This window comes from Aquila chrysaetos, chromosome 7 (genome assembly GCF_900496995.4).
Source record: "Aquila chrysaetos chrysaetos chromosome 7, bAquChr1.4, whole genome shotgun sequence".
Taxonomy (NCBI): Eukaryota; Metazoa; Chordata; class Aves; order Accipitriformes; family Accipitridae; genus Aquila; species Aquila chrysaetos.
The window spans coordinates 11,483,946-11,545,523 of NC_044010.1; the positions used below are offsets into that span (position 1 = coordinate 11,483,946).

Sequence of the window (61,578 nt, forward strand, 5' to 3'; positions counted from 1 at the left end):
ACAAGCCAGTTTACTTCTTCATTACAAGTTGTCATTCAAAATGACAGCGTGGTTGAAGGAGGAAGCAGGATTCACAGATTGTTCTCACAACCTCCAGTAGTGAAGGACTTTTGAATTGGGTCCCTTTTTTTAGCCCAGAATTGCCATGGTAACCCTTCTCTGTATGGATGTTGCTGATATCTCCTCCAGCAGCTGGTTTATGCACCCACCGAGCAACTCCTTAAATCTTTTGTGCAGCTCCTGGTTAATGAGTTTGAGCTTGCTTTACTTGGAGCTCTTACAGTTGTTTTCTTCCTGACCCTCATCAAAAGGGAGCTGATTTCTCACTCTCTTCCCTGACATAAATTACTCTCAGGAATTAAAAGGAGAAAGGCTAAGGTGCAAGATACTGGCTGAGAGGTATTACTGTGGGGCCTGTCGCCATCGGAACCATGCTGCCAAGACCCTCAGGAGGAAATTAATTTTCCAGGGCACGACATTGCCAGCCACACACTGCTTTTGCTATCAAAAGGACTGCTTAGCTCCTGCTAAAAGGAATCTGCACAGTATGGTTAGCTAGCCTTTAATTTGTGCAGGAAACTTAAATATAGGCTTTAGCCTCACCTATTTCTAATGGAGCTGAAATAGAGGCTAGGAGTAGAAGACTGAATTAAGATTTGAAGAGGGTACGGTGAATTGTATCAGCTTGAATTGCAAAGGTTTAAATGGGCTTATCAGCCAGTCAGACAACTGAGATGAAGAAACTAGATTATTCGCTATGCAGCAGCGCTGCTAACAAGGGTTGCGTATCATGAAAGGTCAATGACCTTTTCTCATACCTTTGGCATTTATCTTCTTAACCATTATCTAAGTCCTCTAAATTGCCTAGCTGCGTTCAGCATGTTGCAGAGCATCCGGCCTCACAAATCCCTTTGTGATTTCTGAGACACCGTTCTTGCCCACCGAGAGTCCCAGAGCCGTTTTCTGGAAGCTGACCGCTAGGCACATAACTTAATGCCCTAATAAAAGCATTTTCCACTAGGGTGCTCTTGGGCTTGTTGAGAAATATTACCATGCAGAGGCAGGAAGCATTTTGGCCAGTGAGGAGGCAGCAGACAGCAGTTCACTGAAGTCTTCAGCAAGTCACTTAACATCTCAGCAGGTGCTAACCAGCTACAGTACGTGCTAGCTGCTTGCTACAGGTAAGGGACAGAAATATTCCAGCCCCTGGAAAGCTTGCCCAAACCTGCTTAAAGCACCAACAGAAGATTTTCTTTTTCTTCCTCCACCCACCTTCCTTTCCTAATCAATTCACCACACTTCTCTTTCCCTACATCTCTTCACACCTCATTTCAATAGTGATAAAAATCCTTCTTTCCCTTTACTTTTGGGCCGCTTTTTTTATAGAAATGTCCCCTTTCATCCAGATAACTTCAGTGCTATTCACTGTTTGTCTATATATCTTTTGTTGCCCTAATTACTGCTCCTTGCCACATATTTTTCCACTTCCCTTACATTTATGTATTATTTTCATTTCACAGCCTCCTGTCTCTTCAGTCCTTGTTGCATTTAGTGTTCTTATTTTCCCCTGTAGACCCACTCCAAGTAATAAATACGAAGAGCATTTGACTTCTTTCTTCCTAAGTCCTTTTGCGAAAAATGGATTATGCAATTGTTGCAGTAGCAGCTAGAGGGTGCCACTGAAATGAGGGTTTCCATTGCCCTAAGCACTGTCAAGGCACATTAGTCTGACTAATTGTAGTTACAATACACTTTGTTCTTTGAAGAAGTTCAAGGTTTCAAAAAGAATTGACCCCAAAGGGGACAAAAAGTCAACCATTTAAAATGAGATTCTGAAAAGTAAGTAGCATTTATCCACAATTGTTAAGGGAAGAAATATGTGGTGAAATGTGCTGAAACAGGGGAGCTTTCAAGAAATACTTGCTCAAGCTTTTCCAAAATGAAACATCAAAATAATCTTTAATGAAAATTTTAGATCTTATTTGAAGACACCTTTTGGTGGAAAACTCTTACAGTAAATGTTGTTACCAACTCTAATTGTGAGCTTTCCAGGCAAGTTAATCAAACAGAAAAAGGTGCATATTGCCTTTCATACAGTCACTGGATGAATATAAAATTGGCAAGTACAAAATGTGACATTACAAAAGAATGGCATCATCATGGGTACACACATCTATTAAGGTCATTAGTGCTAGACATGAGATGCAAATGGCTCTGCTCTGGCTCTGCCAGCCAGGAGATGAGCTGTTGCTGCCTCTGCGCTCCATCAAATGTCGTGGCGGACCTGCGAGAGCGAGAACCAGCTGCAGGGCACCAATGACTCGTCCCAGGCAGAGCACCGTTGTGTCCCCTGCAGCACCCGTGCTGGACGCGGCCACAGGGCTCTGCCTGGGGCTGCCAGGGGAGGTCAAACTGTCCCCACCGGGGACACGAGGCAGAGGTCGAGGCTGTGTCCCCACAGCGCGACGGAAAGAGCTGGCAGTTGTTGAATGCCCCGTGCGTTATACAGGCTAACTAATGTACCAGTGTTCATGCAAAACATGGACGGGCACCGGGGACCTACTCCCCCCCATGCTGCTAGTGTTCAGCTGCTGACTTCCAATGCAGAGATTTCATCTCTGCTTCGCCTGCCAGGGCCCCCTCCGCTCCCCCTCCCACCTTTGTGCCTGCACAGGCAGCCCAGGGATCCAACTAGAGAATCAGTCTTCCACAAGCTTCATGTGTGGCAGCAACCAGGAATTCTTTGAGATAGGGCTCATTTTATCTAGATGGCTTTTTTGGCCTTAGATACAAATGAAAATATCCATAAAAGTATTAGAATTACTACTAAGCAAACAACCAACATCAAAACCAAGACAACTCATGAAGTCTCACTATCCTGCTTGTTCCCCAAACTTCCCAGGACTAGAATTTTAACACAAGAAAAGCATTTTCTAGAGAAAACTCAAGTTTCAAGACAAAATTTCAAGTCTTGTGGACTCATTGGCATGGAGCAAATGACAAATACACAGCTAGAACGCTTTTGTGTTTCTGATTAGCTTTACTTTGTTAGAGTGTTATATCTTCCAGGTTCAATCTTTCCTTGCAGTTCAAGAACAAACCCCCAAATTCTACCAAAAGAAAAGTGTCATGAAGTAGACTATTTCACACTGCTGTGCCTAAAGCATAACCTCTGCTGCAAGACCTGCCTGAGCTACGGACCTGAAGGAAGAGATACAAAGTTCTAACACAAAGCAAAAGTCCCCAAACAAACATGTTTGTTGTTTTTTTTACCTACCCACATTTTAGGATAATGAAACAGTTTTTAAAATTAAAGGATAGCATTATTGCCTGCCACTCAGCATGCAACTGTACAATTACTGCGTTACTCATTGCAAAAAACAATAGAGATCACAAGCTCTTCTATCCAATCTAGAGACCAGTTTCTAGTCCTAAATACATTTTGTTGTGAAATGTTGAACTTTTCTAGCTATGGGATCTCTCACCAATTCTCCAACTGATTTTCTTTACCGGACAAAACGGTTACTCCAACCAAATTATTCAGTATAGAAAAAAGAAGCAACAAAGTCTTGTTTCAATTCACTTGCTAAGTGAATAGGAAGTTGCAGCAAAGTCTTACAATGAAATAAGAAAATGGCCTAAATAGAGCATAGAGCAAACAAATGATGCCTTTGTCTGGCTGGCTTTCGCAGATATTTGTCAGATAACTGTGACAAACTTAGAAACTTTACACAGTTGTATCTCCACACTTCCCCAGTCTTGGATGAAAAACAAAGGATATGATGATGTTCAAAAACAGATCTAAAGATAGAATTATATAAGCATAAAGGTTGTTCCACAATAAGATATTAAGTATTTTTTTGAACATCCTTCCCTTCACACTGAAATAAAAAGAGGCAGTGCTTTCATCAGCTTGATAGGTCTTCATACTAGCTGAAAGTATTTAGGCCCTAGTCCCTCGCTGATGCATGACTGCTCTGCATGTTAAATGAGAGGTGTCTCCACTTCCCCTATGCCCTGACCCCAGAGATTTTGCTATCTTTCTGCAGCTGCCACCTCTGTATTCTGCTGTTTTCTACTACGTACAGGTACCAGGGCAACGAGCATTTTGGAGAGGACAATGAAGATTATTTGCACTCAGAAAATTGCAATCAAAACATCTGGACATTGTCCAAACATTCAGAACCACAAACAACTGTTTCCACTCCCTATTATTAAGTAGGAGAGCTCTGTTCGGATGCCCTGCGTGCGCTCTTCCAGTCTTGCTTTAAGGAATAATGTTTGCAAGCAAGCGTTAGCTGGTCTGCATTTCATCAAAAAGTGACCACCAAATGCTATCTGCGACAATGAAGGAAATAATTAGCTACGAAACATCTTGAGCTTGTATTCAAATGGTCATATTTAAATACGTCAGGTGCCAGAAATATCAGCTGGTATAAGCTTATGATGCATAAAAATCTCACACATTTCCTTTTGCTCATGTTTGTTTATGAGTCGGAGCAAGGTAAGGCAGCAGTAGTTTCATTCAAGTCTTACATTCCCCTGACATCAGGAAGAACATGTTCAGGATAGTTGAATGGTTCAGAATAGCTGAATGGTTCAGAATAGCTTTGCTTGTCCCTCTTACTCCTAGGAAAGGAGATGCTTGATATTACTGTGGTTCTAGATCTGATTTTTTTCTCCAGTTTAGACATAATAGATATAATCAGGAAAACAAACAAACAAACCCTAGTTCCTCTCTCTAATCATCTGCACCAAACTGAACCCAGCAGATTGTTCTGTTTCTGTAAAACAAGGTTTGTAAGAAGAAAATCCCTCTTACTAAACTAGCTGAGTAATGGAGCTGAAAAAACCCACAAGCTGGTAGCACTTCACTATCCAGAATTTCACTTTTGGGTTTTTGCACCAACCAGAATAACCAGTCTAAGATTCTCTCTCCCTTGTTTATGTTCTGACTTTATTCAATCTGTCTGTATCCATTAGAGGTCACAGAAACTTAGAGATGGAGAACACCCAGAATCTTTAAATTTATAACAGCAACAGTTGCTGGATCTGTAGTTTTGGAATTAACTGGCTGATGGCTGGCAAGGGGTGACCCAAGAAATGAGTTGTACCGTAGATTCCAGTGCATAAGGTGCGTACTTGACAGATGTACTGCTACAGTAGGAAAAGATGCTGCAAGCTCTATAAAGTGGGTCCAGGGAGGGAAGAGAGAGCAAAGACAGAACAAAAAATAGGTGCTCCCACAAACTCCCATAACACAAAGCCTCATGAACTTGGGCTCCCCTTAGGAATTCAATACCATCATGTATAAACTTATTTTTCTGTTAGTGACCGCTGGAACATCTCAGCACTAAGTGGTGCTGGTGTACTACAAAAGAAGCAGCCTTGTGCTTCTTTCTGTAAAGCAAGAAGATAGGCCATGCTCCTTCTTCATATATCATCAGGCAGTAACAGGATAGAGTGATTACAACATATGAGACCCAGGTATCTGTGAAGGTCTCATCTTCCTGTCAGAGCTCACTTAAGGCAAACTTAAATTCACTAATTTAGGGATTCTGAATGATTCAACTTCGTGCCCATTCTGGCACTGAACAAGAGGCCCTGATGATAGAAAACCAGTCATCGTTTTCATGAGGACATCAGATTGAAAATACAGATAGTCCTCCATAGCAGAGGGGGGCAGGTCAGGCTGACCGAGATCCAGAGAGGCGATGAATACTCTAGAAAGACTTTCCTCATTTTAAGACGATGCCAGATTTCTAAGGTGAACACGGTGCGAGCTGCCTAGGAGCTGACAGCAAGAGGACCCTCATGACACACTCCCACGTACAACAAACTATGTCAGTATGAAGTCCCTGAAGTTTGTGGAGTGTTCCCAGCATGGAGTACATCAAGCTGTCGGGTGAGGTTGTCACAAATCACTCAGCTTTCAGCCGGGAGGCTGAGGGGAGCTGGCGTTGGAAAGAGACCATGACGGTCTGTGGAATCTTGACAGGCTTTTCTAAGCTGATACTGAAAGAAACTGCCATGACAGTAAGGATTGGGCAGGCAGCTGATATGTTCAGCAGGCATATCTATGCATATCGAGGGTGCTAACTAGGCCCCTTCTTTGCTGGGATTGCTGAGGGACAGAACAGACCATGTATGGATAAAACACACCATCTTCTCTATCAGCACCATTAGCAAGGGGAGTCAGTAGTTAAAACATCTTGCTACTGACAACCAAAATCCAGATTAAAGCCTGTATTCAGAAAGCCACCAACATCTTGACTAAGGAGAAGGAAAATCAAAAAAAGGCTTTCTATACAAATGGTTCATTTTCTTCTGCATCAGTAGATGGTGCTCTTTATATTCTATTGCAGGTTACTTCTGAGAAACAGTGCTTTCATGCCCGGGGGTGAAATCTCTAAGTGCTTTTTCCACATGCCTCTCTTCATCTCCTTAAAATCCCAGACCTTCTTCCCTCTAAAGTGGCTGGACAATAATCATATTAGCACTCAATGGGTTCAACCAGGAACTTTAGATTAATCTGTCATGGTAAATAACCAAAGGAGTCAGAGAACATGTAGGAGTTCTATGCCCCTCTGGAAGGCTACCACTCAGTAAATACTAATGTGATCCTTCCTTTGTAAGTGCTGCTGAAGGCATCTTACCGTGCTTCTGTCCACGGTTGTCCTGGCAGGAGTGCGCTGAGTGGCAGAATGACACCACGTCTGACAAAGCCCAAACACAGTGCTTGTGGGTGCACAGTGTTTAGAGCCACCATGTAAATTTGACACATCGGAGACACATCAAACCCACTCTACACGCTTCTGTAACACCACTCACTCCTATTAGGCTACCAGAATCTCAAATACGCCAAACCGTCACATTCAGATAAAATTTTCAAGTGCAGAATGAGGGAGGACACATCCAGGGAAACCCTCATGAACACCAGCCCCTTTTCTGATCTCCAGAACAGAGGCATCCATGGTCCAGCCGGTAGCAAAACCAGCTGTCCTCATCTCCAGCGGCAGGCACAAATGCCCTTGTCCTCTGGAAATGGAGCATCTGGGCATTTGTTCCAGTGTACTCCCTGTAACTCAGGCAGGTGATGGACTATCACGCAGTCTTTAAATAGCCTCAGAGGCATGATGAAACAGAATCAATTTCTGGGATAATAGGAGGAAAATAAGTCCAAATATACACACACATAAATCAAGGAAGTTGGCATGCTTACATAAAAGTGCTATAAATGATGCAGTACCGCGCAGGACTCTTTGTCCTTTCCTAGTTGCCTTTTAAGTCTATAGCCTTCCGCAGCTGGCATTCACTTTTTTCATGGCTTCCTACTGAGTCTGGCACTGGCAGTTGCTATAAAGACAATGTGTTGTATGAAGTGACCTGGATTTATTAAAAAGGAATTAACCTACACCACAAAATGCATCCAGCCCACGACAATAATGGTAAGACCACAAACCACAAACAGTGGCACCGACACCACTGAGGTAGCAATACACTGCAGTGCTTGTCAATCAGCTTTCCCACCAGAGGGAAAACAAACAAACAAATGAACCCCCCCACGCCCCAAATACCTAAGGAGGTACCTGTTACATTTACTGCTGCCTTAATTCCATAACAAACCTGGTCAGGGTGTTATTCTTCAGAGGCCTGAGATTGAGTCTTTTCATCTCTGGCAGTGACAGTTACCCACAACGAACCACGTGGAGAGAACTAAGACTTCCTCAAGAATTAGCTCCTCCACAGCTGCTCCCTTTTTAAACCTAGAAGAGCTTCTCTGTTTTTTTGTCGGCTGTTAGTCTTTTGCCCTTGTGCACAGAGCCCGCTCTGTGCCCTTGGCAGGAGGTGGACTATTTCCCCAGAGCAGGTGAAGGGGAGAAGCAAGTAGCTGGAACAGGAGTCTCTTTCTCAAGTGACAAGATTCAACGCTTCCACAGATATTTTTCCACATAAAAGGGTAAGGTTTATATGTCCATTACCTACTGCCAGCCTCCTGCCCCCGCCCCGGCACAGTCCGTAAGCAAGGACTCCGTTTTGCTCTTGCAGCAGGCCTCCCAAAGATTTCAAGGACGGTTAGCACCACCATCCAAGGCTCGGTGCCTCTGGCTACTTTAAAGAAGCATGGCCCGCATCGTGGGAACCTTTGTTATCTGTCCTTTACTGAAATGATTTGAGCTCTGCTCTGTGTCTTTCTCCCACATCTCTCTCTTTATTCCTTACCTCTTCCTCATCTTAAATCTTGCCTCTCTTTTCCCTGCAGTGTTACCCAGTTGCCCTTTCCTGCAAGACCCATGCTCCCATTCAACCTTTGGTGTAACAGGTTCATTGTTAAACTCAAGCATCCATAACCTGAGGAATTTCCTGAGAGTAAAGGAATTCAACTTCAAAATGTGCTGCTGAAAAGCGTGCACATAGACATAGGAACTCACTGCCTCGGTCTGCATTTTCACAATTTCTTTCTGAGCTAGAACATTCACCTTAAGATGGTGCTGAATATGGTATGAAGGGAAATATGGCTTTGGCACTCAGTACACTCTGCTTTTTTGTTTCTCATCCTAATGAAGCAACACGAACCCCAGTACTTTTCTCCCAACAGAAGCCATGTGTCTGATAGCCCAGAAAATCCCTTTCTATACCTTAACAACCTGTCTCAGAAATGCTGCCCCGCTGTGGTAAACTGAATTATGTATCTTGACCTGACGTTTACTGTACATATATATTGGTCTGTTTTCACTCCGTGCTCCGCTCTCTGAAGACAAGCCACCCTTTGAACAGAGGTGGGAGGAGGAAATGGAAACAAAGGAGGATGCGACAATTCACTGGGACTGGGAAAAAACTCTAGCTCCTGCTGAGGGCACGGGACTTGTTCTGTGCTTAAAGGCAGAAAGATGGTAACAAAAGAGAACAGACCTGGCCTGAAAGGAAGAAGCTCCAAAAGCTTTCCAAATTAACACAGATGTCTGCTGGAAGGATCTGAAGTTCAGGCTGCTCAGCTTATCATCATAAGAAAGTCTTCACACAGGATGTATTGACCACTTCAAAATCCTCTAATTAAATTGTAGTTTGGGTTAAGACAGCAGGAAAGTCCTAATGCTTGCCAGAAATTACAGACATCGGATGTAAAGCAGCACAGTTATTGATCCCACTCCAGGATAACAAACATCTTCATCTCTGAGCTACAGCAAGGCAGCTGCCAATTAACTGGCAGCCTCAGTGTGCTGGTGAGGGGAGGGAGGGATATGGCTGATCTGTACAAAATAACCCTGCAGTACAGTAATATAGGAACTCTCTGACGGTTGAAGAAACTAGTTCATTATAAGAAGTGCTAATTGCATAGGTGACATCTCACTACTTGGCCAGCTTTTCCTAAGTTTTAAAGATTTGCATGCCCTCCCCTCCGTCTCCTAATAGGAGACATCAGTGAGATGCGGCTAAAGGCTCCTGCGTGCAGACAAGCCTCTGTTCTTTCTCCTGTTAGCGCTGTCAGGTCTCTCATATGGGGTAAGACAACCTTGCCCAATTGTCTCCCATCACACGCTTCAATGTCATGAGAGCTTTATCTCGTGAATCAGTGCAGGAGAGGCACTCCAGCCCTGCGCTGCAGCTAGGGAGGCAGGACGTGTCAGGAAAGACAGTCCTCAAAATGTAGCTTGCCCGTAGCAAACTACTCACCGTGCAGTCCAGGGCAGGAGTCCCTCACCCACCTCAGGCCCAGGATGGTCAAAGCAGCAGGCGTCACATCGGGAAAGCAGAGACATAAAAGAATAGTACTGTAAGTACTGCTAGCCACACGTTAGTGACTTTCCTTATAATAGTGCTCTGCTCCCCTCCTTTGCTTCTCCAAACTTGAAATTTAACCATCTAAATCTTCAATACGACATCTTTAAAAACACTGGCATCAAAGTGAGAAGTACAAGTAGTATTTTGTAGTTACTTTGTCAGGTTCTTTACAACCACAGGGAAATATTACTGAGTTGATACGTAAGTCATGTTATAAAACACAAGCCTGCTAGGTAAGGTAGAAAGTCCCTCACTCCAGGAGTTTTAGAAATACTAGTATAATGCCCTTCCTGAAAACCTGGACACATTTAGCTTTAAATTCAATCTCCAGATTTCTCCTGTGTTAAATTAGAGGTGAATTACTGCTTTCAGCAAGTCATTGGCGGTCTATGCAAATATAGTAATGCTCAGGGGAAATTCAGAGCCAAGACTCTGCATATGTACCATAGATCTATTTGCACAGAGAGACAAAATTACTCCAGTGTATGGAGGAAATCGTGTGTTACTACCTCAGGAGAAGCCAGCCTGCATTCCTCATTTGATGGCATGCTTCCATCATGGCTTTAAACAATCTCACAGAGCTGCTGCTGGGTAAGAGGTGCATTCTATATCAGAACTGACTGCAATTCAATTTTGGGTGTATGATCATGCTGTGTGTGATGCACGGCATTTATTGATTTCACTTTGTAAAGTGTTCTGATATGTTTCAAGGCTAGACAGGCCTGCAAGAAGTCTTTCATATCAAGCCTTAAAAAGCACTTCAGTACAGATTCATTTCTCTATAGCTTGCGTCTGGATTTCAGCATTGCCTACGCTGAGTGGATGGGCACATTAAAATACAGAATTCCATTATATGATAGCAGGGAAAAAAATTAGCATCAAGTCACAACATTAGCGTATGAATCATGCATCCAGTTACACATGTTTAACCAGTGAAATAGAAACCTTTGTGAGCTAGAAATGGTCTCAGTCAGAGCTTTTTTCTCTCAACTAAAAAAAAAAACCTATCAACGGTTTCTTTAAAAGAACCTCGTTAGCCTCTAGCTATGGAGAAAGAAACTCCAAGTTTTGCATGTCAACACTGCAGTTTGTTCAACAGTGTCATCTGTGCAAACTTTTGATGTATACTGGAAGTTAATAATGGTTAAAAGAAAAGCAGTCTTATATACATATGAAGAAAATTCCAGCTTTTCTTTGCATTCCACAGTTTCGTTACTGCTACTGAATTGTAGCACAACTCCAGGAAAACTGGTGCAAGGCACATCAGAACCTGCCATCTCTGTGTGGTTAAATGACCCTCTGTGAACTGTCCCACAATGTAAAGCTATGATGTGTACATTTCAAACACAGAATAAAAGCATTTGGCAGGAGAAAGCCACAAACCAGAATGGTCAGCCTTTACCACAATTTTTTTCTGCCCAAGTAGATGTAATACCCAGGTTGTAACTGTTCAGCTAAAACAGAGAATTGTTTCCAAGAACGACAGAAAATAATTTACACTCTTCTCTCTATTTTAGCATGGTGCTTTAACTCCTAAAATGAAGTTTCACTTCAAGTAAAGGGTAGAGTGAGGTATAAAGCCGATGCTTTATCCAGGATGCTTGGCTCACAGCAGAGATGAACAGTTTTAAGCATGCATTTAGTTAGGTACTGAGAAGAAAATAAAGCTCGGTGCACAAAAATCAAATAGTAACACTAACACCATTCCCTTGCTTGCCTTACTTCCTTTTCAAGCTTCAGGGGTGCTGGTACTTTTTTCCCCCCCCCCCACTGAGATGTGGGTACAGCATATAATCCACCTCCCTATACCTCTCTACCCCCCTTTACTACTTCATAATATGCAACCTCTCTGTTAGGGAGCTGTAGGTAAGGTTGGAAAACAGCTTGCTCTACATGCCTCCTCCGCTTGAAGGGAAAGCTATCGAGTTTCTGAACTCCATTTAGAAAAACCTTTATTTTCAGCAGCTGCAGAGCATGGCCTAAGGAGTATTCTACAAGCTACGTAGTTATAGCACACTTTCTGCTAAACGACAGTCAGTTTTAGAGACAGAAATGCCATCTATTTCTGCAGTGCTTGCACGGAGGGGTAGCACTGCTGGCTGCTTTGGTGTCATTCAGCTCCCATCCCAGTCACAATGTCTTTGCTCCCCCTGGTCATATCTGACACAGAGAGCTGAACCTACATGCACACGTACATCCATGGTGATGTAGAGGGATGTGTGTTTGTATTCGTCAGTTAAATCAGCATCTGAACAGAAATAGCAACCAAATCAAGCAATGGCCTATCAATCATCTTTAAATACTATGTAATTTTTTTCTTTAGCTTATAAAAGGAGAAAAGCCACTCATACAAACACTTCTGCATCCCCGGACAGTGCTACAAATGAAGTACTGACTAAGCAACATAGCAAGAATTTATTGGCACAAATAATAGCACATAGAGTGACTCTTTCCTAAGCATCAACTATGGAAGTGGGAGCTGTACACACACACAAAAAGGCAAAAAAATACTCCTAAGTAGCACATTTTCATAAAAGAGAAAAACACCTTTCTTAAGTAGTGGGACTCAAAATAAGAGTTATTAAGCACAGGACATGAATAGAAAGACTGTAATAGCCTAGATTAGAAACAAAGCAAAACTCGAAGTCATGGGATTATTCTGCTATTTTATCAATTTGAAGTAGCAACAACAGAGCTTGCTTAGAGCTGATCAGTTTTTCAGCAATGCCACATTTCCTAGAGAATGTGGGCTTGTTAGCCAGGTAGCTTAGTGAAACGTGTCATGACGCTTCTGTTGGGGAAACTTTCTTTCTCCCATTGAGGATGCAGCATTTGTGTGTGACAAAGTAAGGTCACCCACGACACCTAACAGGGTCCATGACTGCATTTTTCAGCTATCCCATGGAGACAGAAGTTCAGTCCATGTCCTGCCTTCTCCATGCAGAAACTCTAATCCAAGACTGTCATGTCCAAAGAAAACACCTTAAACTTATATAAGACTTACTTTGGCCTCTAAGAAATGTCAAAATATGCATGTCAATGTAGAACAATCACTTTATAGCCTTACAACATTTTGTGGGACAAGACAGCCATTTTCCGTGCACCTGTGCTCTTACTTTCTGCAAATGCTAACAAGCCACCAACAGTTTATACTACAAGGAAACTAGCACACACTTTGCTGTGCCCAAATGTGCTGCTGAACAGGAAGTAGTAAAAAAACAATGTTTTAACAGCCGTGAATGTGGCGAGACAAGCACTTTTATCCGCTTACCAGATATTTCTTTAAATAGAGATGCAACCACAACACTGTTAAGCTGAAAGGTTCAGGAGTTGAGCGATTCAGTTCAAATTCAGTACTCCAATGCATCATTGACCACTTTTCAAGGGTTAGGTTCATAGTCATTATTGCAAATCTTCATCTTAACCTACATGCACACTAATTAGATGTAAGCGGTCATTCAGCTGCACTGCAGACATGTCTTGGCTTATTGGTAAATATACACAATCACAGATTAAGTTGAGGCAGGCTCATGCATTTTTTTATTTCCTCATCACTGTTTCTGACTTTGCAGACACGTGCATGAACACATCCCTTGACTCCCAGTGCTGTGGTTTTCCTGCTGCTCTCTGGCAACTGTGTCACGTTAGGTGATGTGCTGGTTATGGCTGGGATAGAGTTAATTTTCTTCAGCCTGGGTTACGACAATTCATTAGCTGCAATGATAGAGCGCAGGTGTTGTTTTGCTCAAAGCAAGGGTTATTTTCATTCAAAATTGTATCTGGGAATACTTCACTCAAAGCCGAGCAAGTTTAAACTCGTTGCAACAGAGCACAAGCTTCTGACATTCTCTTAGCCAAGCACTTAAGCCAGAAGCAATGGATGAGAAAGTCCACTATGAAGCCTAAGCCGGTTAAAGGACGCACTGCAGAACTCTAATCAGCTTAACGACTTTAGCAATGAGCACAGTTGAGGAGTCAGGTTTATTGGCTCAGCCTTAGCACTGTAGGAAGGGACTTTGGCGAGATGCTCCCCAAGGCTCCAGGCCACATACACGTGAGTTTGGATTTTGCACACTAGCTTCAACTGAGCCACATGGACATGCTCGCGGTAGTCCCAAGCAACTTTTAAAAGCACAAACTCTATTTTAGAGGCACTATCTTGCTCGCAAATTCTTCTTGCACTTTGGTCAAAGTTGGTAGAGTTACAAGCTTACTACCAAGCACAGAGTGGGGCCCGCTGGCTTTTTCACTAGGGTATCTCACATGAGGAACAGTTGCAGGATCAGCTCTGTGGCTGCCCAGGGGAAAATATTTGCCCACACTCTTTGTATAATTGTGTCAAGGGGGAATTACAAAAATCCTAAAACCAGCTAAATGGATTACAGCAACTTTAATAGGAAATTAATTCTTCTTGTGGCTATTGAAAGAAATATCACTAGAGATTGCATTTCTCTCAGGATACAGCATCTGAACAGAAAATAAAATCCACTGAAGTCAATGGAAAGGCCACACTTCTGCAGGTTTTGGATGAAGTGCCATCTGTTTGTTTTCTCTCTCTGCTAGTCATGCAGAGACTGCTCAGCTATCTCACAGCGCCCAAGACAAAAAACCCCACCCAAAGCTGCACAAGTGTGCAGTGTTAGCTTTCAATGGAAATTTTGACAGTGCAGAATTACCAAGATAAGAAGTTTTCTCTTTACAGTCCTTGATAACAAGGTTTTGTAACATTCGGAGAAAAACCCTGTGGTTTCCCCACAGGAAACCTATGATACTGCTTGTAATAGGAGCCCTAATTTCAGGGGCAGTTAATGAGATAGCATTGTGCTTAACACTGGTTTACGTAAAACAATGAAATTCATGACTTTGTCTACAACGCACAAATGACACTGATTGCTTTTTTAATTTTATCATTAAGTACAAAATTCACTGTAAGAGTCAGAAGAGCTCTCTGCAGTGTTTGAGGCTGGTTTGAAAGGCCTCACTCTTTCTGGCAGCTATTTTAGGCCAACCTCTCTTCTGTAGCATTGTTGCTCATTTATGTTCACTACACAAGGAGCACCAGGTCTGCACCTGCAATCTAAGCAAAGAGCCATATGCTAAGCTTAAAAGAACAGTTCTACTTCTCCAATACGTTTGTGAGATTAGAAGCAGTGCAAACTCCACTTCAGCATAAGCTCCCCTCAAAGCATTTCTGCTGTAGTTACTTTCCCCAGCAAATCCTAGAAGATTCATTATTAAAAATATATTCCCACTTCAAACAGAAACATCACTTACATCTTGCAGGAATACCTACACTTTTCAAGACTTTTACTACAAACAGTCTCTCTTTCATTCTTTGCAAGGGGGTTTCCACTACACCACTTAGCACTGAAAATGACATAATTTTTCAAAGAAAGGTTGTAATTTGAGTAGTGATAGAGAAAGTAGGCATTTGAGGCCTCATTCTGTTGTCAGCTCTACAATTTATTTCACCTTCAGGAAGCTAGAAAAACATGCATTCTGCGGTCTTAGAAAAGTACAACTTGCTGGTAACGTATATACATGGCAAAAATGTACTGAACTAAAAGACTTCTTAAGTAAATAAGAGATGCAGATTTATCAAGTCAAATGCATTAGAGCTTTGTGCCAGCTGCCTGTTAAATTTGCATTTTCTCCAACTACTCTGGAAAAATGTCATATTTAGTTTTAATACTCATTTTCTAAGAAACAGTTAACACAGTCCCCAGACGTCTTCTTTTAGTGGCATAGCAAAGACTTTCTTCTTTGAATACAAAGAGGAAGGATTCAAGAGGGCTTTTCAATTTCTTAGGGTGGAGGAAAGGGAAGGTACACACTCTGAAGTGACTTTCAGGTCAATAAGGCTGAAAATTCTTTTCCCTTGAGGTTTCCAGTCACATACAGCAAATTCCAGGCTTGGCAGGGACTGCTGGGAACTGCTAAATTATTGTTACCTTTTTAGGAAACAACAGTAAAACGTTCCATCCTGCCATGGTTCATCCAGAACCAGAAAAGCACTTTAATTATAAAAATTCTAGCAATGGTCTTGCTTCTGGAAACTTGCTGACCTCCTCTGTTGGGGTCTCAGCAATGTTATTACCTTTCCTTGGTCAGCCACTGCCTTAACTCCATGCTCCGTGGCAACAGTCTGCTATCTAATCACAGAAATTAGATATAAATATCATGTTTGGCTGCTAACACATATCTGCTTCCTTAAAAAATGAGTGTGAACCTTTCAATTTCATATATACCACTGATGCGTAAACATACAGGTTGAAGTAACTTCATGGTAAGTGTGAGTTACTGTCTTCTAGAGCATGAGTACTTAACACAGGCACTTCCAGGCTTTCTAACTATTCGATTCTGTAGAGAGCACCATGTATTTTCAAGACAAAAACTTTTTTTTTTTTTTTCCCCAACACTAATATCAAGCTTATGAAGACTCAGCTAAGCCCAAAGAAAGAAATTCAAGGTCCACCTCTCCCTTTCTAAGTATGGCTTCCCTTCCCAATGTAGAGTTGCCTTTCATGCCTACTTTAGGATGCTTCTGCTTGTCTTTCCCTAAAACAACTAACAAGATGCTACTGCAGAAGCTCTTTTTTTTACTTTGTCAACTGATCTCTCAGTCAGCTTCACTTGATCATCCAAGTCTTCTGCCAAACAGTACTGTTTGACTCCATCTGAGCACAGACTTAGTCCTTCATATACGTCTGCGCACATCAGTATTTAATAGTACTCCATTTACCTTCTCCAAGAACTTAAATAGCAAGAGCTATTCCCAGCCAAGTCAGATGTCCTCTTGACATAGATTCTTATCTTGGACACCACCAGCATATGTTTACCAAAGATCACATAAGTAGCTAAGCAGTCAGAGATACTTTCCCAGAATATGCACCCAGCAGTTTATAGCTTGGGGACTTTCAAAAGAAGAGGAAATGTCTTTGTACACAATAAATGCGGATGGAGTAGCATTACCTTATGTCCTGTCTTTTTAAAACTAGGCACGATTTGTCCTTGTCTTTATTATCCCGAATAACAGCACTTTAAGCAGACTACTTGCAGCAAATAATTTCTTGCTATCTAACAGAGCTTTCAGTCTGTTGCAGGCTGCCCAAAATAGCATACCAAGCTCATGTCCAATCTAATAGACTTCGCTTCTGCAGCCAGTCAAAGCTGATACTGTACAACAATGATTTGCTCTTGGAGAGCAGGTTTATTAATACACCACCAGGACTACAAACCCAGAAATCCCCTGCTGCATTCTCAGCGTTCACCTTTCCATTATGCCCCTAATTATCTCCAAAGGAGTTTATTCCTTGTAAGCTTCTTGTTCAGGCTGATAAGCATTTCATTCTGAATCCTCTGCAGATCTCAGATTTACTCCTCGTGCTCTTAGCTGAGAAACTAAGCAACTGTCTCCATTTTTACAATGCATATCTCCCACTCTCTCCAGCTTCTCTCTCAGCTCAGGATCCTTTTTCTTAACAAGAGGCCTCCTCTTGAGATGCATACTCTCATCAGATGGCCCCGGGACTCTTCTGTTCACTTGACCCTACAACATGGAACTGCTAAATCCAGTTGTTATAACTGGTCGAGCCTGGTCCCTAGGCTCGTGACTAACCCTTTACTTTCAAACATGAATTGCAGTCTCCACTTCACAAAACTGGATTACTTCCCTGCTTAAAGCCACAGTTTAAACTACAGATCATAGAATGCATCACCTACTGAAAGGAGGTCTAGTTCTATATCCTAGTTTTCAGTGAAATGTGATGGACCCATGCTTTTTGGTTTAACAAGAAATTTTGATTCTACACATATTTATGAGTGGGGTGTCTAAATTCAGTTGCTGGCAAATGCCAAAGTTATGTTCACTTTAAAATAGTGTCGTTTTTCATGCAATTTTTCATCATGATAATTACAACCTTAAAAACAGTATAAAGTGTAAGAATTCCCACATTTTTAGTATTTTTATATTAATTTCTCCTCACCAACTCACTTCGTTATGATAAAGCTCTGAGTAGTTAAGAGTCTATATCACCTTTGGACTCAGACGGAAGGGCATGTTATATCAATCAAGACTAACCTGCTCCTTCATGCTCAAATAAGATGCTAATCCAGTAACTTATTTCTTAAGTATAGATCTAAGGCATTTAATATAAAAATAATATTCCAAAGTAATAACATCGCAAATAAACATATACTGCAAAGGACATTTTCTCACATAAGAACCTTTCTTGAAGAGCAATGTTTCACATTACTCCTTAGCATGTATGTCTATAAATGTACAATGAGGGCTATTTCAAATGTATGCATTCCAAAAAGACAAACGTAGTCATGTGATTCTCTTTTTCTCTTAAGAAACCCTTCCTGCTTCTACAGTATTCATAATTTGAAATAAAACCATGTGATCTGCAAAAAAAAAAAAAAAAAAAAAAAAAAAGCCCAAACCTCAGAAGTTAACAAAAAGCTTCTTTGACAGTGCTCAGAGTGCAAGCTTCCTCTGGAAGAAGCTGCTCCGATTCTGAGAATAAAATGGCTTCTCTACCCAAACACAGGCATGTTTCATTAAATTTTAAAGACAAATACACACAGTATGCCACGTGCTAGTTTACCCTCTCTTTCCACTACTGTTCTGGATTGTGGGCCCAGATTCACAGATTTTAAGGAATGGAAGAAGCATATTATGATCCTAGCCTGACCTTCCAGAGCTGGCAATAGTATAATTTCTGCATTGTGCCTCTGAATCTTGTTTCAGCTAAACTGTAGGTTCTCTCAGCGATGGACTTTCAGGCTTGGTTTAGAAACGTCAAGAGATAAAGAGTCAAATAGCACTCCTAGGTAAAATAGTTCTGTAATTTAGTTTAAGATGAATCTAAATACTTTTGTTGAATTCAACATAACATCACAAACAGGAAGACTCAGAGTATGGGTCTCATATGAATATTACAAAAGTAGGTTTGTATCACATAAAATGAAACTAATAGTCCTGCACATGCTCTTTTGTGGCAAGGCAGGTGGATAATAAATGCGAGTGCACACATAAATATTTTATTCCTCTCTTGGAGGCAAACACTGAAGGAGACCATCAGTTTGCTAGTGAGGTTGTAAAAGCCTGAACCACATTTCCTGTTTGTAAGAAAGCAGATGAAAAAGAAAAAAGACTGGAGACCTTTAAGATTGACAGCAGCTCTACGGATAGACTCATACTGCCAGGTCCAAAACAAAAGAGCATCCAAGGTCTGCCAACATAACTTGATTTCCTGTTGGATAAAGCCGTGGGGAGTATTCCTAGAAACAACAAAACCAGGTAAGGCTTATCTTTTCAGTATTATAAATCTGTAAAAAAAGGAGCAGTAAAAACACACTATGGTAGATTACCAGTCTTCCAAGAAGCTTGCTCAGGCTTCTGAAGACATATTATTAATAATAATGATAATGATGACGAGCCATCATCAACAGCTTAAACCTTCATTAATTAAGGTTTGTTAATGAAGACTAAGCATTGGCATTAGTTTTGTGCTTAAAATATTTACTGTGCTGAAGGCTTCTTATTTTACAATGTGCTGCTTCCCTTCTGAAGTATGAAGTTGCTATCTTACAAAGCAATTAGTTGTGCACTAATTAATTGCAGTTTAAGGAATCCTTCCTGGAGAATTAATCCTGTCTTAAAACTCACACAGGTGGAAGCATCTTTAATGCTAATTTAACATTCATCAGTCTCTTAATGGTTTTCTTTTTCCAAGGGTCATTAGTACAGAACATTATTTATTTCACCATTTAATTGGAGAGGAGGGAAAAAAAAGCCAACTTTATCTCATCTTTGACAAATTTGCAGACAGAAACAACAGGAAACAAACCATTTCATGCTCCAGATCATCATATAAATCTGGTAGCGACCAAAGTAATTAATCTGCTTCTATGAATGATGAGTTGATACCATAAATGGCATGTCCAGCTAGACAGGTATCTATATTCCCCACCTCATGTTCCTTTTCAGTGGGAAAAACTTGTAGAAGTACGATATCTTCCCATTATCCTTTGTGATGGATTCTCTAAACAAAATACGTTAGAACAAGAAGGAATGAAACTTAGTACTTCTGCTACCTATTCTTATGCTGTTAGGAGGATAAACATCTATTTCTAGCCCTGAATTGTTAAATCTGGCCCCTTTCCCCAAAGGTAAGTGCATGATTGTGTCTACTCCTTTGAGTTGCAGTAACATTGAATCACAGAAATTTATCCAGGAAAGACTAGAATGTTTTGGGGGCTTTTTTTTGGTTTTTTGTTTGTTTCTTTTTTCCTTTTTTTTGCTTCTTCTCTCTCACCCCCCTCCAATAACAGTATAATGAACCCTGAAAAGAGAAAACCTAAGAACAAGTGACCAAAAGTCTATTTATTTCCATGTCTTGTCTTTGTTTGCAGAGAAAGTTGTCAATAGATTTAAAAAGGAGAAAAAGCACAGTTAACTATGTCTTTAGAAAGTCTTTTGTTTGCCTATATTTTGTTATGTGAATATAGTACCTTTAGTTTATAGCAGTGTAAAATATACTAAGAGGAGACAAGTAACCCCATCCCTAAAGTCAGAAAAGTAAAAACATCATCCAGATGGAGTAAATTACCTAAGGTAGATGTTCTACTTGAATATCCATCTCCAAGTTTGACCCTGTTTCCAAATAGAAATGAAAGAACAGCAGAATAGGAATGTATCATTAATGCCAGAGAGATTCTGTTATTAGGTATTCAGAATACTGTCAGCTTTATAATGATTAAATATAGTACTTCCCCCACTTACACATCCCAACTTTTTCTAACAATAAAATGAGAATTGTTGTCCTTCTCATGAAAACCTTTGGCTATATGATAAACTCTTTTCTTGAGCACATTATTTTAAGAACAGCTTCAATAAGATTTCTTATGAACAAACAATATCACTCAGGTTTTTCCCATCACAGATAGACTATCGCAGAAAACCCTGATGGAATTTTAGCTTATCCTATGAGAAACATAGTGTACTATTCCCAAGGGCCTAATTTTTCCTTAGGACTTTTTTTCCCAAAGATATAACAAAATTTCTTAAAATATTCAGTTTGATGGCAATTGAGATGAGAACGCCCCTGAACACAGTGCTACGGGTTCTTTGGAATAAATATGTAATATGTAAAAAATAATAATCTGGTTTTGTTACGTTTGACAGCAGATGACTTGAATGAGAATTAAAATTACAGAATAGAATAAAAGGCACTATTTTGGAACAGACTAATTATAGTCTAATAGAATTCTCTTTCTGTTTATTTCTCACTCTCCATCTGCAGTCACCTTATCTTTTTTTTGTCTTTAGCACAACCAGTTAACTGTCATAGGTTGCATCTGCTATTATACATATAGGGACAGCAGTGTAGTTATCTGAGGAAGCAAATTGTTCTTCACACAGATATTCATCCTTCCTTCTACTGCTTCTGTTGTCAAAGTAGTAAATATTTAAATAATGCAGTTGTAAAAGTAAATAGCTAGCATATTGGCAACAATTATAAGGGTACTACAAGAACACCTGGGAAAGAGCTGGGAGATATAGATCTGTAAAGCTAAGATACAAAATCAAAATCTTTCATGTTTTGCACTTGGAAAGTAAGATTAACTTGAAACTGACATTAGAAAAGCACAGAGCACTCAGAGCAGCACCCCTATGTGTCCAATCAAGGCCTTTACTTGGTTTTATGGGGTAAATGAAAACTTGTTGTTTCTGAAATGTAAGTAGTGTTGTCTGACAAACAAATAGCTCATATTGCAAAGACAAAAACATTAAAAAATGAGATACTGAAATCACATGTATGTTTGTATACATTCTACTAAAATACAAGCAGATGTTTAAGTCAGAGTTGTGGAAAAGAAATTTTAAAATAAACTAAGTAGTGTTCAGCTAGGAATAAATGTAAATGTTGTTTTTGTAATCTGTCCACACCCATGCAGTTTTCTAAATCATGTTTAAGAAAGAACTATAGATTGTGAGGTTTAAAACATTGGTACGTTTTATTAGAAATCCAAGTTTCATGCCTTTTGTTTTGCTAGAATATTTTTTAAGTCCTAGAGAAGTGGCATTGCTCAAACACTGTAGAAGTTAAACCTGAAACTGAAAAGAGTAACAACTTTTTTCCTACCTTTGCTATTTTCCAGATACTAATTCTAATTTAAATCAGAAGCTGAAACATGAAAATAATACTTGTAATCAAAAATTTGGATTTCTCCTCCACTTCAGTTAAGGGCTGCAAATACTCAAATTGAAATTAAGAGTTCTCCTTCTACTCTGGAAACACCAGGGAAAAAAATAAGATTCCTAAATCAGAAAGATAAATGACAGCATTCAGTATCAAGAAAAGGGTACATATTTAGCTTGGAACTGTGCTTTAGATATCTACTCACTCTTTTTATTCTAATGAATCACAGAGTTGTAGTTTCTATCAGAGTTACATGTGTTTCCCTTCTCTTATGCCACAATACTGCTTTTGCTCCCTGGGGGGGGGGGGGGGGGTATGGGGGGGGGTAGTTTGTAGAAAAAGAAGTATGAAATTAACATAGGAAAAATGGAAAACAATTACTTCAGAAAAGATAAAAGGACAGGAGAATAAGGAAGGATGACTCTTACTATTTAGGCACTACATTGAGACTTAAAAGTTCTTGCCTTTGACATACACTTCTTGTAGTTTTGGACAGGTTGCGTAGGATACAAAAGTTGAGTGACTAATTGTAGAGTAACCAGGTTCCAAACACTGGTGGTTCTTGATGTGGCCTGATACCATCTTCTCAAGGTAGGATCTCCCTTTCTTTTAATGCCTTCTCTGAAAAATTGGAATAATATATAGGTGCTTCATGGGGGTGTTGTCTCTCCTCATGAATGTCTGTATCTCATTGCAAAAAAGTGCCTCTCAACATGAAAAGTAGTATTGCAGTGATGGAGAACCCTCAAACACCTTTGGGAGAATTCAAGTAGGAGAAAAGAAAAGAATGGAAATTGGATGTTTAGTTTAAAAGGAAGGCCGCTGGAAGTACCATGTGCAAGAAGCAGTTACCAGTCCGTCAGAAAGTTACAGCTTATTTGCTCTGTTTTGTTCCTTTTAAAAGAGAGTTCTTATCAGGAAGGAAACCTGCATCGTAGAAGGCCATGTGATTTGTGATTTTTTACTACCAAGAATTATATTCTCTTGTTTCATCATCAGAAAAACAGCTGTGGCTTGGAATAAAACAAAACTAAAAGAGCTTTTGCAACACCAGCATAATTAGGTAGCAAAACGTGTCGGGGCAGTTCCTAAGGTGAGCCGGAGCTGGTCAGCCCAGGAACAAAGCTCTGTCTTCTCAGCAGGAGCAAACACATTGCCCTCCGCCGGCAACATGGGAATGTGTATTCCTGTACTTAATCGAAGAGGTAATTAAATGACAAAATACATTCGGTGCAGGGAGATTCCTTCCTGTGTTTCTCATGGCGCTCCAAGGAGAGGCAAGTTGAGCGCAAAAGGAGGCTTTGTTCAATTAAGTTGACCCACCTTTTACCAAGTGATTCTTCAGGAGCTGTTCAGGTTTTTCTCTGCGGTAGTTCTGGGGGGTTCACCGGTTCCCAGCTACTGCTCATCCTTTGCCACTACATCCTCTGCTTTCTCAGGAAGGGGAGCAAGGATATGAGTACAAGTGGTTTTAATAGGAGATGCAAGAAAACACATAACCAACTTTCGAAATTTGTTGCGGGGATTGTTAAAACCTGATGGTCTTAGCTATTATACAGAGACATTTCCAGTGAAGTAAGTTGTTTCGACTGAATTCATTTTCAGAACTACATTCGTGAACTCTAGAATTTAGCCAAAAATTTACTGCAGATAGCAAGTGAAGGACAAGTACAAAAATAATTTCAAAGCTATTCACTAAAATGACTTTTTTCCTTTGGCAATGCCTGATTTTTACTGCATCTTACAGGCAAACCAATAGCCCAGCCTTTCGCTGAATTCCTATGAAACAGTAGTTCTGCTAACAGTTTATTGATGTTGCTTTCTTATTATTTAACGTCTGGTCTTGATATTAATTATTTAGCTTGTATAATAATGGCTGTCACAGAGTAAACAACAAAATAGCAGCTTCAGTTACAGAAAGCAAAAATCAACCAACCACAAAGAATACAGTAAAACTGTTAGACAACACAAACTATAAAATTATTTTCTTTCAGTTACAGAAATGGACTGCCATTTTTCTGTCTGGGGAGTTTTGGCCTTTCTGAGTTTGGCTCTGGTTGTTTCGTTGATACTGAACATTTCACACTATATGAAAAAGAAGCAAGGTAGGTAATGTTGTCTCTCTGTAAGGAATGGAGTTTGAGTGTTTAAAGTGTCTGTAGAGAAAACCATCACTGCTGGGAGATTTCAAGCCGCCAAACTGATTCTTTTGAATCTAAAAGTTATCTTTTGGCAAGAATGATTGTAGCAAACAGGGTGTGACTTTTAAAAATTTTTAGGAGAGTCATGTGTGATTATAGAATGATTGCTAGCTGCCCAATCCGCTGCTAAAAACAGCTCCCGAAATCCATTCTCTGAAGACAAACCAACAGAACAAGTACAAGGTGAAGAATTTAGTTCTAGCTAATTTTTTTAAATATATTTTTAACATCTGTAATTTCCTTTTTTTTTAAGTGTACTTTTCATGAAACTGGTTGTTATTTGTACTTGAATTTAAAAATATTTTAAGTAGCTGCACTGATACAAAATGCATTTGAGAAAATTTTCCCCTCCCAAATTCCTGAATGCTTATTTGAATTTCAGATTTCATGCACATTTTATGCTTAACCGGTTTATTTTGGAAAAAAGTTCTAAATGCTTTTCATCATGGGATCCTAATGTAGCTCTTAAACCAATGTGCCACTCACAATAAGGAACTGATTTAATTTATGTTAGAGTCCGACTATGGTCATACCCTGGTTTTGGTTAAAATTAACTATGACTTTTTTTAACAGAATTGCTTATGCCAGTGCAACGTCTCTTATGCATACAATTCTATAGCTATTAAGTTGTACAATCCTTACCACTCCCATTCAGGGGAGAACCGCCTTTACACAGGGAAAACTGCACCTGTGCTCTACACGTAGGGATGAGCAGGTAAACACTGGTGGATTCAACCACATTAAACACACATATGTACCTAATCTACATAAACAGAAGGCCTATGCTTATAAACTGAACTCACCAAGTATAAAAGAATTAGATTATTACAGCATATTAAAGAGCTGCTGGAGTGTTACAGGATGGAGGGGAACCTTTTTGGTTTATTTTGTCTTCTAGTGCTACTAGGCAGGTATTTCTATGATGAAAAATCACAGTCATTTACAAAACTAACCTTGAACAAGGTTTCGGTCAGATTGGCTGATGCTGCATTCCTCATGGAATCGGAGCTTACTGTAGTAAATTCTGAAGTCCTGGAGCATAGGATAGAAAGTCAGGCATTCCTGAGTTATTAATCAAGCTCTAGCAATAAATCTCTTTGTAGCCGTTGCCTCTTTGCTTCAGTTTCTTCATCGGTGTGGGTGACAGGATATCTCTCTTTCAGAGATACAAACAATAGAACTAGAAAAATAAATATACCCTTCACCTTGTAATATAAACACATGATGCACCTCCCCAGGCAGAGAAAAAGATGCAGTAGAAGCAGGAGGAGGAGGAAACAAGGAATTAATAGCATGTGTTACAATACATTTTTGGGGCACTTGTAAACTAATGTAGACTTTGCAGCCACAGCACAGGGTCATAACACAAGTATATCTTGTATTAGACAAAAGTATTTGAGAAAAGCAGGGGGACAACTGAAGGTCCTCAGAGCCAAGAGCTTTCAATTTTACTCTCTACAGTGAAATCAAAAGCATGTCAGTGGAGATAATTATCTGAAGTGTTCTAAAATAGCACGTTTCATTTTCTCTTAACTTTATTTTTTTAACAAATTTTCCAGCTAAAATGTATAAAGACTATGAAGACAACAATCCAAGGTAAGCTGAATAAAAAAGTCTCTTTCTGGCAAGGGTGAAATAAGTAATAAATAATGACAGAAGGATTTGGATGGATGGCATAGAGGAAAATCCAGTATCTCGTGCAGCCTGCCTGGAAATGTCAGAGAGCATGATGGTTGTGGAGGAAGTTTTCCAAAGAAAACAGGAGAAAAAAAAGTCATGTGGGGGAGATGTACTCCAGTCATTTTATCAACAATGAAATAATTGCATGCTAATATGATAATTTTATGTACTGAAGGAAGTGCAAGTTATTGAGCTAACACACTATTCACTATCACTCAAACTCAATAAATCTATAATAATTTAAAAGAACTCTCAGAAAACAGTGATAAATTATAGTCTGATATTTAACACTGCGGAGCAATAATTTACATCTATTTATGTTTCATACCCTTGTTTTACACATGATGTTCAAAAGCAATAAACCAGAGTGTTTACAGCTGCTGGATAGATACCTCAAGATCTGTTACAAGCCTGTTTCTCTTCTTCCATATAAAAAAACCACCCAAACTTTAGAAAACAGAGATGGAAAGAGTCTCATCTCAACCCCATTATAAAAGGCCCTTGAAACAAAAATACAAAAGCCTTCACCTGTTCCCCCAAACCAATCCTCAATTACAAATTTACTTGAAGTTGGGAAGTCTCTGTTTGTTTATTACTGCCCGTTCAGTTGAAAAATACCACCGAAAAAGTAGTGTTTAGATTGCATTACTTCATTCCCTTGATGAGGCACAGTATAGGGGTGCAATAGGAACAAGGTTATGCAGTGCTTCCCACTAATTCCCATTTTACAAACATGCTTAAAAACATTTTCAAGCAACACCAGGTAATGAAACACAGAATACCATTAAAAATCCAAAGCTGAACTTTGCTTCGGTCTTCTCTAGTTGTGTCAACATAAACATTTTAGTTGAATCAAGAGTGGACTTTTTAAGAATGTCACCCCAAAGACCCATTTAGTGCTTTAGTTTGTATCACAAAGTGGCCTTGGAGGACATAAATTGCGTTCCTTTCTGTGATCATAAATATTTCTATAACTACATCAAACAGTAGCTTAGTAGTCTTGAGATTATCTTTATACTTAACTAAGTTACAGGAAAGAAGAGTTCAACTCTTGGCTAGATAACAAATCTTTCTTCAAAACAGACATTGCCATTTCTGCCCCTCCTGATATTTTTGGTCTTGTTTTTTAGTTCACATACAATCTGCTATTGCTATATGTGTGTAAAATGCTTGGAGTAGCTTAGTGGAGTCCTAAATCAAGCATATTCTGTGAATTAAATGTATTTTTCCATTCCCCTTCTAGCTATGATGACTATTACACAGAAGATGATCCCGTTTATGGCAATCTCAGTCAAGATATTTTAGGTAAGCCTCACTTTAAGAACATGTGTCTGTTCAGAGGCTATAATAAATGTATGATTAAAAGCTGACTGACCAACACTTTCTGTGTTTCTCAAATAGCAAACTCGAGAATCTACCCCTTCTCAATTGCTGTATTAATACCTACTTGGGATAGAACTGCAAACCATCATACTGCACTACTATTTGTAAGACCAGGTCTCATAATGAATTTGGTTTTTTACAGTCTAAATGGTGCTGTTCAGCCAAATATCTCAAAACCAACAGCTTTTCTACACGTAAAGCTGCACCAGTTGAAATATCAGCTTGATCCATGCATATTAAAGCAATCTAAGACACATATGACTCACTGCCCAAAGTCAATGCTCCCACAGAAGCTGGCAGAAACAAACATCAGTTCTCTGCTGTGGCTATCCACAGATCATCACCACTGTTGACAAATATGCTGAAACAAGCCCAGCAGCTGAATGGTGGGCAGACATAGCTTTTCTTCGCTTTACTGGGCTGAAGTTAATCATCCTTGGCAGAGAGATACCACATTAAAGGCAGTAACATCATATAACTGCAGCTTGAACTAGATATGCTGAGGGTATGCCTCTTGAAGCCCTTATGGTGTTAAAGCAGTATTTAAGTAACATGAACACAACTTTTTTTTTGCTAGCCTTATTTGGGGTTAAGCAAAACTAAACTAAAGTACTTGAACTGTGGGGAAAAAAACCCAAGCCCAGCTTTTTCATACAGGGTTTGCATAAATTTAACTAAGCCAACACTCAAATGCGTTGTCACTACAAAAGTCTGAAAACTGTAAGGAAGTAATCTGTTTTACTGATGGCTAAAATGAGATATGGCATGAGAAAATAACGTGCACCAGATTTACGGAAAACTGAAAGTAGAGACAGGAATAGAATTTAATCACCAGCTGCTGCAACTCACAGCCTCTTTCTCAGCCAATGAAAAGATTGCCTATGCTGAAAAATACATTAGTATGTGGTTACCCCCTAATTGCAAGATGTCCTCCTAGCAGTCTAAAATGATGCCCACTTAGTGAATAATGAGAAACTTCCCATCCATATGAACAGAAAATGATTTTCATTTTCACCGTATGTGTGTCTGAGTTTCTTAGCTATTTGCCCCTCTATAAATAGAGGGAGAGATCTGTGTATGATTTCAAAACAAAATAAACTTCTACCAAAGTAAACTGGGGAGAGTTAGTTCTGTAACAGGGAGGATCTGTTGATCTGATCTTTTAAGACTCAGTAGCATGTTTTAATAACTAAAACATTTTTCTACTTTGATAAATTATAGAGGAATGTTGTTACGAGCAGATGAAGTCCCAGCCTCAAAGGCCAGTTAACCAACTACAGGTATCCTTTATTTTAATTCTGGATTTCTGAATTAGGGTAATGTGGTCTGTCTCAGAGTTCTTGTGTTTATCCCATGACAATATATAACAAAAATCTTCACACTGCTCATCACAAAAATTACCATGCGTTAGTGTCTCAGTTCATCAGGGAATTTAAGCACAGACTTGACCCTTCATTCAATCTGGGTCATTAATGAGGGAGCAGAATTATAGACAGCTCATTTCCATCCATATGGCATGATACAGCTCAGTCAGAGGCATGCAGATCAGACTGAATTAAGCCTGCATCTACTGCTATGGCTTATGTAAAGAATTATTTTTATTTATTTTGGACATCAACCAAGTGAAAACACAAGCTGCATCACATAATAATCATGAGTTTGGCTCTCTCCTGCTCAGCACAAAATCTATGTGCCTTAACAAATTAAAGATGACTGTTTTTCTATTGATTTGTATTTTTTTGGAGATACCTGGACACCTAAAAGCATGCTAGCTTCAACTGAAATTTGTCTGTAATTGAAGCATTCCTAGCATGAATTTCCTGAGTTGATTTCCAGGTATTTCATAAGGACCAATTTCCAACCTGCCTCTCAGGATACTTCCAGGGGGTAAAAATATCCCCCTTTTTATCTATATATTTGTTTTCATTAACTTCACAGAAACAGAATAATCTATGAAAATTCCAATGTCAAAAGTGCTTGACAATTTGGCTTGAAAAACAGAGAGAATCAGGGGAAAGACACACAAAGCATATATTTTGCACTGGAAATGAGATCATATATACAGACAAGCATTACCCATCTTTGGTTTTCTGCACAGACAAAGCCTGTGAAAAATGTTGTTGCTAATAACTGGATTGTAATTAAAAAAAAAGTGGGAAGAAAACCAGATCAAATAAGATCTTGCATCCCAAGGAACTTGGACTGATTATATAAGCTACCCTCATTCCCACAGAGAATCTTTCCAATAATACCTTGATGAATTTTTCCTTACTGTCACTATCCTAACAACACAAGTCATTTACCATTAGGTTATGTTGGTCTGATTTCCGTGCTGCCACAGCTTAATAATTTGTGCTTTTAATGAGTTAGTTTACAGCTAGTTTGGGTAAACTTCAGCCACTATTATGATACAGCGTAGACATACTCAAAGTCTTAGACAGTTTTAAAGCAAGCATAACTACTAAATGTTAAATAAAGTGAATTTCCTTCTAGGTGGAGTCTGCCAATCAGATGTGTTATGCCTCACTTGATCACAGTGTCAAGGGAAAACATAGAAAACCAAGAAGAAAGACAGGCCCTTCATTAGAGAAGGATGAAGAAGAAAGATCATCTAACCCCACCACAGTGGCTTCCAAAGTTAGCATTTACCTCAATAGTGAGCAGCTGGCTGCTGAAAACACAGCAAACATAGAAGCCATTCATGATGATCCCATCAGATTAATGGGACTGATTCATACTACAAAAGGAGAGAACATTTGAAGCAGCTTCACGAACCAAATATGTAATCATAAAGCGAGATCTGCTCTTTCATTCAGGAGGAACAGTGAATGATTAGAGATAATATCCTGGCAAACTGACATACCAAACAATGGTATAAAATGGGTAAGTTAAGTGTTCCAAAGTGTCTTCCAAGCATATTTACAGACTAAGCAAGAAATAAGTATCGATCCAGGCTGCCACTTTGAAGGACCTGCTCTTCTGAAGACATTTTGAAAGGGAATTGTAGAAGCTGGTATCTCAGCATTCACATGGTATTGATTCCAGTAAAAAAATAATCCTTTGTTTAAAACAACCATCAACTTTCAAACAGTCCCAAAAGACCCACTCTGTTGTCTGTAGAGCTCTAGCAGAATATAACAATTCTTCTATATAGGTTTTAACAATACTTTTGGAAGGAAATCATGTTTCATACTTGCACACTTAATGATTTACTTGTTTTCCCAATTAAAAACTGATTTGCTGTTCAAACACTGTGTACTTTCCCACTGTGACTGGTCTATGCTAATAACAAATATATCTAAAGCTAATTGGAAAATAATTTGACAGCTTGTTTGAAGTAGTAATTGTACATCTTGCAAGATTTAACAATATCCTTATATATCTTCAGTTTTCTTCTGTGAGCAATACTAGAATACATCTCAAATCTCAACTCTTCTGGTAACGTAATATCGTATCCAGCCATATTCAAAAGACAACAAAGATATTAGCAAACAATCTGTAACAATAAATCTCCTAGGGAGGACTTTTTCCTTCTAATATTCTATGTGATTAAATTCCTATTGGGTTTTACATTGCCATTGTTACCAACTATTTTACAGAAGTAGAAAGAGCTTTTTATTTCCCCAAATAATTCACATACTGTGTGCACATTCATCTTAAGACTTTAAACTCATCAGATGGCAAGCTTTTATAGAGTGGGGATTTATTTTTATATTCTGGGACTCATTAAGTAGTAGTAGCAGGAAACAGTAAGGCATGTTGATGTAATATGCCTACCTCTAGGTGTTGAACAATTTTGCCTTCCCAAAAAAAGGATATTAGAGCATTTAAAATCCACACAGAACACAGCGTCAAGGAGCTTGAAACTCTCAAGCACATACAGAGCCCTGCAAGTGTTTCAGAGATCGGACAAATTTATGAAGAAAAAAAAAAATCAGTGTAAAAGAAACAGTTCTTTGACAGCCTGGTTCACGTTTAGTTTAGCTCATAGTTAACAAGCCTCTTTAACATACCTTAACTTCTATGCTAGACCAAAAGGAAGGGGCCAACCCCTGCAGCCAAAGCCACCCAGTGTCACGGCCTGTCTTGTGCTACCACTTGCTTTTATGTGCAGAAATCAAGTCAATATATGTTTGGTTGTTACATCCCAGAAACAAGGCAGACTTGGAATTAAAATGACTGTGTTATCATGGTCTTAGAGCAACTACCATTGGATAAGCAAAAATTATATTGAAGAACTGATAAAAATCACTTTAATGGAGAAACATATTAAACAACAACTTTGACCAAGATCCTAAGGGGGAAAGGAGTAAGGCAAATCCAGAGCCGAAGGCCCAAAGCCAAAGACCAAGGTATCAGCACATAAAATACTAACTTAATTTGATTAGATTGGAATTATACTTTGCTCCACAGTAGGAACAAAATAAGTAATAGAATACATATCAACATACTCCTGCTTAGACTCACATATCAAAATTGTTTTAATAGCATTAATATACAAAGTATTTATATAAAATATTTTAATTTAGCTGGCACCAATCAGATGCAATACTCAGCCCGCTGAGATCATGAAAAGAAAAAGCTTTCTTAAACAATCCCTCAAGCAAATAAGCACAGGCCCAAGAGTCTATTTGTTACTATTTTCCAACATACACATGAAACAAGGGATGCTGTGTTTTCATTTAATACAATTTGTGTACACTTAGTACAAGAGTTGCTATTTCCCAATTTTCCTCACAGCATTTGCACTCTTGATTATGCCTTTCCTCTAAGAATTCCAAAGTCAAAGAATTTCCGAGTTACCTAAATTCAACCTGCCATTTCAGCCTGATCATTAGTTTAATGGAAATGAAGTATACGCTTCTCTCATTGAGTGTACATGTAACATTAAGTCCGCTTCATGGGATTTAGGTACAACTAGTTTCCTCTGTATTCTTAGTCTTCATTGTTTAGTCCACCTATTTATTTACACCAATTTTCAGCAGCTGCTTTCCCTTGCAACATAGCTTACTGAAAGAGCAGGGCACTTTTGTAAATAGTCTCCTTCAGTATACACTTGCTTTCCACATTTAACCACTGCTTCAATTAAATTATTCGTTGCTGCTCTCACAGACTCCACTTCAGGATCATCTTCAATGGCCTATCAACTGTTTCCAAGGCACTTCTAATGCTGCCACAGTCCACATTTTACTTTATTCCTCTGGCTCTCTACCCTCTGCCTGCTTAAATAAGCAACCAAATGACCCCCCCCCTCCCCCTTTTTTTTTTAAATTACTTTTTGGGATAGTTTTTAAGAGACTACTGAATTCTTACATGAAAGAGCATGTACAATATTGCTCCATCTTCAAGCCATTGGAGAAAGACCTGCATAAACTACCATATATTAGTTAAATTCTTCATGTATAAAGAAAGTTTCAATTAATTATAACAAAATAAGAAAAGAAAATGCTAGGTCTAGGTTTATACTGTCTCACTAGCCTGTTTTTCCAGTGTTCTTTACAAAAATTTTGAAGCAGAAGAAGCAAAGTGAAGATGTTTTTATTAACAGTAAGCTTAGCATTCAAGTATCTGTTCAATGGAACAGTGAAGAAAGAGTAAACAAGAGGAAATATGGTGGAAGAAGCAAAACTATTTGGAAGGGAAGAAGAATGGAGCCCAAAACAGGAGATCAAATAACACCACAAAATCTTTGTAAGTCCAGGACAGGTACACTCCAGTAGTCATTACAGCATCTGACAATCGCTGCAGATGCATTCGTTTAAACAGTATTGTTAGGAAAAAACCACAGACTATTGGTTATATCACACTTTTAAGAATCTGCTGACTCAAGTGGATGTTGGAGGATCAAACTCTAAAAATAGTGTAACTTTCTCCCATTTTTTGCTACTGCTAGCACCAAAAAGTTGGCACTGGGATGAGCTTATCTTCCAACACCTCAAGTTCTTTCAAGAACTAATTCTTAAAGTTCTTTTGAAGTAATTTTCATGGAGACAATGAACCATTGCTATGTTGTTTTAAAAAACCTTACCTTCCTACCTGGGTAAGCCTACATTCAGGTTGCTGTGTAGAAGCTGTATCTAGAGTCAGAACATGTCCAAAACCCCATTCCAGTTTACCTTCAAGTTACTTTAGAACAGAAAACATTAACATAGTTATGTAATCTCTCAGTACTGGTGTATCAAGAAACACCAGGAAATAATTACCTCAACAAATCCAAAAGAAAGGTAGTTCATCCATGTCTGGAATAGGAAGAAAAATGAGCCACAAAAGCATTTATAAAAGACAATCTTTTTGTTGCTGTTGTTGAAGGAAATGTAATATACAAATGCTGAGGGATAGAACGTGTGTGTACATTTCAGAAGTTCTTGTCTTATCGCAGAGCAAACATCACTGAAGCTGGCTTCTTGTTCCATTCCAAAACAACGCAAGATAACAAGATCTTGGTTTTAAGAGCTAAAATAACATACAAAAACCTCCTGTGTACCCAGAAATGAAGTAAAACCAAAGGAAAACTATGCTCTCCTTTTCTGGAACTCAGAAAGCTGACAAGGGGCAATGCCAATAAAACAGAATGTAGTTGACCTGACACTTATCACTAAACCAATCTCCTTGCCAAGAAAGAACACAGTAATGAAAACCTGTGGGACTCTGCCACATCATTCTCTTGTATTTGCTGTAGGTATACAAACTGCTCCTGAGAATTCACATACCTGAAATAAAATGCTGAAAGCAGGTATTTGTTCAGAATATGTTTTTATTTAGAATATATATTGTGTCAAGTAGAATTTTCTCTCAGCACAGAATATAACTATCAAATCCACTAAAAGTTATAAAATTTTATTGAACAATCAACTTAGGTGAGCAACTTAGAAAGTTTAACATTAAAATTACATTGCAGGCATATTACAAGTCACAGCATATAATACTGCATTTGGATCATCCAGCCCAGCTTAGATTTTTTCATTTAATACTGATACATCTATAAAGCATGAATAGGCAGGAATTCAACAGAAAGAGCTTGTTACTTATCTTACTAATACTTTAAGGATCAAAGCTTATTAGCAGATTAAAAGATAATACAGATCACATTCTGTTATTATAAACACTACTAAATACATAATTTAAATTTGGCCATAGAAAAGAAGCCTGATTCCCCACAATACCTGATGAAGTCAAAGGAGTAAGAAGTGCCCTGTCAGAAGGGATGAACCAGTTCCTGAAGATTTATATTACAGGGAAGTATAAATCAGGACTAATTGTATATTACATACATATAATACATCCTTGATTCTTGGAAGAAGAAAGAAAACCAAAACAAACCCAAACTTTATAAAACAATGTTTTCTCCATAGCAGTCCATGAATGCTCCTTGGTGAGTTTTGACCAGGAGGTCTTCCAAGGGATTGCTAGAATTTTGGTCTTTCCCGTCAGTGTAGCTTAGTTTTCTGGATACCCTATAGAAAAGAATTGTTTAGATAACCAAGTAAGTTACACAAAAATACTATGCTTGCTGAAACTCCCATGAACAGAACAAAATTCAAACAAATTGCCAAAGGAAAATATCTGAACATCTTGACTGTGAATAGCAGCAGGACTCCTTGTCTGCATTCCTATGTGCTTTCAGCTGGAGAGGGAACTTTTCATCCTATGTAATTTTAATGTCTCAGTAATGCTACTACATTAACCTAAATTATATAAATATCTATTAAACTTCAAGATGTAATCTTTGAATGCATTCACAAATAGCTAAAAATGAAAGATACAAGTGCGAATACAATTATTTCCTTGCATATTACTTAAGAAATGGCATAATTTTTTTTAACATCTATTTTAAACTATTTTGGTTTACATCTGACAATTAAGTATACCAGTATAGCCAGAGGACAACATTCACACAGGTCTGAAGAAAACTTTATTAGTTATGAACATTTCCTTTTCTGAAATATCTCTTTCATAATCATCTTCTAGATAAAGGCAATCAAGTTCCAGACAGGAAGACAATATTCCTTTTCTTTCTATAACCATTCATTACAATATATAGCATTTTGCCACATGGCTTAGGCATAAAACTTCTGAGGGCTCTGAAGCCATTAAAGAGCTTCACTCCTGGGAGCCATAGAAGGCTAAGAATGTCACACCACAGGCAGGCCTAAGGAAGCTTGCCAGCTGACAGCGCAGTTTGGCTACAAACATGCATTTGTGTAATTAAGGAACAAAGAAATAGATTTTATTCCAGATGGCTTGGCAAGAAAGCACTCAGTGAAATCCTGATTTCCTACTCTTTTTCAAAATTCTCTACTTACATGCATTAAGGAAAAATCTTTTCTTTCAGAACAATTACTAATCTCATAGGGAGGGCTATTTTGTACAGTCAGGAAAAAGAGGTGAGGAAAAAAAAGAGGGAATCCAATAACTGAGCAGAAATTTACTCAGCTAAGTGGGCATACTTAACACCACAGAAACATCTTTGTATACTCTTCAGCTTGCCTCCAATCTTCCATTATATCAAAAATAATCCAAATACAAATGTATAACAACATTGAGAAAGATTGTAATACAAGCCTCTAAGGTTTAAAACAAACTTTTTTCTTTAAATCATGCAGCCTCTTTTCCTGTTAAGTTCTCCATACAAGCAGTTTAAAAATGCATTCAGGCTTCCTTTGAAGTTTTAATTCAAACATTGTCAGAAAATTTTGATATCAGCTGTATGATCATCTCAACCATAGTGAAAATATTTCTTGACTAAGTTTGGGAAGGCAGCACTCCTTGTGGTGCCAAATCAGACTTCTCGGCAAAAAAGCACATAAAAAATATTTTGGAAAATGAAATGAGAAACTGTTTAGAGAACTTCTAATGCTTTAGTCCTGCTGCCTATTAAATTAGTTTGTAATTAAAAATCCAAGAGATTTGAAATTTGAGAATCCTTTAAGTCACATATTTTCTAAGAAAAGCAGATGTCGTATGCCAGTATCCAGGGAGCTGGAAGGAGTGTTCTCCTTCCAGAGATCTAAATACACTGCCAATAGTGATAACAGCAGAGAGGATCTCAGATATCTTCCAAATAGAGCCACTTGTTTACACAGAACCAAACAAGAGCTTGTTTACACAGAACCAAAATGCAGGTAACTATGCCCAGCTGCACAGAAGCAAACTTTTGAAAGTCCTTTTAAATGGCAACATACTGCACTCTCCACAGCATAAGGATCTGAGAGGATTCATTAGCTCAAACACACAGCCAGAATCAAAACAGTTCTACAGTTACATGTAAAATAATAAATACCTCTAATGAAGACAAAATAAGGACTATTCAGTCAGGCCATCTTACTAACTTGTGTTCACTACCCATCCATGCTGGAGTCTGGCTAGTTTTGTCCACAGACACTTACCTCCCAGTGTCCAGGTCTGCAAGTTCGATTAGCTTGGGCTCTCCCAAGCACCCACGCCAATTTTCATTCTAGAAGCACGCGTGTAAGTGGCAAGCTCCATACCATATAGATGTAGAGCAGCAAGAATTTATTTTGAAATTTCTTTTCTCAAAAGGCACATACCTTTGGTGACACTTCTGTGCATTTCCAGGACAGCTGTAATTCTTCATTGTCCGAGGCCAGCCAGAGTGGGCATCTGCAATCCCAGGTTCTGGTGATGAAAAACAGTAGTATGAAAAGGGTAAGAACAACACTGAGTAGCATGGACACTACAGTATGTTGTTAAAATACTAGCCTATTAAGACATTGGTAATACTTCACTGGCATACTTCAATGAGCAAATTTCCATATGGAAATATTTTAATGCAAAAGGTTCCAGCAAAACTTAATTTCAAATACATTTTATACACTGAATATATTTACTTATTAGCTAGGTTTCTTCAAAAGGCTTATAATTTATCACCATTAGAAAAAGGTAGGAGAAACTGTTGATACCAGAAAAAGTGTAATACATAAAGTAGTTAAAATCTGAGGAAGGCAAAATAAGACAGATGGGATAAGTCCACCTCAAATCAAATTCTTTACAATTAATCAGTAATGATAATGCAACAAGGCAAGAACCATGCAAACAATGCATTTCTTCTGCCATTTTCTTCTTGTATACCAGATGACAATATTTCAAGTCACCTTCTTCAGTATTTTCCTTTACATGTTTGTTAGTTGTTATCTTGATGACAAGGTTCATAAAAATAAAATAGGGAAAATAAACATTGGTGATTTTACTTAACAGGAAAAAAGTTCAGGTTGTGTTATAAAAATACTTTAACCAAAATCAGATTTTTAAAAGGAAACTAAAAGATTAGCACCTAAAATCTTAAACTAATGTAGTTTTAGGGGTTTTTTTAATAATAAAATTCTACTGTCCTGAACTGGCAAATGTCTTTTATCCAGATTAATAATCTAATTCACCTAAGCAAGTGACAGTAGCCATGCAACAACTCAGTTGCAAGTTTTTGTAAAGCTGAAGAATCCAAACAAAAGCATTTGGTTATTCAAGTGTAGAATTAACAAACTATGCATTTGCTGCTGAACATTAGATACAGAAAGTAAAAGCAACAGCAAACTTTAAATAAAATAAAAAAAGGAAGAGAGAAAATAAGCAACACTTTAGTAGGAAAAGTCCTAGTTAAGCTAAAGAACAGCTTCTTAAATAACTGTTAACATATGATTCAGGAAACCCTTTTCTGTATAGATTCCTTACTTTAAGGAACACTTAAACATACCCAATTATTACTGAGGAAGAAGAACTGTCACCTAAACAGTGGTCTATTGACATCTGTACATTTACCCTTTGAAGAAGTGCTTGTGATTGCTAAAGTAATAATTCATAAAGTCTCTGAAACTAACTTTGCAGGGAAGCACCAGGAATATCAAGAAAAGTTTTGTCTGAAGCAGCATGAAATCCAGAGTCCTGAAAATAAAGCATCAACAGATTACATCAAAGGAAAAAAACTCATGTATTTCACAGCTTGCCTCAGCAGGAATGACTGGGAACCCGGAAATAAGTGTCTGATTTAATATTTAAATCAAGAAGTCTAATGACTCCAATGGAACCCAGTAAAGCTTAATTTGTTTGCCTCACCTTGTCCATCTATAAAATGAATAAAACATCATTTCAGAAGGCCAACACCTTAATTAACAGGGTCACTGTTTGAGATTATTTTAACCAGTGACACAGTCTATTAAAATGTAACAAAATCTTTTATTGAGCATTTTATAGACATTTTCAAGGTTGTTATATATAGCAAGCTTCCTCACATGATCCAGGAGACCTGATAAAACTTGTATTTTAGCAAATAAAAATCCCCAAAACCCCAAACCTGTGAAACAATCCTACTGACCAAATAGCACCAGAAGCATGCTGTCACTAGTTTAAACAGCTTCCAACTTTAATCCGTTTTTTAAGCCCTTCTCCAAATGTCAACAAAGAGTGCACAATCATTTTTTTTACAAGGTCCTTAAGTACCTGACTCTGATAGTTGTGACTGTCAGAAGAGCTGTGGTTACTGCCATTGTATGTGCTCAAAAAATCTATGCCAACTGTCTGAAGATTGATGTTTTTTCTGTGAGAAATCTGTTGACATTTTGTGGAAAGAAAATAACGTTCTGGTATATTTTTCAGTCGCTTTACTGGTGAACAAAGAAGATCTTTTTGAAAATTTCCTGGTCTTTTAACTCTGGGAATTGCAGATAAAGTTCGAACAGGTGAGTTAACAAGAGCATTTACAGTTTCAGACATCTGTATTCCTTCATATTTCCTTAAATTTGAAGCTCTCTGAAACCCAAGAAGTTTTGGAACAGCCTTGCTACACAATTGCTCATAGATTCTGTCAAATTTTCCATCATACTGTGAATCAGACCTCACAGAATCACTTAAATTACTCTTCACTAATCCTCCTTTCTCTTCAACACTCTGTGAATTTGAAAGAGGTCTCGTCAATGTCAAAGGCTTTTGGACTTCTTTGGAACACAGTCTGTAGTAGAGTTTTTCAAATGCATCTTCGTATTTCTGGGGCATCTTTGAAGGACTCTGCTTCACAGACAATGAGGAAAATGAGTGTTTGTGCTGGAAAGAAGTCAGACTTTCAGGAATTACTTTTTCAGGATTTACGAGCAAAGTATTTGATGCTCTTGCAAGAGAACGGTTTGTGACAGGTGTAAAAGTGTTAATATTGCCACAGGAACTGCAAGTAGATGAACACAACTCTGAGGTGTCACCACAAGGAAAGTCAATTTTTTGAGTTTTACTGTCTTTTACCAGTTGAAGCACTGTTGATCCTGAACTGGCAGTAGGTGTTATAAAACTGTATTCCAAGGAACATTTGTAAGCCAATTTTTCACTTTCTTTGCATTTTGAATTCTTCAGTGAGACAGTAGCTTGTAAATCATCTTCATCTAGAAATGTCTCTCCCATTCTAGCCGTAACATTAGGAAAAACAGTCTGTTTGGAGACTTTTTGGCCTTTTCCAGATACCAAATGATGATCTAAACTTGAGTCACAGTAGTCCATATTGATTTCATTTGTATCAGTGTAAGAATAATGTACCAGACAGGATAAATTATTAATGGAACACTTGTCATCACAAAGTTCTCTGTTCTCATTTCCAGAAGTTTGATTCTGTATATCTTCACTTCTACTGCTGCATGTGTTGGGTAGTACTTGCTTCAGTTTAAGAGGTCTGAATCCTCTTATTTTGTCTACAGTGACATTGAGCTTTGGTCTTCTAGAACACCATCTTTTGTGCCTGAAGTGTCCAAACACGTATTTTGACTCTTTTCTCCGAGACTGCTTTGTCATGAGCCTTGTAAGTATCTCTACCATTGCTGGATACAAGTCTGCAAGAGTGACATTGCTCCAGGAACATTCCTCATCTGCAGACTGGTATTCTTCCAAGATACTACTACAGCAAGTTTTATTCATTTCTGGAGAAGGTCGATGCCTGGGTATGGTTACTGTATTTGGTGAAATGGGAACACCAGAAAATTGTAACTGTAGAGGTCTGGGTGAAGAACATTCATCTGACAACTCTACTTTCTTTCTGCAAACAGCGGCTTTGTTGCCTGTTCAAAAAAACAAATGAATCACAAAAAAGTGGAAGAAAAAAACCCCCAAACCTATTAGGGCACTTCCAGTAATGTATTACATGACTTAGAAATAATTACATGCAGTACAGATAGTCTTACCATAATAGCATATTTCATTAAGCTTTTTTGCAAGGCTAAATGGATGATTAACATACAATCCATTAGGAAAAAATTAAAAGGCTTTTCCTAACCATATTGAATTAACAGACCATAGAAGACAGAAATTAAATGTGTTGGAAAAACCCCACTATTTTAGAATAGCTTAATATATAGATACAAATTATTTTCATTGTAGAGGCAGACTGCTTTGCTCTTTGCGATTTCTGACCAGGAGGAACAGCCTTATTCTACAACTTTTGTTACTCTATTTCCATATTACTTGCAAGCTTTGTACTTGGCTAGTACCAGTGCAGTTTTGCTTGCTGTAACGCATGATGAAGATAATGCTTTTTGTAGTTGTTAGGTTTGAAATATTTACACCCAAATTTTATCTTCGGTTTGCATCAAGTCTGGAGAGCTTCTGAAGAAAGTTTACAAGCAAAGTACCACTTTGAGTACCAGTTACCAGCAGACAAAAAGCCATTCATTAAATTCCTTGAATTTAACATAAGCAGAACCAAAAAATGATGCTTTCATTTAATTGAGCTTAATGCTGCTGAATTTTTTTAACTATGCATTTTTTTCCAGCGGCTATTTAAGAAAAGTTGGTTTTATGTATACAAGTTATTTTCTATTTTTTAAATACATTTTGCCATAAGCAAAATCATGTCTAACTTCTCTTCAAGAATCCAGCCTGTGGAACTTTTCTATTGGATAAATAGTGCCTCTGTTTTTAATAAATTAAATATTTATTTCTAATAAATTTTAATAAAACCACATTTTGTAACTAACATATTTGACCAACACCCAAAAGATTTAGTTGTACCAATCAGTTCTCGCAGTGGCGAAGCTAAATGAAGACCTTCCAATAAACCTTGAGGTGCTACCTGAAAAACAAAGAAAAAAAAAAAAGACGTCACTAAGGCAATCTAACATCCTGAATTTTTGCATGTTAAGGGTAACATCAAAACCTTATTTGTGACTCCTCCTACTCTCTCCTTACTATACTAGGTCCTATACAGAGTTATGGTCCTCTTCTACATTATGTATCATATTTTAATCCCTTTCCCAAATTGAGAATTTATACATGTATATATACATCTGGGTAATCTATGTGTCTCTGGCAACTCCAGTAGGAAACAGAAGCTGTACCATGTAACATAACCCAGCACCCCCAACTCCCTCACCCCCAAACCCAAAATAAAGCTAAAATTCCCCTTTTTTTTTTTTCCCCCTCTACAAACCTCAAACTTAGGCTTTTCAAAAAACTTACTGAAGTGAAGATCAGTTTGCACATCACTGTTCAAAGACAAAGTATAAAAGTGGAAAAAAAAAAAAAGAAATATTTGGATATTGTCTGCTCTGTTTCTTACAAATCATTGCTGTCAGAGACCTGAGATACTGTGATATTTACATAGACAGCAAGCAGGAGAGGAACAATGATGGAACAGCTGACAAGTTGTATTAGAATTCATTGTGCTGCACAGTTAGGGAATTCTTAGTTTATTCTAGTTAGCTAATAACTTATAAGAGAACAGAAGAAATGTTACCTTAATCCACTTGGGAATTTTTCTAGCATAATCTTGTACTATCACATCCACTTGAACTTTTGCTTTCTCTTGAATTTTCCCATCATCTACATATGGATTCTTGCCAGGGGCAGGGCAGTGGGGGAAGGAATGAATTAAAACACATAGAAGTTATTGACACTGACAAACCCAAACAAGTTACTTAGATTTGTTTCAAATTAGTATTATTCAGACAAGGATATCCAATGAGCATAAACTTATTTTTAATGTATACCTTTTATGTCCAAAAAAAATAGATCCTGAGAAGGAACTGTATGTGAAGACATATAAAAAGAGATAACTAGCTAGTTTACTGATGCAGGGAAAAAGCACACATTGCCTCAGAAGACCCACTGATAAAAACAGAAAAAAATCCTAATGTTAGGTTACAAAGCACTGGTAATTACAGTTGCAAATCTTTACATGTATTATTAACATCTTGTGATTTCATACACAAATTAAGGTCTACTCTGTGATGCACTTCTATGTAAAACCTAAAAGCATTTGATGATAAATGGCAAACATTTTTCATTAGTGAAACTCTTGCTTTCTGAAGCAGTTTGTATTAGCTGTTGTCAGAGACATGACAACGCGTAGCACTACGCTAATGTCCTGGTTTTGGCTGGGATAGAGTTAATTGTCTTTCTAGTAGCTGGTATAGTGTTATGTTTTGGGTTCAGTATGAGACGAATATTGATAACACACTGATGTTTTCAGTTAGTCTAAACATTCCTTAGCAACAAGTCAAGGATTTTTCAGCTTCTCATGCCCAGCCAACAAGAAGGCTGGAGGGGCACAAGAAGTTGGGAGGGGGACACAGCCAGGACAGCTGACCCAAACTGGCCAAAGGGGTATTCCATAGCATGTGACATCATGCCCAGTATATAAACTGGGGGGAGTGGGGCTGGGCGGAATCGCCACTTGAGAACTAACTAGGCAGGTGGTGAGCAATTGCATTGTGCATTATTTGTATATTCCAATCCTTTTATTATTACTGTTGTCATTTTATTAGTGTTATCATTATCATTATTAGTTTCTTCCTTTGTTCTATTAAACTGTTCTTATCTCAACCCACGAGTTTTACTTTTTTTTCCCCTGATTCTCTCCCCCATCCTACTGAAAGAGGGGGCAGTGAGTGAGCAGCTGAGTGGTGCTTAGTTGCTGGCTGGGGTTAAACCACAACAGCTAAACAAGTAAGGAAAGCAAAATAAATTTTTGGTAATTGTATTTAGGCAAGCAGAACACAGGATTAGAATGGCTGCATACACAAAAAGTGTGTTGTACTTTTCTTCATCAACGTAACTACTCTGGGTAGTCCTGATAGACTATAGTCTAATTTGGGAAACAACAGCAGAAGATTCCAGTCTGCTTTTGTTATGGTAGCCATTATTTCAGATTTACTTTATTTTTTTAAAATCATGTTACCTGTTTATGCTAGACTCTCAGGTGAACAATCACATTTTTATAAAGTATTTTCACTTTGTGATTCATCTGGTTATTCTTTTTCCATACCTATAGTAGCTTTTCTCAGGGTTGCCTGTTCTGTGCAATATGTTGTATTGCTTTCTCTGTATACTAATAATGCCAAGACATAATATTACTTCACATTGGTCTTCATGACATTATTTATTTAACCTGTCATTTGCTACACTTACTAAAAAAGTGCATTAAGATGCAGACTACAGAGTCTTCTGCTGACTGCATCAACTCATCAGGCACGTGTAAACTATTCAAATAGTTAAATCATTTCTATTGAACACAAAATTATTCCATTACATTAGACACTAGAAATTTTTACCTGGAAGTGAATGTCTTCAAATTTTCTTCTTACTGAAACTATATCAGCATCACTTTCTTCATCTACAATTTGAAGATAAACACTAAATAAAATCTAGTTGAACTCAAAACCAAAATGGAAATGTTTTTAAACACACACTGTATAACTTATTGACTAAACTGGTTTCATTTTAGAAAACAGCTTTCTACACTAAAACTTTTCTCTGTATTACATTTCCATGTCAAGTCCAATTGAAAAGCATGGTTTATAGGTTCATACATGACTTGAGGGGAACAAAGAAGAGTGAAGATAACTTGTTTGTAACCAGTTCAAGATTTATGCTAACCACTTCAGAGAGTAAAATATTTTCAAAGCACTGCTCTGCAAGATTCACTACTCATTAATGTATCATTCCCACTTATTTCCCACTACATTCCTAAATATCCCAACAAAGATAGTAAGGACCTTCTACCATGCTTCCTTTTCTTAGTTTCTTATTGTCAAGACTGCCTTGCAACTGCCAAGGTGAGAAATAACACAGACCTGAGAATATTAAAAAGCAAGTCCAAATCTTCCAACTCAATTTTTAGGTATTCTATGGGTATTTTTGGGAATAAAACGCAACAAAACACTTTTTTGCTAGTTGTAGCCAGACCTTCCAATTCATCATTAGCTAAAGCCTCAGTCTTTCACTGTCATAAAACATGTGACTGCATTGCAAGCCCTGAATTCTGAATTCCCCTGGCTGTTCTATATTTGTCCCAAGATTGTGTTCAGCACAGGGAGGGAAAGAGGAGAATAACCCTGAAAAGGAAAAGAATGAGTGAAAAAATCGTGGTTATGATACCTACCACATCACTGCCTCTTCCTACTATTCTTAAATTACTAAAACCAGAATGAAAATCTTTTCCAGCTAGTCCCATCTTCCTTTTTTGTTCCCTGTCAGTGCAATCATCACCTAAAGCTCTGTGGACAGCTGCTGCCATAGAGCGAGGACAAAGATATATATGAAAGACCCCACTAGAATTATTTTATTAGAACTGAAACCCATACCTGTCAGATTATCAAAGTTCCTTCCCACATGACTAAAGCAAGACAAAGTTGTGGTCACTTTATCTTCAGGAGATCAGTTACTAAGCATCAATAGCATAGGAAGCAATAAGAATGTTGTTTTAATCTGCAAGAGTTTCAGCCTCCAGTTTCTGTTGTAACAGCTGATACTCTTTTTCTGCCATACATTCTTCTTCCTCTAGTAGAAGCAGGCCCATAACTGTCAGACTGCTCCCTATGTGGTCACTGAGATGACCAGACTAGACTGCTACAAAAATGGGAGGTTCTTGAGATAAAGGTAACAACTCCACCACATCCATTACAAATTATTAGAAAATAGCTTGTACCATAGAATGAATTGATCTGTATACAAGCTGAATACCCTTCTAGGTGTGAAACCTCACAAAAGTGTGATTTCAGTATGTCTTCAATGTATTGTCAGTCATACTTCAAATCACTGGAACACTAATTATTAGCAGAGGATCATGGCACAGCACAGAACAGAACAAAATGAAGTACCTTCTCCAGGGAACCTTAAAGTGTTTTTAAGGGCCAAAAGGGAAATTTGGGAACACCTTTTTTCCTCAAGTGCAGAAGAGAGAGGAAAAATGAAAACTCTGACCTTTCTCTCCGGAAAATTTGACCTATAATACAGGAGGTTATTTCATTGGAGATGCGCTCAATACACTATCATTACCTAAAAGGTATACCTTATTTAAAAGATGAATGTGTTAGTAAGAGGGTTACTGTAAATTTTAAGTTTTGACTTTGATGTGATCTTCTAAACTTAAATACACTTAGATAAATACACCATCCGTATTGAACTTTCCCCTTTCTCTCCAAATACATACATTTTTCTGTGATACTATCCTAATAGATACAAGAAATTGTTCATATATCACTATACTTTGCCATGCTACTTCCTGTGAAACCACAGAGTTGGCCTAATAATTTTCCCTATTAAGGGCAGACCAATACTTGCAGGTACAGGTGAGAGCTATTTCACTTTATTTGTACCTGTTGTTGATTGGCTTTGCATACTTTTAGAACAAAAAGACTGTATAATACCTGGAAGAAACACTGTCTTCACTGAGAAGTGTGAAGCATTCTGTATGAATACTACAGATGGAAAAAACCTGCCAAAGCTAAAGTTTGAGCTAAAGCAGCTAAAGGTACACTTTTTTCTTAATAGTTAGCATGCCCTATTGCTAACCTTTTATATATTTAAAAAGAAACCCAAGAAACAAAAAACCAAAACACCTAGGTGAATTCCATTTTAAGTGAGGAATCCAAACCCACAGCTCTAGGAAGCTAATTTCTACGTCTTACTGTATTCAAAAGATAGCTGGCGCTCACCGAGGCTGCAATAAATCCTCTCCAGTCCCTCTTAGAACATTCACAAGAGGAGGAGGACTGGATAATCATATTATTCTACGCTGCTATGAAGATACCAGAGTCTGAAGTACATCGCTCATTTATCCCATGAGTGCAAAGACATAAAGGACACTTACAGAAGCTAAACTACAAATGTCTCAGAAATTTTTTCCTGTATTTCATTGCACAGGTTGAGGAAAAACAGTCACGTTTTTTAAATTTGCAGAATTATTTTATCATTCAAATAGATATTTGAAATTATCCTCTCAAATGATAGGAGGACAAATTGCAGATTACTATTTTCTATTTTCCCTCAACAGAGAAGTAATCATCTGCCTTGGAGACAGCTATGCATATGAAGCACCTAATTTATACCAGAGTATTTAAACACCAGCTAACCATATTTTGCTGCAACTGCTCTTTTAATCATTAAATGCAGGTTACCACCTTGCCATAGTTTAATTTATGCAAAACAGTAAGTTTTTATATGCACAAGAACCTAAAGATATTGAATAATACAAGTTTTAAATATTTAAAGGACAGTCATTCAAAGATTGTTACCACTAATTAATACAATCAAATAATTATTTGGGAATACAGGGTCAAAACCACCCAAAACTTTGCAGACAGGCCAATGCTGAAACTGTTACAAACACTACTGAAGACATTGTTGCAGCTGAATGCAATATCTGTGTTTACCAGACCACTAGAAATTAATATTGCAAGTATATCTTGCGATTATTAATAAAACTTCTATTGCCACTTCTGCCAAAGTTTTGATTTCACTGTTCCTTTCTTCATTAAGAAAAGGCAATTGACCATATTCCACATTGACTTTCCAATGTATCAGGGAATGTATATTTTAAAGAGTAATGTGGATTGATTTCATAGTGCTACCAGTACCTCAGTCTCTTGTTATTGCTATTCTCTACTTTCTGTAAGGGTATAGAAGACATATTAAAATTATTTTTACTATGGTAGAAAAATATGAAAAAGTTACTTGCAATCTTTTTTAAGAAGTTAAAAAAAGGTAGCTAAAAAGTAAATTAAAAAACCCACCTATGTCAGAGGTATCCATGCGAGAGTTCTCAGGAGATTCCTTAAAAACACATGAAAGGAATTTTAAGACCTGGTAGCATAAGCTTTATTAATTAGTCTAGAATTTTCTGCTCTCACTACTTGCTCAATATTTTTGGGGGGGGGGGGGGGAAGGGCACACAAGTCGGGTGGGAGAATAGGCAGTGGTGAAACAAACCCAGTCTATTCCATAAACTATGTCCAAATGGCACCATCTTTATTAATAAATCTGTACACAAGTTTGTCTTGATTCACATCTCATTACTCAATGGGGAAAACTATTTTCTTCCCAGCCTTTCTATATTCAGACACATAATGTAAGGAGAAGCTATTATACAACAAGAACAAAAACCAGTTGACAGATGAATTGGCCTCAAGTTGCGGCAAGGGAGATTTAGGTTGGATATTAGGAAAAAATTCTTCACTGAGAGGGTTGTCAGACATTGGAATAGGCTGCCCCGGGAAGTGGTTGAGTCACCATCCCTGGAGGTACTCAAAGCGCACTTAGACGAGGTACTCCAAAACATGGTTTAGTGGGCATGGATGATGGTTGGACTCGATGATCTTGAAGGTCTTTTCCAACCTAAATGATTCTATGAATTCTAATCACCAAATCTTTATCAGTATGTACTGGGGATTTTCTCTGTGTTCCAAGGTATAAGGAAAGTTTCTTAACTGCCCACTTTTAACAAATCTTAACTGCCTACTTCAAACAATCTAATATATAATATTTCAAATAGGTTTTTTGCTCTATTTTGTAGAAGTCTTGATAGTTGCATAAAAAGCTCATTTATATGGATAAAGAGCCTTTTCTATATGTTCACAATCAACATCTGACATACGTTCTTCAGAATTTCTTTTTAAAAAGGTCTAAATCTATTCTGTCCAGTTCAATCATAAAATTAGTGGGTTAAAATGACATCAATAAAATGAGACAATTCTAACTAAACTACCATCTATGTAGAACAAATAATTAGGAGTGACCAGTGAGATGGCCCATATCACTCGTCAAGTACAGAATATTTTCTCCTTAAAAAGATAAGGAGTCAAAAGAAGTTATTCTAGACAAGCACAGATTTTACAAATAATAATGAAAAAAGTTAGACACACACATTGCCTAACTAAAAAGACACTTGAGGGTTTAAAGCCTATATCCAACTGCTCTCTATCCCTTTAAATAAACTTAAAAAGAGGAGAATTCAGCTGAAATCCATGGCTGATATTGTGGCTGTTATTCGATACCCCAAATATCACAATGGGAGGGAGGATATGTAACTATATGAAACATATGTAAATCCTATGTCATAAACAACATGAATAGGGACATAGTAAAATTTTTTTAAAAATTGCATGAATAATTCCACCATCACAAAATGTATCAGACCACTACATATAGAAGTCCAGAACTTGAATTCATCACCATCTCAAAGCACAAAACCTATTGGGGGAGGAAACAATCAGGGGAAGTATACTAGATGATCAACATTAACCAGAACATGAAGATTTTAGTTTTACACAAACATGCACCTGGTAAGTAAATACACATTTTTCCTAAAATAATGTGACTACATGTGGGGAACTACATGAGGGAAAATATAAAGCAATTGTTTAATAAGATAGCTAAAGTTTGAAGAACTGCAGGGAAAGAACTGCAGCAAAATACTTTAAGCCCTCAATCTTTTTCAGAAGTACTTATTTAAGGAGAATAAAGCGATTTGATTCAGCAATTAGTAGGTTTTTAAAATCTAAATTTATAGCTATGGTACAGGACCACCTGCTCATGATTAATTTCTTAGCTTTTGACTCATAAATATGTTTTCCCAAAGAGGCTTTATAAAAGTAGATGCAATGTGGTGCCCATACCTGATGTACTGTTGAATGTCCATCTTCAAAATCACTAGTCTCTTGCTTTGACATTTCTTAGCGTGCATGGGAGGAAAAAAATAATTCTATTTCAATTTGATAGGTCACAGATCAATGTTGTACCCGAACTCATTAATTCTTCATTTGTATATACTCTTACTTATTTTGAAAAATATTTAACACAAACATTTAACAAATGGAGAACATACATAGGATTGAATGAAAGAATAGACAAGTGACACAACAACATTCTAGTCAAATACAGCAGACTAATTCTGATCAGACATGTACATCTACCATATTACATGTTTTCTTCTTAACCCGTGAAGTACCACAGAAAGTAAAATTTGCCCCTTTAACAGGTGGTATCACTTGTAGAAAAGAAGACAAGTGCAAATTTTGTGTGCATTTTTCTTGGCATATGTCGAAAAGGATAAGAAAAATACTAACTACTCCTGAAGCCTGAGGGTAGAGCTCCAAACCTCTGTTGCATTTTTTTAATGATTTTTGACAAGGGGGCCTCCCAAAACCGCTATGCCTGTCTGCTTGCACAGATAGACCCACCTACAATCTTTGTGGGCTGTTTCCCCCCCCCCCCCCCCCCCCCCCCCCATTTATTTCATAAGATGCAGAAGAAGAAGAGTGTAAGAGCCGTCTAATTTGGGAGAGATCTCCCCTTTTACATTTCAATGTATATTTTCATTGAAAATATTCTTCATTAGCTATTGGAACTCAAATGGATTTAAATAAAACCCAAAACTTATTAGACCCACAGAAAAGTCGCTATCTTCAAATAACTGTGACTTCCACATAAGCTTATTTCACAAGTAACTTCTAAACCAGATATTGTTGCTATTAAAATTACTCAAAGTGAAAACTATTTTGATATTGCTGAAAAAAAATTACATTTCTAACCATTGCCTTGATAGATTTAATAAAGGTACCTATAACAAGCTACAACCTCTCAAGTCTGTACACAGTGCACATGATTATGATGATCATATAAAAATTATTGCCTAAATCTATTGTTAATACTGCATAAATTACAGAAATTTAATCTTTCCCCAAAGAGAAGATCTATATCTCCAAACATATGACTCTGCTGGTACTAAAGCTGTAGCGGGACTTCTCAAGATTGAACATATGTGATCGACTTAGACCTAAATAATAAAAACAATGCATGTACTTTAGCAAATATGTTTACCCTACTCAAGACTGTCATTAAACAAGTGTCTGTTTAATGCAGAATTCATTGTCCTTGCTTTTTTCTGCATTTCTGTTTCCAGATAAATTGACTTCAAATATCACAAGCAATTTACTTTTTTAGGTTAAGTGGAAAGAAAACTTATACACAACTTAAGCACATAAGTATTATTTACTCCTATAAACACTTTGTATTATTTAATAGTGCCAAGCATACAATCTAAAGATTTCCAGTTTTCTAAAGGCTTAAAGCATATGGAAAGGAACCTAAAGATGTCATCTATTCCTTCTTCCATTTTAAAGCAAAAACAACAATACCTAACTTACCTCTAGAAGTCTAACCTGTTCTTAAGAGCAACTCCATAGTCTCTAAGAAACGTATTTCAGGACTTCCTTATGTTTACATTTGGAAAGCTTTTCTAGTATTTAACCTAGAGGCTCTCTTTTGTTTGGTGCTCCTCCCCCCCGCCCCCCCCCCCTCCATTTAAGTCCTATCACCAGTTGATCTAGTAATCTTTTTTCTTTTTCTGACTCACTCCAGCTAGACAAGCTACTATCAAATACAAAACAAAGTACTCCACCACAAGTTTTATCACTGTTGAACAGTGGCAAAAACATGTTTTGTGTGCTTTACATACTAGGCACTTATGCATATCTTTTAGCACAGTGTGCACTACTTTCACAACAGAGTTATATTCTCGGTTGGCTCAACCAGCCTTCAAAATTGCCTCTTCCTGCATTTGATTATTCTTACATAAGTCTATTACTTTGAACGTCTCTGCATGAAATTACACAAGGCTTACTTTAAGTTTTAGCCCCAATTTGTCAGACCATCTTTCACAGTGGTCATCCCTACTTGGTATCATCTGCAAATTAATTAAGGGTATCCCTTCTTCTACTATTTACTTAAAGAAATTATAAAGTAGTAATTTGCTCAGGACAATTCCTGGAAAAAATCCCTCATGTTTCCCTTCAGTTTGGACACAGACCATTGATAACTGTTCTAAGCACAGTTTTCCAACCAGTAGGAAACTTGGCTATAAAAATCACTCTTCTCATACAAAGTTAATGAGGTTTATTATATAACTAGAAGGCTCAGGCTTCAGCTTGTAACCTTCTTGGGAATTTTATGTTCACTATTTTGCAAAACTCTACAGTAATGCTTCCTTTAGAATAAATTAACAATGCATTTTTTTAGAAGCTGAAAAAAGCATGTCCCAAACATTTCTGGATTGGGAAGACAGGAAATCAGAATAACACAGTAATGTCCCATTGAAATCCCTTACTGAGCAAGATCTATGAAACAACACAGAGGGTGTTTTGTTTCAAAAAAAAAAATTTCTCAAGGAAAGAAAAAAATTCTAAGCATCTAGTATATGACATAAATATTGCTCTTGTTGGAGTTTGAAATTTAACATACTTTGTCTTCCCATACTCAGAACTGCCATATGTAGAAAAAACCCCAAACACTCAAAGGATTGTCATTTTACCTAGTAAAACTTCATGGGACTACTGGACATTCTATCCAAACAGTAAAAATAGATTCTAGCAAAATTCAAAATTGCAAGTTGGAAAAAATAAGACAAGTTATATTCCAAGGGAAGGGGTTCATTAGTAAGTATTTGGGTCTTATAAAGATATTTTAAATGTTCACACTTACTAGCACAGAACTTTATGTATCCTAATTGAAAACACATATCAGTCCCACCTAAGAGTATAGAGCAAGAATAGGTAAAATTTGCACATTAGCTTTAGTAATCCATAGCCAGAAGAAGGTTTTTTTTTTGTTGTTCTTGGGTTTGGGTTTTTTGGGGTGGTTTTTTTTTTTGATTGCCCCCCCCCCCCCCTTTTTTTTTTAAGGGTAACACCAACAACCAACCAGTTCAAATGCTTACTCCATGTACTTCTGCGTTTCAAATAAAAAAAGTCAGTGCAAGATATGATTTTCTTAAAGTGAACGAAATCCACAAGATTCTATCTTCTATAGCATATATAAACAAACACATATAAATACAAATCTGTAAAAGCAGGTTTTTCCTTATAACAAAAGCTGTTAACACTAGTGCTATTCCCTCACCTTCAATATTTAGTTAAATATTTCTTCCCCAGGATAACTTAAAACATAACTAAATAATAAAGACTTTGCTCAAATTATATTAAAGGTTGGAAAAAATAGGTAAGATAGAAAAGCAGAAAAATTTATACCTTATCTGTAATGCAGTACACTAAATTTAAAATTAATTAGATCAAGCCTTTGTAGCATTAAAGAAACTCCAAGTAAATTCTTTCAATAAGAACTTCTAAGGCATTCAGATCTTAGGTCAAAACACAAAGTAACAAAAAATTACTTCTAAAAGACATCAAATACTGTATCTTTTAAAAAACTAACTGCTAGATGCTCTGTCTTTCCAAGTTTTACTGCAGATTGTAGCCAGTCATTTTTTGTACTATTCAGACCCATCAGCATATATTTTCTAAAAATCAGAGGCAAAGGTCTGGACCATCTAAATCTTTTTGTATCAGACCCTTATTTCCCAAGCTCAACATCTTAATTTCATAGGCTGATTCAAAGTCTATACCTGAACCCTGTAGGGACAAATTTTTTGATAGGATTGTAGAGGAAGAGAGACACTAGGTTCTGTTTTGTCCTCAGATGTTCAGCATAAAAGTTTCTCACATGACTGTCATAAAATAAGCAACACCAAAAAACCCACTTCAAAACCTTAAAAAAATAAAGCCTACCTTCTCTGTGCTACATGTCATAATTTCCCCCAAACATTTATACCAGTAAAAAAAAAAAAAAGTATTTTATTGGAACATACAATCTTTTTCAAAACAATGAGAAAATCTTCAGATGTCATACATCTCCCTAAGCAGTATCAGAATTACACTTCAGTGTGCAGTCTTGATTTGACTTCCATCATGATACTTGATCTCTAATGAAATAACTATACACTACTTTTTCCTGCAGGCAGTCTGGTTCATTCAGTATACAGAATAATCTGCTAAATTTTTGATAGCTCATCATGCAACTTCATGAGATTCTTTTAACACACATTTTTTAATATGCCTACTTATCTAGCTGTTTCCAAAAAGCTAGCAACTTCCAAGTTTCTCTACTTGTACACCCATGTAAGTCAGGGTTGGAATTTTTAGATTCAGTGAACATCTGACAAAGCCGACAAATACAATAAAAAGCTGCCTGTTTAATTGATAAGGGGAGACTATTTTAATCAACTAGTGATGATAGCAACATCAATTATAAAGTATTTACTCATCTTAAACATTTTAAACTACATTTCAGAATCCTTATGAATTGTTGGGTTTTGGGTGGTTCCCCCTACAAAAAACAGTGAGTAGCCTAGAGAGTTTGACATAAAACCAGGACATCTTCTGTTAAGACTCTTTGGATAAGATAATTTACAGCACTTTTTAAAAACACTTTACCTGCATTCCTTTGACTTCCTTTATTACACTGCAATTAGAAATAGGAAAAAAAACCCAAAACATCATTAGAATCTTAGAATAGTAAAGTTATTTTAACCAATGCCTTTATTTACTTTGGTATATCTCACAACTAGGTACTTCCTAAATAACCATTCAATTTCCTTCAAGTTTCCCATGGCCTGACCAGAAAAGCCACAAATACACAGTAAAACTTACCTGATAGTTCACTTCTTGCCATACTGTTGCTGTTGAAATTACTACAAGAACATAAACCATGGCTACCTTGGCCCACATAAGAGGCTAAGACAGAATTCCTCTTATAGTCCTTAAAGGGTTTAGTCTGTAAAGTTGTGCAGCAGTGCTTAGTAGATGATGCACAAGGTATTACCAGGAATGGAAAAGGAAAGGGAAATACAGCCCCTTTTCTGTCTCCATTAAATCTACTCCTGTTCCCCAAGACTGAATTTCACTCCTCATCCCCTCACTCTGTATGGTTCAGAACAGCTTCTGTGTTAACTACCAAGGCACATTACACAACTTCGCTTTTTAGATAGGTATTAAGAATGTAGCAGCAAGGTGACTTTTAATTATGTGAGAAACACTGAGATTTTGATGAAATTCACTGTTGAGTTCTTATGGGAGTTTAGGAAATAGAAAAAAAGAAGTGACTGCTTGTTTAATGTAAATACTCCGAATAAAAAAACCAAACTAACAGGTCATATGCCCACAAAAGTAACAGCTTTAGCCCAACATAAGGCAGCGAGTGCCGAGACTGCAAAGATGCTTTAATTACTCTAGCATTATTTTAGAGAACAAAAATCTAAAGATGAAACCAGTAAGCTCTTCAAAATTGAAAAGCTGATTACCTGAACCAAGATTAATTGATTCAATGCATGTTAACTTCAATGACAATATTCTTATGAGATCCAAAAGTATGTGTCCCCATCAGACAACATTTAAAAAAAAAAAAATTTTCCAGGTTTACCAGTGGTACTAACCACTGGTAGATGGTCATCTATTTTAGTCTGACAGTCTTAGCCAATCTATGCTAAAACCCTATTTTAAAGCAGATGTTGACTTCATTGATTAATACCTCTTGCAAATATTATATGGCACAGCAAGACTAGAATGTATTCCTATATCTTATTTTTATATATATATATATGACATATTGCTATATTTTGACTGCATAGTAGGACTATATTATTAGATACCTCAAGTACTTCCTTCTTCCATATTTTAAGCTTCTTGGTTGATACTTCCTCCCATTGTTTTGGTCCTAGAAATAACAAGAGATATCAATATAAACATAGCTTTTCTTATAACATTATCTATACCAAGTATCACTCTAACAAACATAAACATTTAGGAAGAACATATTACATCGTAACAAAGCATTATAAAATCTGAACAGCCTCCAATACAATTGCTGAAACAAAAACGTACAGGAAAACAAACCAAGAGAATATTGTAATTTCAAGTTAATTGAGAAGTCAGGCAAAAAAAAAAAACCCAAACCAAACACATGCTGATTGTAACAACACTGAGCTAAAATTCAAAGAGCATTACAGCCCCAAATGCTACAAAGGGCGGGGGGTGGGGTGGGGGGGGAAGCAAATTATTTTACTTTTTAAATTTCATTTAATGCATGCAGAATACATGGTATCTGAGGTTAAAGCCATAATTAAGTCTTTACAGGACTAAGATCCATATTCATTCCATACTGAACAGAGGTTACTAAACCAAAAGCATAACCAAGCCCTTACAAATCCAAGACTGTGTATTACAGTGCTGTACGCATGTTTCCTCTCTCTTGATGGACAATATATATAAAATGCAAGCTTCCCAGTCTGTAAAAGCCTTTAAAAAGTAAGTAATACTTCATGCAACGTTTACATTGGGCTTGATGGTGTGGTAGTGTGTATGTCCATGTGTATGCCCAGTAAGTTCTACTTTACAGGAATTGATATGGCAATTTACATATCATAATCCTCACTTCAGTGAAAATAAAAACAGGCAGAACATTTCATTTTCCAGTAAAGCCACCAAGATACTAAGTCACAAGTCCCACTAAACCCGAGCAATGCATTTTAGAACAACAGGGTTTTTCTCACAGTAAGCTCTCCATAAGCATTATCAACTTTGTAATGGATCGACAGCTATAATGAAACACTGGAAAAATATGACATGGCACAACATGGTATAGATTTACACTAACCACGTGAACATTCAATGAAAAGTTAAAGAGACTATCTACCCAGTCCACCCTGACATTTGACATCACAGAAATTTATCAGAGCAGCCTTCAGAATACTAAGCGGAGATGAAACTACACAATCCATTCATGCATATCAACTTCCTGCTAATACCTCCATTGCTTTGTTTCCCCTCAGTCTTCTCTATTTTGATTCTTCTTCTTACAAGTCATCCAAATATTAACCATCATTATCCTGAATTTTGCTAATGACTCTTTTCCGTTGTTTAAAACGGAGCATGCAATGGACTAAAGTGGCGCTTATAAACAAATTCTCCAGGCATTATATGCATATACCAAAGTGTACATATGAAATGCCATACCTAGGTGGACAAAATTCAATATCTGTTGCAATTAAATGTTATATAACTGCCAACAGTTGCATGCTTTACTAAGTCTAAGTATAGAGTGTGTAAATATTGAAGCTTTAAGAAGTTCTTACCATCAGGCGTATCGTAAGTGAGAGTTTCCATGGAAATAAGTAAATCATCTTCAAAAGGATGATTATACTAAATAAAAAGGACCATTAAAGATTAGAATAAATGATTAAAGCAATGTTTTTAGCATGCATTTTAAGTATTGTTTTTACCAAAAAGTGAAATTATCCATATGTTTTTATTGGCTGAAGTTATAAGTCAGCAATCTGGAAATATTAATTCCTAGAGGAAACACATATATTTTAAGCATGTATACAAGTCATTCAATTTCCAGGCATAAGCCAGTCACTGACAAAATGGGGTTTCAGAGAGTTTTCAAAAGTGGTTAAGTTACTTTGTTAAAGAGTTTCTTCTAAACTTCCTCTGTAGTAACCAGAAGTAGCTACTTTGCATAGACCTACAGTTCATGACATATGATAATATCCAATTCAATGTTAGATGAGAAAAACATTCTAGAACCAAAGTTAGCCTTATGCCAGCACCTAGACATCAGCACAAAACATTTCCCTGAGCAGCAAAGCTGACATCCCTAAATAAATGCATGCATCTCTGGATGGAGGTGTATGGTTGCCACATCTTTAACACAAACCAGCTCTAAAGCAAGGAGGATTCGTGAAGGGAGTCTCCCACTTCTTTCTGTAGTTTCATTGAAAATACCTCATCTAATGCTAGCTAATTTGGGTTACGGGCACTATAAAGACAACTCGGATTTACGACTAAGTCACTTATTCAATACCGGCAATCCCGCATCTAAGTTTGATGGATGCATTCAAGGAGCCGGCTCTTTACTAGCTTATTCACGCCAAGGCACGGGAGCGCATGGCTCGGCACAAACTGCAAAGCTGCGTGAGGCGCTGGGTGACTGCTGCTCTTGGCAACCAGAAAAAACAGGAGCTTGCGACACCACAAGTAGTTAATTGCCGAAGAGAACTGGATGTCAGTTACTGCAAATTAGCGCACAGAAAGAAAACTGAACCTGTCAGTACCGACACGCCAGGACTTAGAGGTGGCCAGGTCGGAGGGGAGCGGCGGGCCCTGCCGCTGCCTAAGGCGGGGTGGGCAGAGGGCCGTGCTGCCTACCAGCCCTCCAGAGGCGGTCACAGGGACGCACAAGGGCGGCCGGGCCCGGCCAAGCCGCGCCACACGCCATTTCGGCGAGAGGAGCCGTCAGCGGACCGCGCTCCTCAGACAGGCAGGCAGGCAGGCGGGAGGCAGGGCGGCGGCAGCCTGGAGACCCCGCGGGACACGGCCGCGCGTGTGACAGAGCTTCCCCGCCGCCCCCGCGCCCGCCTCAGGAAGGCGACGAGAGCCCCGGCCAACGGCCGGGGCGGCGCGCGAGCGCAGCCCTCACCCTCTCCAAGATGCGGTTGATGGAGGCCACGAAGCGGATGTTGCTCAGCCGCAGCCGCTCCTCCAGGTCCGAGCCCGTGGCCGTGGCCATGGCGCGCGGGCCGCTGTCCTCCGCGAAGCCGGGGGACGGCGCACGCCCCGGCCCCGGCCCGGGCCCCGGTCGCCACCACCGCCAGAGACGTCAGCCCCGCCCCACGTCAATTCAAACTGCGCGCCACCCGCCCCCCCCCGCCGCCTCCGCCCCGCTTCCCGCCCTGATTGATTGGGCTCTGCTCACGTCAGTTCAGGCGCCGCAGCCTATGAGAGTAAGCGGGGGCGGGGGGAGCCTTTGTCATTACGAGTGGCTGCCAGAGCTGCCGAGCGCCCACCCACTCCTCACGGTCAACCCGCCTCAAAGTCCTCCCATTGGGTAGGGGGCTCGCAGCGGGTCGGGGGTTGGACGCGGCGCAAAGTCGCTGTTCTACCTAGCAACAGCGGCCCACCGTGAGCTCCCATTGGCCGCGGGGTCAGCCCCCGACCCAGTCGGCTGAGCAATGTGTGTGCGGGGGCCGGTGGCGGCCGCAGGCTCCTCCCGCCGGCTGCGGCGGGCGACGGCGTCGCGCCTTCGGGCGGCCGCTGTCGGTTTCCGGCCGTGGGCTGTGTGGCGGTCGGGCGCTCTGAGGGGAGCCCCCAGCGCGGGAGGGCTGCTGGAGGGAACGTGGCGGCCCGGGGACCCCGCGGTTAGCCGCTGCGAAAGCAGCTGCGGGTGCCGAGACCGGGGAGCCTCCGCTTGGCCTGCAGGGCGCTCCCCTGGCCTCGGCAAAAAGCCAGTATTTAAAAAAAGAGTATGTGCCGCTTCGTGTAAAATAGACGGTGCCCTTCGCCAGGGCTCGCGGGGCCCAGGGCTCCCTGGGGGCCACGGGCCCTGCCACCCCGCGCTGGGGAGCGGTGCAGGCCGGGCAGCTCTAGGCAAAGCTGTACAGAATATAACCTTTGTGTTGGACTCGGCAGAAATGGCCAGAGGAGTAAGGACTGGAGAATTTGATGCTAAATGGCTGCCGTGAGTCCTGCCCCTTCCAGTCATTCTCTGGCTGGTCCTGTAGGGTTGCAGGCCTGAGGCCACTGAGGAGGAGGGCTGGAACTGGCACCGCAGAAAGCGTTATCTGCCCACCGGCACTGATACTTTGGATATCATCCCATTCCTCTCCAACGTTCTTCCAAGAAACCTTTCCTTTTCTATAAATAAAGATTAAAAAAAAAACAAACCCAAAATGCTATCAGCACATCAAGTTTCGATGAACCTCCCATTACAAAAACATCTGCCATTTTGCCAATGTAAAGACAGATGCATTTTTCATAATGGCTTCTTGTCTAAAGCTGATTTATATTTACCTACTTACTGTTTATTAGTTCAGTTGTAAGAAATCTTACGTTTTAAATGGCAGAACTAAAGAAAAATACATATTTTCATCCATTTTTAAGCACTCTTACTACTATGTGGTTGTGAAGTTTCCACAACCGACAAGTTCTGCATTAAGGCCTTACCCTGTTTCTGGCACATCTTACCCTTTTTCTGGTTCTGCATTAACGCTTTACCCTTCTTCAAGGTATGATTTTTCTGCCACCACTGCATGAAACCCTGTGCTCCGCAGTTAAATCACATACGTGTGGTGAGCAAGCCATTTACAAGAGTAGCAAAGTGCTAATTTCGGTTAGCAGGAAGAGAAAGGATGAGTGTGGTAATTCAGAGCTGACAAACTAGATCCCACTCCTACATTTTTCTCTCTCCTCCCACTGGGATGAATGCAGGACAAACTGTCTAAAAAACCAGAATCTCACTGATGATCACCTAACTGCATATTCTTTATTTTCTTGATACCCACTTGGGAGTGTATTTGCAGAAGCTCTCAGCACTTTCTCTTGCTATTCACTTGGATGGAAGCTATGCTTTGAATACATGAAAGCTTATATAAAGTTCCTAAGATTAAAAAAAAAAAAAGTGTCAATACCCCGAATAAATCAGATTCTGTGTGTATCAGACTGAGCTGACAAAATTGGTGGGCACTCAGTAGTTCGAACCAAGTCCCTGTAATCTTTCCTTTCTCATGGCCAAAAGAGGAATAATACTACTACTTTTACTCCGCTCAATACTGGAAAAGTAAATTCTGTGATATTCCAACTTGGTCAAATATTGGAATAGGTCAGAATATTAGTAGGAAGTTTATTAGTAGGCAAGTCTGTATTTGTTCAGGGCAAGCTTTAGATGAAGTGTAGTAAAAAAGACCTGAAGCCCCACACTTAAAGAAGGGTAAAAGGAAGAACTGGATAACTAACTCTTCAGTTCTTTCAACAGAGTGCTTTTCCCATGGAAAAAAAAATGCATCATAATGTTGCTGGTGGAAAAAAAACCATCAGAAAGTCTGGTTTTTCACTCTAGGGTTTAGGGTCATCATGGCCTTCACTGGGGGGTTTTGAGATCCCCTTGCAGTGCTTTCATAATTAAAGATTGAAATACAGTGCACATTTAGGATGAGATTACTTTCCTCTGACATTCCCTAGTTTAGGAGTCACTCACTTTGCAAGCTTAATGTCTTCTAATTTCTTGATATGTAATTTTATACTAGAAATAATAGAAATAGCCCCAGACTTATTTTATATTTGAGGTAATCACTAACCTAGGAAAATAAGTGTATGTTCCTGTTATTTCAGCCTTGTTGATAGAAGATCAGTCTTTCAGCTGATCAGTCTTTCAGCCACTCTGTTCAGTAGTTACTTTTGGCCGTTTCGAATTCATGCTACGCTTCACTGGAGTGGCAGGAGCATTCAGTCGCAAAGGATTTCTTCTACTACCCCTGTGAGAAAATGAGAGTGGCATTCAGCAGTTGTGCGTGAAAACTATCCTATATCAGTAGTAACTGGTATATTTGAGAAGGTATAACCAAAAATTTCAAACTCCATGACCTCAGGAATCACGAAGTCAACAAATGTTAGCTAATGCTTTTGCCCAGAGGATGCATTTACACAGACTGCAAAGCAAGGTAGTGCATCAAACTGTAAACGAGCAAAAGGAAGGAAACCAGGAAAAGCCATAATGTTAAAACCTGGATGTTAAGGTCCCTATAGGAAACAGCAGCTGTCATCTGTCTTTGTGTGACCAGGGAATGGCCTGTCTTTTCTTAGTGCTCCTCTGTACTTCTTTTCATGTCTGCTGCCTGCCGTCCCTTGCTTGATTATTGAGATTGTAAATTAACAGGGACTACCCATTTGTCTCGTGTTTCTGCAGTACCTAGCATAACAAAGTCCTTGTCTTAGGTTCTACTCCAATAAAGATACTTAATGAATCATTAAAACTATTTCCGAAGTCACAAATAAGCTTGAGTACTGGGAGGAGTGGTTTGCAGTCCTCATTTGAGTGGGGGTGGCTGGGTTGTAAAAGTGTAATTGTGCTATGTGCCCTGAGAAAGCGAGGGTCTTGGACAGTATCAGTGGAGAGATGAAAATGTCCTGGTCCCACAGTCAGTACACAGCCAGACTTCTGAGGCTTTGCCCTTAGGTTCTCACTCTTGCTCTGCCGCTGCGAAAGGGCATACTGATCTCAGCAGGAAATTTCCTGTGGTACGAAGACAGCTGGCATTTTTTAATCTTATGATTAGGTAAACATAGAATCATTTAGGTTGGAAAGGACCTTTAGATCATCGAGTCCAACCATTAATCTAGCACTGCCAAGTCCACCACTAAACCATGTCCCAGGCACCACATCTACATGTCTTTTAA

At 38.5% G+C, this 61,578-nt stretch overlaps 2 protein-coding genes across 4 annotated transcripts; one reads left to right on the top strand and one right to left on the bottom strand.

Moving 5' to 3' along the window:
- Window positions 1-18,868: 18,868 nt before the first annotated feature.
- Window positions 18,869-30,505, top strand: LOC115343821 (T-cell receptor-associated transmembrane adapter 1). Of its 2 annotated transcripts, XM_030020337.1 has the most exons (7): window positions 18,960-19,087; window positions 22,479-22,583; window positions 23,987-24,097; window positions 25,753-25,789; window positions 27,117-27,178; window positions 28,478-28,536; window positions 29,750-30,505. In XM_030020337.1, exons 3-7 carry the CDS (start codon window positions 23,995-23,997, stop codon window positions 30,014-30,016), a joined length of 528 nt encoding a protein of 175 aa, XP_029876197.1. In that variant the 5' UTR covers window positions 18,960-19,087; window positions 22,479-22,583; window positions 23,987-23,994; the 3' UTR covers window positions 30,017-30,505. The 2 variants fall into 2 exon arrangements, with proteins under 2 accessions (XP_029876196.1, XP_029876197.1); XM_030020336.1 differs by lacking the exon at window positions 22,479-22,583 and having other exon boundaries at window positions 18,869-19,087.
- A 3,689-nt stretch (window positions 30,506-34,194) lies between these two features.
- On the bottom strand, window positions 34,195-58,004 carry LOC115343876 (Holliday junction recognition protein). 2 transcript variants are annotated; one of them, XM_030020444.2, is made up of 13 exons: window positions 57,827-58,004; window positions 56,481-56,547; window positions 54,999-55,063; window positions 53,785-53,812; window positions 49,135-49,190; window positions 47,254-47,293; window positions 43,792-43,853; window positions 41,976-42,074; window positions 41,252-41,312; window positions 38,708-40,302; window positions 38,089-38,152; window positions 36,805-36,892; window positions 34,195-34,710 (listed from the first exon to the last, which is right to left on the bottom strand). In XM_030020444.2, exons 1-13 carry the CDS (start codon window positions 57,914-57,916, stop codon window positions 34,584-34,586), a joined length of 2,442 nt encoding a protein of 813 aa, XP_029876304.1. In that variant the 5' UTR covers window positions 57,917-58,004; the 3' UTR covers window positions 34,195-34,583. The 2 variants fall into 2 exon arrangements, with proteins under 2 accessions (XP_029876304.1, XP_029876302.1); XM_030020442.2 differs by having other exon boundaries at window positions 41,976-42,092.
- Between the last annotated feature and the right edge of the window lie 3,574 nt (window positions 58,005-61,578).

Excerpts from the sequence above, each read along its gene's own strand:
- LOC115343821 (XM_030020336.1), top strand. The coding sequence starts at position 18,925 with ATGAAAAAGAAAAAAGACTGGAGACCTTTAAGATTGACAGCAGCTCTA. Across the intron at positions 19,088-23,986 it reads CCTAGAAACAACAAAACCAG|TTACAGAAATGGACTGCCAT; the intron begins GTAAGGCTTATC and ends ATTTTCTTTCAG. Across the intron at positions 28,537-29,749 it reads GGCCAGTTAACCAACTACAG|GTGGAGTCTGCCAATCAGAT; the intron begins GTATCCTTTATT and ends ATTTCCTTCTAG.
- LOC115343876 (XM_030020442.2), bottom strand. The coding sequence starts at position 57,916 with ATGGCCACGGCCACGGGCTCGGACCTGGAGGAGCGGCTGCGGCTGAGC. Across the intron at positions 56,548-57,826 it reads TCAACCGCATCTTGGAGAGG|TATAATCATCCTTTTGAAGA; the intron begins GTGAGGGCTGCG and ends CTTTTTATTTAG. Across the intron at positions 42,093-43,791 it reads TTGAAGACATTCACTTCCAG|TGCCCTGCCCCTGGCAAGAA; the intron begins GTAAAAATTTCT and ends TCCTTCCCCCAC.